Source organism: Cervus elaphus, chromosome 2 (assembly GCF_910594005.1).
Source record: "Cervus elaphus chromosome 2, mCerEla1.1, whole genome shotgun sequence".
NCBI classification, from domain to species: Eukaryota; Metazoa; Chordata; class Mammalia; order Artiodactyla; family Cervidae; genus Cervus; species Cervus elaphus.
Genome location: NC_057816.1, coordinates 4,313,375 through 4,384,799, shown reverse-complemented (window position 1 = coordinate 4,384,799; position 71,425 = coordinate 4,313,375). Strand labels below are relative to the sequence as shown.

Genomic DNA, 71,425 nt, shown 5'->3' with positions numbered 1-71,425 from the left:
ACTCTTGGCTCTCTCCCTCAGGATTTCTCCCTCACACTCCAGCCAGCCTGGGCTCTTTTCCTCCAGCCAGGAAGACAGCGGGGTTTCTGTCACCGTTTTAGCTCCCCACACAGCACTGACTTGGGACTCGGGTTCATCCTTGGGGCACAGTTACAGACAGTATAAAAGCAAGATAGCTCCCCCTTAATGCAGGTCTCTGCTCTAAGTTTTGAGCACCTTCACACTGTGTATTTTGTCTGGAGTGAGTAATTATAATCCACAAGGGCTGAGCTATAGGGGAATTACACCACTGCCACAGAGCAGGATCCTTGAGATTTTACTTACATGTGCACCCACATAATCATTGTCTGATCTACGTGAAAAGTATTTCTAATTCCTCCAGAAGTCTCATACCACAGCAGTGCCCACTCCCACAAGGTAACCGTTATTCTGACTTATTTAGCCATGGGTGCTGGTGGTTGTTCTTCAGTTGCTAAGTCGTGTCTGACTCTTTGCGACCTCATGAACTGCAGCACACCAGGCTTCCCTGTCCTTTACTGAGTTTGCTCAAACTCAGGTCCATTGAGTCAGAGAGGTCATTCAACCGTCTCATCCTCTGTTGCCCTCTTCTCCTCTTGCCCTCAATCTTTCCCAGCATCAGGGTCTTTTCCAATGAGTTGGCTCTTCGCATCAGGTGGCCAAAGGATTGGAGCTTCAGCTTCAGCATCAGTCCATGAATATTCAGGATTTCCTTTAGGATCAACTGGTTTGATTTCCTGACTGTCCAAGAGACTCTCAAGAGTCTTCTCCAGCACTACCGTTTGAAAGCATCAGTTCTTTGGCACTCAACCTTTTTTTGTGGCCCAGCTCTCACATCCATACATGACTACTGGAAAAACCATAGCTTTGACTCTATGTACCTTTATCAATAAAGTGATGCCTGTGCTTTTTAATACGGTGTCTAGGTTTGTCATAGTTTTTTTTATCATATAAGATGTAACATAAGGGGAGGCTGGAACTCTACTATTTTTCCAAATCTTGTGAATCTAAAACAATCTCCAAACAAATACTTAAAAAGAAAGACTTTATTTCCATATCATGCTTTTCTAATGTTAAAATATAAAGGTTCACTACTGGAAAAGTCATGAGTAAAGGAATGAAATGATTTTTGAGAGGAAATGTTTTGTCGCCATTAGCTATAGAATTCTCTGTTCGTTCTGTAATCAAAGTTTAAGTTTGTAAAATTCATACATTGTGAGTTTCAGAATATTTAAACATTAATATGTTTAGAATTTTAATATGTGGCCAATAATTTGAGCAGTTCTTTACCAGACTGAGTCTTTTAGGAGACAGAGAGGCTGCAAGCATGTCTCCCAGAATTGTACAGGCCTGGCTCAAATCCTGGTTCTGCCACAAACCAGCTGTGTGACCTTGGGCAGGTTACTCGCCCTCTCTGAGCGGCGGTTTCCTCATCTGTGAAGTGGGGAGCGCGTTAACAGTACTCTCTTACAGGGCTGCTGTGACGATCAGATAAGATGAGGTGGCACATAAACCACCTTGCCCACTGCCTGCCAGAGGCTGATCAATAGATGGCAGCTGATCAATCAACGACAGCTGCTGAAGTATTATTGGTGGGAGGGACAGCAGTCACAAAGACTCTGGAATCTGATCTGGATTCAAATTTCAGTGTGAATGAGGCAATTGTGATCAAACACTCCGTCTAAGGCAAAGCAAATAGTCAGCTCACAGTTTGTTATCATGATTGGTATCTGATGCTTTAAATGCTAATGACCTTTATAACATTCCCCTCGGGAGGTTTGCCATATCATAGAGAAGAGACCTGTTTCTCAAAGATGCAAGCGGGAGTCTCCAGGCCACACAGTGGGAATGAGGGGAGCTGGGATTGGGATCCTGGTCAGAGCCCTGCCGGGTCCACACTGCCTTCTGGACGGGGGATCCAACTCTGCCGGGGTTGAGGGCACTGTCCCAGCCACCCACAGCCTCACCTGCGTATCAGAGAAGGTTGCAGTAGAGGTTACCTCCCCACTGGCCTGCACCCACCTGGCTTCCATCTCTTGGCCAGCCCGATGCAGGTGTGACAGGGTCCCCCAGCCCATCTGCCTGCCCTCAGGTCTGCCCTGAGTCTGCTCCAGGCCACTGTACGGGTGTGCAGGTTGTGCACTGCACAACTCTCAGGGCAAAATGGTTCTTGCAGTCTCAAGGCCCGTGCTGCCCTGGAGTCCTCGGGCCTCGTCCTCTGTGCTCGGACCTCCAGCTTGCCCCGCCATTTGCCCAGCACGGGGCGGGGCTGGAGCGCCAGTCGCAGGCACTGCCCAGATGCCTGGGTGCCGGCTGGACTCTGGGGGGCTCCTCTGCCCTCCTTCCCCCTGCCCAGGGCGTCCAGGGCTGTCTAGGGGGCGTTGGGGTGATCAGTTCATCTCCAGGTGCCCAGAACCTTGTGGTGGGCTTCCCCCGGCTGGGGGTCTCCCAGGGTGCCTGGGGAGCTGGTCCCAGGAAGTGCTCTGAGTGGTGAAGGCCCGTCTGGGGTCTCTGAGTGTGCGAAGCATCTGGGCCTGTATTTGGCTCCTCCTGCAGGGACCTGGGGAGGATTTCTGCCCTCTCTGCACCTCAGCGTGCTCATCTGCAAAGTGGGGATGGGACTGTACCTGCCTCTCGGGGTCCGGATCCAAGGGGAACTGCCCAGGTGAGTGCCGCTGGGTCAGTGCCGGCCACGCTTACCCCCACGGTGGCCAGGTCAGGGCAGGGACACCAGCAGTGTCCGGGGGCCAGGCGGGCCTTTGAGAGGTGCCGAAGGCCTTGGGCCCACATACCAACCACCACCCACACAGGCCGACGTCCCTTCCAATGTCGCAGCGGGGCTAAGGTCACTTGGAATCGCAGAGAAGGGCTGGTGGGTGGGGGGTGGGGGCAGGACAGAGTCCCTGATGACTGAGGCTTGGGGGCCTCCTCGGAGAACACCCCAGGCCCCGTGACGGCTCTAGGCCAGGCCCAGCCTCCATCACTGGCGTGGGGGGAGAGCAGAGGGCTTCATGGACTCAACAGCAGTCGACCAGGGGCCCAAGGATGAGGCTTGGGGCTGAGATGGGAGAGGCAGGGGCTGGTGGGCAGGGCTGTGCATCCCCCAGGCTAGGCCCATGGGGTCAGGAGACAAGTTTCAGGGTAGCATGGTGGGGATGGGGTGAGGGTCTTTCTGTCCTCTCCCCTGACCTTTCTCAGCCTACAGCCAAGGATGGGTGTTCAGCCAGCACCTGTGAGTCCCAAACCCAGGCCCGGATGCTTCACCCACTCAAGGACCCCAGACTGGCCTTCACCACTCAGAGCACCTCCTGGGACAAGTCCCCCAGGCACCCTGGGGGAGCCCTATAAAGGTAAGCCCCCCACAAGTGTTGTCACACCCCTGTGTGCCAGGTAATAACCACAGAGTGACCCCCTGCCAAAATGGCAGATGTCACCCCACACCCCAATCCCCTGTTACTGACCATTGAGGTTCAAGGTCAAGCCTAGGGTCACCCAGGTTGCAGATGGTAGAGACAGAACCAAAGCTAGGTCGTCTGACCCTCCCTGCCACCCTCTGCTTTCACCATCTTGGTTCAGGAATAAACCAAATTGGCTAAACGCAGAGTTGCCTGCAATTCCACTCCTCGGTATGAACCCAAGAGAAAGGAAACAGCAGTCCACGCTGAAACGTGTACACGCATGTACAGAGCAGCATCGTTCACAACAGGCAGAAGATAAGGACAACCTAAACGTCCCGCACTGGTACATAAAACATGGTCTATCCATACACCGAGTATTGTTCAACCCTAAAGAGGAATCGGGTATGGACACGCGCTACAATGTGGATGAACCGCAAGGACATTGTCTTCAGAGAAATTCAGAGCCAGGCACAAAAGCCCACATACTGTGCGAGTCCACTGATATGGACCATAGCGAGAAATCTGTAGAGATGGAAAGTGTGTTAGTGGTGGCCAAGGAGTGGAATGGTGGATAGTTGTGGGGAGAGGATTTGAGGGGCGGCTCTAAGGGGCTTGGGGTTTCTTTAGGGGCAAGAAAATGTACCAACAGTGATTACGATGATGGATACACAACTCTGAATGTATTAAAAACCACCGAATCGCACACTTTCAGAGGGGTAAGTTGCATGTATGTGAGTTATGTCTCAATAGAGTTGTTAAAAATAAAGGAACCTGGATTCATGTGGAAAGTGCCCGAGCCCAGTGTCCCACCCCTTGTAGGCAAAAAAAAGAAATGAGTCAATAAAAAAGAATAAATAATAAATGAATCAGCACCACACAGAGAAGAGCTGCAGCAGCACCCAGTAAACGTGGGCCTTTTATTTTCTCATTCTGAGCCTCTGAAAACACCCCTGGCAGGTGCGGCTCTGGGCCCTCAGGCCACACCAGTCACTTTCGGGGCCGCGTCCTTGGCTCGGAGCCCAGCGTCCAGAGCCACCCACATCACAGGGTGCGGTCGCCTGCACCCCTCACGTGGCCGTTCAGACACTTCAGGCTCCATCTGCCAGAGCAGCATATCCAGAGGTGGACTCTGCACGGTGATGAACCGTGTGCCCGCCGCAGCCTGAAGCTCTGGGCAATCTTGTATCGGTCGGTAGACCACTGCGTAACAAAAGGACCTGGAGACACACTGCCTTGAAATTAACTTCTCAGAGAAAGGTCAGATAGGGAGCCCAGGGCTACCAAGGCTCCTTCCATATTATCAATCGGCCGTCTTCTGCAAGTAGCTTCCATCTCAGGTCCCATGTGGGGAAGGAGGAGGGGAGACACACCTCTTCACCTTGCCTGGGTCAGAGCTTGGCCAGGGCTCGTTGCAAGGGAGTCTGGGAAATGTAGTGTTTAGCCCGGAGGCCATGTGCCCAGCTCGGCATTTGGCAGCAGAACGGGAGGTAAGACAGGACTGTCAGGCCTCAAGAACGTAGGCAATGAGCATTGGGAACCTCAGTTTCCTCATCTGTAAAGTGAAGATAGTAGCAGTGAGGATTTCTTAGAAGAGAAAATGCCTGGGGCTCAGTGCACACCCTCAAGAACTGGGAACCACCTGACCATTCTCTCTGCCCCCAGGACCCCCATGCTGGGGGCTGGAGGGACAGAGAGAGGAGGTCTGCAGAGGAGGAGAGCCCCGGGGGTGGGGAGCAGACCAGGCTTGGACTGAGTCATTGCTGCTCCCGTAGCAACGGCCCCGGGGGGAGCGGAACCCCCTGGGAGGCCAGGACACTCGGCCTCCGCCGCCCTCGGCTGGGAGTGGACCAGGCCCGGGAGAGTCAGAAGCGCCTGCTGCTCGTGATCCGGCCAAGCTCCTGCGGGCACTGCCCCGTCCACGCTGTCAACTCAGCACAGCCAGTGGTCACAGCTCTTCCCTCGGCTCTGGCCTCAGACCCGCTGGTCAGCCGGACGCTCGATACGTTCTGTTTTGAAAGAAAACAAACTCTTTTGAAACTGCCTCTGGGAGGGCAGACTGCGAGGCTCTCCCCTTCCCTTGGGGGCTGGTGGATGTCGGGGTTTCGGGGAAACCTGACCGGAGAGGCTGCGTGTGCAGGGCATCGCCCTCACCAGACCTCCGGGGTGGCAGAGGCCTCGGAGTACAGGCTGAGGGTAATAAGGAGCCATGGAAGGATGGGGAGGGAGGGTCACCGGGTCAGAGGAACGTTTCAGGAAGTTGGGCAGCATGTTAGAGAGATGCTGCAATGGGTGTCGCGGATGAATTAGGGGCCTGGTGGGGGTGACAAATGTAGCATTTCAAACAGGAATTCGTGATTAAGTGGGGGTACTTAGGCCCAGAGGGGTCCAGGTCATCCCCAGGGGCCCTGAGAGTGGGTTCAGCCTGGTGATTTGAAGTCAGGAATCAGGCCTCCCAACAGCAGGCTCCGGGGACCCAAGCAGACAGAGGGCTGGGGGCAGCGCCCTCACCACAGGGGTGGTGGCCCCGGGGAGGGCAGAGCGCAGAGTCAGAAGCAGGCAGTCAGGAGCCGCCGGGGCTGCTGTTCTCACTTTCAGGGGCGCTGAGCCCCGGGTGGGCGATCCTTGCTCGCAGAAGCACCCTCCCTGCCACACCGGCGAGGACACACTTTCCCGGGAGCTCTGACGCCGTCTCGTCCTTCAGCTTGAAGGACGCAGGCGTCCCGGAAGCTGAGCCCGCGTGGTCCCCTCTCTGAGCTTGGTCAGGCTCCAGGGGGACCAGGAACTGGGTGTAAAGGGAGCCGTGCCCCCCAGCTTGGAGAAGCTACCCCCAGCCTGCTTCCTCTGGAGCGTCCAGGGCATCTGGGCACAGTGACCCCCGACAGCCTCGGAGGGGCAGGCCAAGGCCACAAGGCAGGGTGCCACCCACGGTGACCGCCTCCTGAGCTGTGCCGGGACCAGGGGCTCTGCTCCGGCAACTGCTGTTGTGTCATCTAGTGTCCTCCTTAGGGAACCCCAAGGCGGGGACCGCTGGGGCGCCCTGCTGCAGATGAGGGTCCCAGGGGAGGGGTGCTGGCTGGCAGGGATACAGTGGGAGAGGCTCAGAACTGGGGTTCAGCCCCCCGAGACCGTCTGCTCAGAGCCCTGTGCCAACCAGGCTGTAAGGGCACTGCGTGTGCTGTGTGTGTGTGAGTGTCTGTGTATATGTCTCTATGTGTCTCTGTGTATCTGTGTGTGTCTCTGTGTCTGTGAGTATCTGTGTGTGTGTGTCTGTGTATATGTCTCTATGTGTCTCTGTGTCTATCTGTGTGTGTGTGTCTGTGTCTCTGTGTTTAACTGTGTGTGTGTGTCTCTGTGTCTGTGAGTGTCTGTGTGTGTGTCTGTGTATATGTCTCTATGTGTCTCTGTGTCTATCTGTATGTGTGTGTCTGTGTCTCTGTGTTTAACTGTGTGTGTGTCTGTGTGTGTGTCTGTGTCTGTGAGTGTCTGTGTGTGTGTGTGTGTGGGTCTGGGTGTTTTAATGCAGTGAGAAGTGAGGGGCAGGGCAGGGCTGGAGCCGCCCCTCTGACGCGGTCCTGGTCCCGGGATCTGGGCGACTGTCCATATAAGCGGCCGGGTGACGTCTCATCCTGCAGCCACAGGCCCAGGTCAGCCCCTTGTTCTCGCAGAGACCTCGGTTTTCACTGTCGAAGGCGGGTGTGCGCCTGCGTCTCAGTGTTTGGGGCCTAAGCGGGTAGCGAAGGAGGGCTGACGACCCAGCCCCATCGAGGGTGGTGGGAGGGCTCAGTGGGCGGGAGGATGGGAGCTGCTCTCCTGGGTCTCCGCCCTCCTTGCTGGTGGCCCCAGGCCAGACACAGCTCAGGGCTCCCCGACTGAAAGCGGGGGACGGGTCTGTGACCTCCAGGCTCAAGGAAGAAGGCAGGATTGTCTGTCTCACGGCGGTCGGCGGGGGGTGTGAGGTGGAGAAGGCAGGGCCGTGGCGGGCATCTGTGAGTGGGCCGGCGTGGCCCTCCCTCTGGTGAGCGATCTCTGCTCCCGAGCCCACCTCACGCAGGTGACTCCCGCTCTGCCTCAGAACCCCGGGCATGAGTCACTGCCCAGGCAGGCTCTTTTGATTTCCCTGGCTGGGGTCACCCTCACAGTCCCAACCCCTGCACCCTCTTCTAAAGAATGGCAATGTCACACTGATTCACGATGTGATCTTCACTCAGTCTCCAGAAGCTGAGACCTCTGCAAGTTACAGAAATCTGAGAGAAAAATAAAGCAGATCACACACAAAGAAGCCCAGTTCATCTGACAGTAACAAGAGAAGCCAAAGGCAATAGGAATAACACTTGGAGAGGCTAGGTGAAAATCATGATCGCGTGAGCCTTATCATTTAAGATAATAAGGGTGAAACAAAGTTGTTCGGACAAAAAATAGAATTTGCCACTTATAGACTATCACTGAAAAAATACTAATCTGAAAAATTAGAAAGAATTTGATGGGTATATAAGTAAGTCTAAACAAGCACAGTTGTATAAAATACTGTTATATAATACAATATTGCTATATTGTATTATAATATAACATAATAGAGTTATTACATAACCTATTATTATACTTTGCAAAGTATTGCAGCTTCAGCTTCAAACTATTGAAAGATATGGAAATAATAGTGGATACAAAATTAAAAAGAGGAAGACTATGCTTTAAGCATTCTAAGGTCCTTATATTCTTCAGCAATCAGTAGAAATATTTAACTTTACACTTAAGTCAAACATGCATGTTAAAAACTGTAAATTAACCACCAACACATTAGAAGTCTATTATATAACTTCCAAGTGAGTAAGGGGTAAGAAAAAGAATAAATAAAAGTCAATTACTCTTAAAATAAGGAGAAAAGATAAAAAGAATCATGGGAAATACAGCAAAAACATAAAACCCAAAATAAGAATCGTTGAAATTATTAATACCAGACTATTAGTTACAATAAACGTAAATGAATCTAAAACATAAGTTAAATGATAGCTTATGAGAACTAATAAGAAACAAGCAAAATCTAGCTATTATGCTTTTACAAAAGATATCTATAACATAAGGATTTAGAAATATTGAATTTAAAAGACAAAAAAAATACGTAAAATATGTATCAAACAAACGGTAACCACAAAGAAGCTACTGTAGTTATATAAATGTCAAACTGGCTTTTATGTTAAAAGGGCTTTTAACATAAAAAAATACAATTTACCAGAAAGACAAAAGAATTCTAAACTTATTTTCATTCAAAAGCATGGTCTTCAGTTCTGTTGCTCAGTCATGTCTGACTCTTTGCAACCCCATGGATGTAGCACACCAGGCTTCCCTGTCCATCACCATCTCCCAGAGCTTGCTTAAACTCATGTCCATCAAGTCAGTGATGCCATCCAACCATCTCATCCTCTGTCATCCCCTTCTCATCCCACCTGCAATCTTGCCCAGCATCAGGCTCTTATCCAATGAGACAGTTCTTCGCATCAGGTGGCCAAAGTATTGCAGCTTCAGCTTTAGCATCAGTCCTTCCAATGAATATTCAGGACCGATTTCCTTGAGAATTGACTGGTTTGATTACCTTGCAGTCCAGGGGACTCTCAAGAGTGGTCTCCAACACCACAGTTCAAAAGCACCAATTCTTCAGCGCTCAGCTTTCTTTATGGTTCAGCTCTCACATCCATACATGACTACTGGAAAAACCATAGCTTTGACTAGAGGTACCTTTATCGGCAAAGTAATGTCTCTGCTTTTTAATATGATGTCTAGGTTTGTCATAGCTTTTCTTCCAAGGAGCAAGTGTCTTTTAATTTCATGGCTGCAGCCACCATCTGCAGTGATTTTGGAGCCCAAGAAAATAAAGTCTCTCACTGTTTCCATTGTTTCTCCATCTATTTGCCATGAAGTGATGGGATCGGATGCCATGATGTTAGTTTTTTGAATGTTGAGTTTTAAGCCAGCTTTTTCACTCTCTTCTTTCACTTTTATCAAGAGACTCTACAGTTCCTATTTGCTTTCTGCCATAAGGGTGGTGTCATCTGAGTATCTGAGGTTATTGATATTTCTCCTGACAATCTTGATTCCAGCTTGTGCTTCATCCAGCTCAGCATTTCGCATGATGTACTCTGCATAAAAGTTAAAAAAGCAGGATGACAATATACAGCCATGATGTACTCCTTTCCTAATTTGGAACCAGTCCATTGCTCCTGTGTGGTCTTAAAAACATCTAAGGCAGAAATGACGTTAATTATAAAAAGAAACAAAGTCATGATTATACAGTGATTCCTTAATGTTCCAAAAACAACTCAAGAAGAAAGAAAACCTCACGAGTTCTTTAACTTTTAAAGAATTGAATTGGCAGGTTAAAAAAAAACTTCATTCTTTTAGATTTCCATATTCTTGTGTTTTCTAATGTTTTACCATTGGTTTGATTGAAGTACATGTGCATACTTTGAAACAAAGAAATACATATTTTATTGGGGATGTAGAATCAATTTTTTCCCCACTGGCAGAATGCACCAAGAGAAGATTGAGTCTTCCTGGATTAAAATCCTAAGGTCTCCAATAAAATTTGCCCATAGCAGCTCTTGAAGGTCAGGGCTGTTCTTCCCTTATTTACAGACAGGGTGATCAAATCTTGGAGAGGTGCTACCATGACACTTGTCCCATCCAGCCAACACCTGCCTCCCACCTTAGCTCCTTGCCAGGTAAACTGCTGCCCCTTGCATGTTCAGCACCAGGAAGCTCAGTTCTGAGTTGGGAATTTCTCTGCAGAAATGGTCCAACAGATATGACAGACCACTAGCGTGACGGCCACTGCAGGATCAGTGTGAGAAACGGGGGCAGCATAAGCCATGTGTCCCGAGTCCCCTTTTGCGGCCCTTGACTCTCACGGGTGCATTTTTTCCTCCTGTGGGATCTTAAGTCCTTTCCACCTACAGGTGTTGGCTCCTCCCCAGAGGGTCACTGAGACAACGGCCATATGATCGTGTTGTGGGCGGATCAGCTGCGGGAAAACTGAGTCTCAGGGGCTGTCACCGTGGTCCCCGCCCAGCGGGAATGTGCCCTGCTGCAGAGAGGTCAGGCAGGTGGGAGAAATAAACCCAGTCCTGGAATCAGTGATGAGCTCCCGGGCAGAGTGACTCAGGTCAAGCGCTGTTGCATGTTGGTGTGGTAGGATTTTTACAAAAAATAAAACAGTACAGAAAGAACACCCTCCCCTTTTGGGGGCGGAAGGGCATGCACACCACCCTGGGTCAAGTCTTGGCCACTGAGCCTCAAATTCTCCATCCACTGTGACCTGGTAGCTGCTCTTCAAGGAAATGGAGGCAGTCTCAGGGTCTGGGTAACTGGTGGTTAATCAGGTGTGGTGGGTGGGCCGGGGGTCATTGTTCTCACTTGTTTTTTTTAACTTTTCTGCTTTCCTGCACTTCTCAGGTTTTCCTTCATGAGATGCATCACTTTAGTAAGAGGGGAACATGCCATGTTTGTGGAGCTCTCTGCTGCTACAGCATCTCCATCACACGCTCTCAGGGTAGAGCAGGGGACTCCTCTGGGTACAAACTCCTGGGGAGCCAACCCTCCACCCACAGACCACCCCTCAACCCTCAGGGGGCACTCCCACCTCACATGCTATGTGCCTCCCTTTCAACTGGTTTAGCAGAAGCAGTCAAGGCAGGGGCTAGGGGAGCAAGGACTTGGGGCCAGGAACAAGCAGAGTCCCAAGTGAAGGCATGAGGTCCAGTGGCCAGGGTGAGGCCCAAAGATGCCAGCTCAGGGCTGGCTAGGGGCAGGGGAGCAGCGTGGGGTCCCCTGTAGTCTTCACCCAGCTTTCCCTAGGGTCAACATCTTAGAGACCCACGACCCACTCATCCAAGATAAGGAATTCAGTTCTGTACGACGCTATGACCTAAATCTCAGGCTCTTATCGCACCTTAGGTTTTTCCACTAATGTCCTTCTGCTCCAGGATACCCTCCAGGACCCCACGTTGACTCTGAAGTCGTGTTTCCTTAGCTTCTGTTTATGTTGGTGACAGTCACCCGTGTTGATACGGGCAACTCCTGTTCGTTCCTTTCCACTCCTCCTTGTATGTCATTGTGTGGAAATAGCCGGGTCCTCCTGTGGCTGGATGCCTACGCTGTTTCCATTCCTCCTGTTAGAATGTTGCAGAGCGCACTGCTTACAAAAGGGCTCATCGACTGGTGAATGGGTAAGAAAGATGTGGTGCATACACAACGGAATACCACTCAGCCATAAAAAAGGACGAACTAATGCCATTTGCTGCGACATGAATGGACCTAGAGATAATCACCCTAACCGAAGTAAATCAAAGGCAAGTATCACATGATGTCACTTATGGGTGGAATCCAAAGAATGACATGAGTGAGCTTATTTACAGAGCAGACATAGACCCACAGACATAGAAAACAAACTTATGGTTAGCAAAGCGGAAAGGGGAAGAGGGATAAATGAGGAGCTTGGGATTAAGAGATACACATTACTATATACAAAATAAATAAGGACCTACTGTATCGCACAGGGAGCTGTATTTGATACGCTGTAATAATTTATAAGGGAAAAGAATCTGAAAAAGAATATATATACATATATGTATAACTGAATCACTATCCTGTACACCTCAAACTAACACATCGTAAATCAGCTAGACTTCAGTTTAAAAAGCTGCAGTGGACATTCTCGCGCTGATCTTCACGCCAGTGAAGGATGAGGTGAGGGACTCCGAGGGGAGCTGAGGGGCCAGGGGGTGACACAGCCCCGGCTCCACCAGACAAGGCCACGGTGCTATCCAAAGCGACCACGCCCATCATCTGGGGGGGCCTGAGTTCCCATTTCTCTCCATCGGGGCTTTCCTGGTGGCTCAGACAGTAAAGAATCTGCCCACGATGCAGTTTTGATCCCTGGGTTGGGAAGATCCGCTGGAGAAGGAAATAGCATCCCACTCCAGTATTCACGCCTGGAGAATTCCATGGACAGAGGAGCCTGGCGGGGTACAGTCCATGGAGTCACAAAGAGTCAGACACAACTGAACGACTAACACTTTTGCTTTCACTTTGCCGCCCTTGCTGCTGCCAGGCTGACTTTCTGTAAACCTGGGAGGAAGGATGGGAGCTGGGAATGACATCACACCGTCTGACTTTGCACGTCCCTGATGTGGTTGACACGGCCTGCCAAGCTTCTCCTCCATGCGTCCTATCTTACCAGCAGGATTTCCTAGTTTGTCAGACGTCGCGTGTGTGGGATGCTGGCACTGTGTCTGTTTTCATGTAGATGTGACTCTGAGAACCTCCTTGAGGAAAGGACTCCCAGCTTAAATTTAGGAGTTGTGAGGAGACCACCGTAGGTCATGCAGGTGGGTTCTGCCTCCAATGATACGTGTCCTGCTAGGAGACAGGCGGGGGGCCTTTGAGCCAGACACAGAGGAGACAGCATGAAGATGGAGGCGGGGATGGAGGGCTGTGCCCACAAGCCCAGGGATGCCTGGGCCCCCAGAGGCTGGGGGAGGTGAGGAGGAACCGTCCCCCCGGCGTCTCCAGGGGAAGCATGGCCCTGGGACACTTTTAATTTTAGCCAAATATAGCTGATTTTCGACATCTGGCCTCCAGAACCATGAGAGAATAAATTTCTGTGGTTTTGAGCCACCCAACTTGTTTACAGAGGCCCGGGAAACTAATCCGGAGCTTAATTCTGTGAGATAAGAGAGATGGTCTTGGTCACCATCATGTCAGTAGGGCGCTGATGGGGCGCCCAGCTCGTCTGGCCCTGGAGGCCCCCAGGCAGTACCTGGTGTCGCCAAGTTCTTGGCCCCCAGGCTGGGGGCAGGCCACCTCGTCACCGTTACACTAGCCACGTGTCAGGGGCTGCTGGGGACCCCTCGGTGGTGTGTCCCCCATCCTGCTCCGCGGCCAAGGCTGGCTGGGCCACAGAGGGACGTGCGAGCTGCACAACTTCCGGCGCTGACCGGTGGCCTGCCAGACCGGTTCTTTAAGAATCTGAACGTAAGGGACACAGGGACGACTGCGACTTGTCATGAAGCTTCCGTGAAAAGCTGGTGGACTGTCAGGACTGGACATCTGCCCTGGGCCGTGCCTGAGACGAGGCTGAACAGAGAAGCGGTCGTCAGAGAAATGGCAGACTGGGGTGATGTGGAGACAGGAGCAGAGGCTGGGGACCCTGGGCTAGCAGCACTGGGGCCCAGCAGGGGACTGAAAGTGAAAGTCGCTCAGTCGTGTCCAACTCTTTGCGACCCCATGGACTATACAGTTCATGGAATTCTCCAGGCCAGAACACAGGAGTGGGTAGCCTTTTCCTTCTCCAGGGGATCTTCCCAACCCAGGGATCGAACCCAGGTCTCCCGCATTGTGGGTGGATTCTTTACCATCTGAGCCTCCAGAGAAGCCCAAGAATACTGGAGTGGGTAGCCTATCCCTTCTCCAGGGGATCTTCCCAACCCAGGAATCGAACCAGGGTCTCCTGCATTGCAGGTGGATTCTTTACCAACTGAGCTATCAGGGAAGACCAATAGCCCAGCAGGTAAGTCAGGACATTTCAGTCACCGGCAGTGTCTACACCCAGTCGGGACCCCAGCCCTGGCCAGGAGCCCGAGAGGACTTGACAGCAGCTTGTGTATGAACCAGCCACTTTTCAGCACTCAGCATCTCCCCTAGAAGTTCTGGGAGGTCGGAGAGGCCCACCTAGGGGAATCAAACCCAGGGATCTCAGGGCATGTGGTGCGGAGGGGCTTGAATGGAATCCTGGAGGGCTGGCTGTGTCTGTCCGTGGCGGGCGGGGAAGGGAGGAAGCTGGGGAGCATCAGGAAGAAGGGAAAGAAGGCGGAGGAAAGAGGGCTCAGTGCCTTCCCGCTGTCCCCCATGAGCTTGCCGACCTTGGTACTTGCTAAGTGGGGAGGATCAACGCTAGGCAGCCCCCTCCCTGGGGACTCAAACGAGGCACAGAGCCAAGCGCTGTGGATGCTGGATGGCGCAGACATGCAGGTGGGGGAGAATACACCTGGATAGCACACAGGACGGGAGGCCGTGGGTGAGCAAGTACGGGTCAGCCACTGGCTCATCAGACAACCCAGGGGTCTGCATGCTTCAGTCCACAGCCAAATCCAGCCCTGTTACCAGCTTTTGTAAATAAAGTTTTATTGGAACATGACTATGCGCATTCACATGCTCAATGCCACTGGCTACTTTGCTTTTTAATGGTAGAGTTGGATGGGGAAACAATGGAAACAGTGACAGATTTTATTTTCTTGGGCTCCAAAATCACTGCAAATGTTGACTACAGCCATGAAATTAAAAGATACTTGCTCCTTGGAAGAAAAACTATGACGAACCTGGACAGCATATTAAAAAAGCAGAGACATTACTTTGGTGAGCTTCCCTCATAGCTCAGTTGGTAAAGAATCTGCCTGCAATGCAGGAGACCTTGGTTTGATTCCTAGGTTGGGAAGATCTCCTGTAGAAGGGATAGGCTACCCACTCGTATTCTTGGGCTTCCCTTGTGGCTCAGCTGGTGAAGAATCTGCCTGCAATGCGGTAGACCTTGGTTCAATCTCTGGGTTGGGAAGATCCTCCGGGGAAGAGAAAGGCTACCCACTCCAGTATTCTGGCCTGCAGAATTCCATAGACTGTATAGTCCATGGGGTATAGGGACTGTATAGCCCCTGAGGTCGCAAAGAGTCGGACATGATTGAGCGAGTTTCGCTTCACTTTGATGACAGAGGTCCACCTAGTCAAAGCTGTGCTTTTTCCAGTAGTCATGTATGATTGTGACAATTGGACCATAAAGAAAGCTGAGCACTGAAGTATTGATGCTTTTGAACTGTGGTGTTGGAGAAGACTTAAGAGTCCCATGGACTGCAAGGAGATCAAACCAGTCAATCCTAAAGGAAATCAGTCCTGAATATTCATTGGAGGGACTGATGCTAAAGCTGAAACTCTAATACTTTGGCCACTTGATGCAAAGAACCAGCTTATTGGAAAAGAGCCTGATGCTGGGAAAGATTGAAGGCGGGATGAGAAGGGGATGACAGAGGATGAGATGGTTGGATGTCATCACTAACTCAATGGACATGAGCTTGAGTAAGCTCCAGGAGTTGGTGATGGACAGGGAAGCCTAGACAGCGTGCTGCAGTCCAAGGGGTCAGAAAGAGTGGGACATGACTGAGTGACTGAACTGAACTGAACTGGTTAGTTTCCACAGAGACCATGTAAGGCAGAAAGCTGAAAGTGTTTACTATCTGGTCCATGACAGAAAACATTTGCTGATCCTTGAGGAAAACCAAATAATTTCTTCTCACATACGTTCACAAACAGCTATGTATTGAGTCCTAGGCTTATTTTAGGTGTTGGGCATCCAGCAGTAAATACACAGATGAAACTTTCTGCCTTTGAGTGGGGGGGCCAACATCTTGGTCGAGGGAGTTAGACAACAAGCAAAATAATGAAGAAAATTATGTGACCTGCAGGTTTTAAGTGTTATAAACAGGAAAGGGGATGTAGAGGTTTAGTGGGGGCAATTCAAATGAAGCGGTCAAGGTGACAACTAACAAAGATGCACAACTTGAGGGTTGTGAGTTAAGTTTTATTTGGGGGCAAAATGAGGACTGCAGCCCGGGACACAGCATCTCGGATAGCTCTGAGAGACTGTTCCAAAGGGGCAGCAGGGAAGGCCAGTATACAAGGTTTTGGTGAAGGGGGAGTTCAATACCATGAAGCACTCATTTTACAAAAGGTTTTTTATTAGTCATGAGGATCTGATGTCACCATGAAGGGATTTAGTGCTTCTCTAGATATGAGGAGATGCAAGGATTGAGATAATAAAATCTGTTCCTAAAATTATCCAACTATCTAAAGGCCTGTCCCACCAGATTTCCTGGAGCACAGAGTGCCTCACTCCGCCCTGAACTCACTCAGGGGTTGGTGAAGGTCAACAGCCAAGCAGCAATCTTGAGAGTCCCTTGGACAGCAAGGCGATCAAGCCAGTCAATCCCAAAGGCAATCAGTCCTGAATATTCATTGGGAGGACTGATGCTGAAACTCCAATCCTTTGGCCACTTGATGCAAAGAACTGACTCATGGGTTCAGTCTCCGTAGAGGCAGATGGCAAATGCTTTTGTGGTTCAGTTGTTGGCAATGCTCTTAGTGAAAGTGAAGTCGCTCAGTCGTGTCCGACTCTTTGTGACCCCATGGACTGTAGCCCACCAGGCTCCTCTTCCATGGAGATTTCTAGGCAAGGGTACTGGAGTGGGTTGCCATTTCCTTCTCCAGGGGATCTTCCTGGCCCAGGGACTGAACCCGGGTCTGCCGCACTGCGGGCAGACGCTTTACCATCTGAGCCACCAGGGAATCCCGTGCTGTTAGTAAGTGCCAATCTGTAATTGACAAAAGGCAGCATCCCTTGAAAAAGGAGAGGAAAGAGCACCCCAGGCTGGGGGAGGAGCCAGTGCAAAGGCCCTGAGGCAGGAGCCTGGTTGCAGGTTTGAGAAGAAGCCAGGAGCAGGCAGGGTGCTGGGGCAGGTGGAAGGGGGAGAGTGGGGGAGACCAGGACAGATGGGTGGTGGCAGCCACCCACGAGGACATCCTGGGCATCAGGGTGTGATCCCTGGCGGGAATGAGCAGCAGGTGGGTTCTGACATATGACATAATCTGACATAGATGCGCTAGGACCCCAACTCTGTGCCGAGAAGAGACTGGAGTGGGGGAACGGAAGCAGGGGCCAGCAGGGATCCCTGCAGGGGCTGGGATCCAGGAGTGGTGGGCCAAGGGTGGTGGTAGCATCCAGTGGTGAACAAGTCAGGAGGCAGGGGCTGGCCTAAAGTTGGATGTCAGAAGTTGGGGGCGAGAGAAGAGAGGAGTAAAGGGTGACCCCAGACACGTGACCTTTAGGTTGCTTCCGATCTCACCTGGCCTTTCCTTCCTGGCTTCCCACTCAGGAAGCCCCTCGGGGACAGGGGCCACTTCCATCCTGTCCGTCGCTGCAGCCACCTCTCTGCTGTCCACAGAGGGCATTCAGCCGACATCTGTGGGATATACGCATGAGTGATGAGCCGAGAGCGCAATCTTCTGCTCTCTGGGCGGGGGGAGTATGAGCAGAATTACGTCCGCTCAAATTCACATGTTTTGGTCCTGATCCCTGCAACACCCTAGAATGTGACTGTATTTGGAGATGGGGGGTCTTTAAAGAGGTGGTTAGGAAAAATGAGGTCACTATGGTGGGTCCTTATCCCACCGGACTGGTACCTTTATAAGAAGAGGAGGTCAGGAAACAGACAAAGCATGTGGGGGACACAGGGAGGAGACGGCTATCTATAAGCCCAGGAGAGAGGCCTCAGGAGACAGTAGCCCTGCTCACACCCGGATCTCGGATTCCAGCCTCCAGGACTGGAGACCATAAATGTCTGTTGTTTGAGCTGCCTCGTCTGTGGGACTTTGCTATAGGGGCCCGGAGACTCACATAGGAGCGACGCGGAGCTGGGCGTGACCTCCATGTGGGGAGGAAACAGACCCTGAAGGCCAGCACTCAGCCAGTGCACCTGGGAGTTGCTGACCAGGCTGGGGCAGGACCCTGATCTCCTGGGGGCCCACACCCATCCTGGGGACGCGGGACCAGGCAGCAGACAGTGGGCGTGCTCTCTCTGGGGGTGGCGGCAGGACAGGGTCCCTGGAAGGGTGGAACTACAGCGGTCAACCGTTTGCTTGGCTATGACACTCGCCCCAGCACCTGCGTTGCAGCGAGGAAGCCAACTCTGACTCCATGTTGGAAACTTTCTTTGACTTGCTTTTCGTAAAGCAAGTTGACTTTGCTCTTATTATTATAATCATACTCGGTGGCTTGCCTGGAGGACCTGGCCCCCCTGCTGGACTGTAAAGTGCCTTTGTTCGGCTCATGGAGATAGTTTGTCCCTCTCTGCCCACCTGTCACATCCACAGCTGGGCATTGTTTTTGCTTTGGCTCCGTCTCTTCATTCTTTCTGGAGTTATTTCTCCAATCTTGTCTGTAGCATATTGGGCACCTACCAGCTTGGGGAGTTCATCTTTCAGTGTCATATCTTTTTGCCTTTTCATACTGTTCATGGGGTTCTCAAGGCAAGAACACTGCAGTGGTTTGCCATTGCCTTTTCCAGTGAAGACTCTTGAGAGTCCCTTGGACTGCAAGGAGATCAAACCAGTCAATCATAAAGGAAATCGGTCTTGAATATTCATTGGAGGGACTGATTCTGAAGCTGAAACTCCAATACTTAGGCCACCTGATGCGAAGAACTGACTCATTGGAAAAGATCCTGATACTGGGAAAGATTGAAGGCGGGAGGAGAAGTGGATGACAGAGGATGAGATGGTTGGATGGCATCACCGACTCAGTGGACATGAGTTTGAGCAAGCTCCGGGAGTAGGTGATGGACAGGGAAGCCTGCTGTGCTGCAGCCCATGGGGTCACAGAGTCGGACAGGACTGAGCGACTGAACTGAACCTGTGAATAGAAGAGATTAACATACCTATTTTTCCAAAGGCTGGCCATCCCCTTGGAGATGTTTTGCAAGACTGAAGCCCCCTCCACGTTACTTCCCCACTGCCTCTCTCTCTCTGTTCTGCCTTTTGACTTTAGTTCCTCATTGCTCCTTTGTCTCTGGTCTATAAAAGAACCTGGCATCCAGACCCCAATTAGACGGTTATTTGGAGGCGTTGGCCTTCCATCGTCTCAATCTGCCAGCTCCCCGATTAAAGTCTCTTCCTTGCCTCAGCACCTCCTCTCTCAGATGTGAATAGTGAGCTTGGACTTAATAACACCTTTACAGTGTGGGGGAAACCAGGCCAGGTTCACTGTGGGTTCCTCCCAAGCAGCCCCTGGGGCCCGGGAAAGGGCATCTCAGGCCGTGAGGCTCCGCCCCCAGCCCCTCCCCTCGGGCGCCCGCTGTGGGTGGGGTGGGTGGCGGGTGATGCTTCCACGTGGCCGGGCCGCTGCTGGTCCACCAGCCGCTTCCTCTGGGTGCGTCCGTTTCCTGCAGATCTCCTACAGCTCCGCAGAGGCCTCACTCCCTTCCCTCGCTGCTGCTGCGGGGGGCCAGCACCCTGGGGTCCAGGCGGGTTGGCACCGTGATCCCAGAGGTCCTGGCCATCACCCCCGCAGGCCACATGGGATGGCACCAGCAGAGGCCGAGGCTGTGGGACCCGCTCCTCTGGGCCCGGTTTGCATCCCCGTCCGATGGGTCTGAGCAGCGGGAAGCACGTTCCCAGCGCAGTGCGTTGGCCTGGGGCCCAGCTGCCTGGCGCAGGGTGAGGTCATGTCCTGCAGCGGCCATGCGGAAAGGGCGGGGCTCTCCCCTCCCGCGGGGACTCCCGTGGCCCAGGCCTTTTCCCAGAGACCCCAGGGGAGGGAGTGGCTGGGGATGACCTCCAGGCTGGGGATGAGCGAGCTGGTGCCCGTTCAGCACTGCTGCGTGAGCTGGGGCCACCTGGGTCCCTTGCTGGACCTCCCTCCCGCTGAGCCGAGGGAATGGCCAGCATCTCGGGGGTCCTTGGGTGGCCACCCCTTGTGCTGTCTGTGCTGGCAGAGGTCGTGAACTGGGAAAGATGGGGAGGAATCTCCATCCAGGGGCTGGCAGAGAGGGAGTGGACACCAGCAGGGGCGGGTGCCCGCTAAGGTGTGGGGCCTGCAGCTCGGCGCGCTCAAAGCAGCAGAGGTGAGCATCCTGCTTCCGTCCTGACCTCAGGCGCGGGCAGGGGCTGCTCTGGGGGCCCTGAGCCTCCAACCCCAGTGACTGACCTCGTCTCTCAGCAGAGAAAGCGGAAGTGTCAGTTGCTCAGTCGTGTCCGGCTCTTTGTGACCCCATGGACTGCAGCCCACCAGGCTCCTCTCTGTCCAGGGGTTTCCCAGGCAAGAATACTGGGGTGGGTATCCATTTCCTTCTCCAGGGCATCTTCGTGCTCCAGGGATCGAACCCACATTTTATTACGTCTTCTGCATTGCAGGCAGATTCTTTACCATCTGAGCCCTAAATGTGGAAGCCCACATTAGGGAAGCCCTAAATGTGAAATGACACCAAAATTAAAAGTTGCAAAAAATAAGTGCTCCCAGCCGGGTGACACTGGGTGGCCCACTTCACCTCTCGGGCACCCCCTCTTCTGTTACCTGTACCCCCCACCTGCTGGGAGGTCCCTGGGACCGGAAACTCAGAATCTGAATGCACGTGACCTGCTGGTGCTCTCAGAGCTTCTTGGCTGTCTCCCCAAAATGTCCCCAACTCGTGGGAGTCCTCTGGATGGGGACGCGGTACCTCCAGAAGGTGCCTACTTTCCACCATCCAGGGTGATCAGATGTAGGGGACCCACTGGACCTTCAGCCTTCGTCTGGAGAGCAGCAGGCAAGAGGGTGGGGGACAGGGGCTGATGACCAAGTGGGGAGGGGGCAAGGATGAATCGGGCACAGCGGGCAGGGTGCAGTGCTGGGGATGGGAGAGGGGCAGAGCTAGAAGGACAAGGCACGGGAGGGTCTTGGAGACAATTTAGACTTTGGCACGGTTGGAATCCTGGCTTCCCTGTGGCTGGGGTGCTCCATACCCGCCCATACTGCCTACACCCGGGTGTACATAGAGCTGGACACAAACAGCTCTGTTTGAAATGACATGCAATGTCCCATTTGGGATCTGAGCTGCAGATGATTTTCTGTTTGAGTTAAAATCTACATGGGACCGAATTCCCCTCCATGCTGGCTGAAAGGAGGGGAGCCCAGACCCTTGCTCAGAGCTACTTTTTCTTCTGTTCACCTGGGTTCCTGCAAACCTCATCTGGGTTCCTCAATTGCCTCAGGTGTGTGAAGGGGATGCAGTGAAACAGCAGCAGAAAATAGGCGGGACGGTGTGCGTCAACCACAGAACTCAGACACCGAAGCCAGGGGCTTCCTGCGGTGCAGTGCTCTCGCCCCACAGAGGGTGGTGAGGCAGCATCACAGAGCCTGTAGGATTAGGGTGACCAGCCAGCCCAGTTTGTGGGGCCCAGGTGGTTCCTGGATGTGAGACTTTTGGAGCTGATGGTGATGCTGGAGGTGATGCTGGAGATGATCCTGGAGGTGATGCTGACTGTGATGTTGGAGGTGACACTCTGGAGGTAATGTTGGAGGTGATGGAGGTGATGTTGGAGGTGATACTGGAGATGATGCTGGAGGTGATGCTGAAGGTGATGTTGGAGGTGATGCTGAACGTGATGTTGGAGGTGACACTCTGGAGGTAATGTTGGAGGTAACGGAGGTGATACTGGAGGTGATGCTCATGCTCTTGCTGAAGGCACCTCTGGTGATGCTGGTCCTGATCTGCAGGTGATGCTGGAGGTGGTGAAGGAGGGGATTGAGGAGAATCTGTGACTGTATACAACAGGTGCCTTCTAGCTCTATGTAAATTTCTCTTTCTTCCCTCTGAAAGCACAAGGCCGAGAAATAAACTCTTGATGAAGGCACCCTGTAGGGGCCTCCCCAAGTCTCGGGGAGGCCCTGCAGTGTGGAGAGCTGGGCCAGAGACCTGGTTTCTTTCTGGGCCCACAACAGAGCGTCTCCAGATCTTAGCTTCTCCATCCCTTGCGTGGAGGATAATGCTGGGCCTAACACATCATTTGTTGAAAGCAGTCAACGAGATGACACGGTAGGAAAAGTCCCGAGAGGCGTGTCCGGCACATAGGCCCTGTTGCACATTAGTTCTTCCCGTTCTCCAAGGATCCAGACAGAGAGCCCAGGTCTAACTGGGAGCCAGCCCAGCTCACGTACCCATGCCAGGGAGGCCTATGCGGGCTGCCAGGTCATCTACCTCCTGTCACAAGCACTGGGAGCCAGGTAGGGCCCCCTGCCCCTTTGGTGAGGACCCAAACTCCGCAGGGTAGGGACCCACCAGGGTCCCCTCTGCGAGATGGGAGGGGGTCTCCTGCCTCCTGGCTCCCTGCTGTCTGCGGGCCTGGCGGGTCCAGGAGCCTGTGCTGGGTGGGCGGCCGGCAGGCTCTGCCCCATTTAGCACAGACGCCGTCTGTGTCTCCTGGCCGCCCAGTGGCCGGGGGCATCTGGACAGCTCCCACATACAGGCGGCGGCTTGTTCGCCGGGGCGGCCCATCTGCAGTGCCTCTCTGTCCCAGCTCTGTCTGTCTGGCCTTGGAGAGCCAGAGAAATTTCCACTGCTTGGAGCTGTTTGTTGATCTTTCCAGAGCCCACGAAGGGGCCCTGGGTGGCTCTGCCTGGAGCTTGGGGCTGTGTGGGGACCGACCTCGGTCAGCCAGGGAGCCAGCCCACACTGGGGCCTGCAGACGAGGCCACAGGCAGGCCGGCCCAGAGGTGACGGGAGTGAGGTCTGCGGAGGTCAGACAGCCACCAGGATGCCTTCTCAGCCTCATGACCTCCTTGGCTCTTGAAGCACATTTCTCTGAAGCAGAGAGAACCAGGCCGCTGTCTCCAGCAAGAACGGGGGGCCCCTTGGGAGGGGCCAGGAGGCCTTGGAATGTCTAGCTCACCCCAGCGGCTGGTCAGGCCAGCCCAGAGGTTCTGGCCACTGGCATACCCTGGCCTAATGGCACTGAGCTCCAGACCCCAAGGAGAACCACCCAGCAAGGGGTGGCCAGCGCCAGGTCCGCAGACACTGGGCCGCCATCACTAGCACCGAGTGATGGACCCCAATCCCGCAGACCCCCATGGGTGGTCTCAGAAGCAGTGGGAGGATAGCTAGACATGGGGTGATTTGTTCATGCCAGGCTCCTGAGGGTCATCCTAAAAGAGCCCAGAGCTGGGGGTAGGGGTGAGTCGTGCCTAAGAAATAATTGACCAGAGGCTGGGCTGGCGGCCATGGCAGCCTGGGGCACAGAGGTCCACTTCCCAGGGCAATAGAATGCCTACAGCTGCTCACTGCTGCCCTTCAGGGGCTCAGGCCATCTGCAGAAGGGGGGCCCTTTACAAGCGAGCATCCCAGGAGGCCCATCTGGTACCTCAGAGTCGAGCCACAACCTGAGCTGTGGAAAAAAAAAGAATAAGTGAAGGATGGAAGGATGGCAAGAAGGAAGACAGCCAGGCGATGCTAAAGATGAAGGATCAGGAAACCGCAGAATTGCCAGCTTGCCAAATCGCGAGAGGAGTGAAGGCGACCAGCACAGACGTGCGTGTGGTCCACCTCAAAGTCTGTAGGTGTTGTGTCCAGCAAGCAGATTCGGTCTCAGACCCCTAGCTGCCCCGGGCCCCTCGCACAGTCAAGTGGAGTTCGGCCATATAGCACTCTGGATAGAGCTGGTTATGCTGCACCAACGTTCGTGCATGCTCCATCGCTCAGCTGTGTCTGACTCTTGGAGACCCCGTGGACTGTAGCCCACCAGGCTCCTCTGTCCTTGGGATTCTCCAGGCAAGAACACTGGAGTGGGTAGCCATTCCCTTCTCCAGGGGATCTTCCCAAGCCAGGGATCGAACCCTGGTCTCCTGCGTCTCCCGCACTGGCGGGCGGGTTCTTTACCACTGGGCCACCTGCGGAGCCCATGAAGAAGCCACTCAAGAAAACAAAGGCCGATGTTTGGCTCACACAGCATGTCCTTCACGGACCCAGCGGGACCTCCACTGACCAGAAAGCCTTGCTCGCTAACATGCAAAGAAAGGCCAGAGGCCCATCCTAACTGCCTCTGACACCAAGTCCAGTGCCCCCTCCCCTGCCCCCGGGTCTCAGGCAGCGCACAGCCCTACATGGCATCAGGTCAGACAAGGGCCCCTCCGTCCAGGAAGGAGGTGCGGGGCTGGGCCCCAAGCGCTGTCGGCCCTGCAGTCCTGCAGCCCCCCTTGAGGAGGGCGGTGGGAGCCGATTAGAGGGAGGAACCAGCATGAGGACCCCAACTTTCCAACACCCAGGAAAAGTGGACCCCTCACCTAGATGCCTGCTCTCCAAGGGGTCCGAGTGATCGGAGGATGGTGGTTTCCACTTTGGAAAGGATTTGGTTGGGGAAACACCCTGGGGACCCCTGACCTGGGGCCCCTCCCATGGCCCACCTGAGGCTGCACCCGGTGGGCGTGAAAAGCCGGTGGACGGAGGCCAGCGGGGCTCAGACCACCAGGCAGTGGCCCCTGTGGGACCGAGGCAGTCAACCTCATCTCTGAGACAGCCGCCAGGGCATGAGCTTCCCGTCTGCCCCTCCAGAGAAGACCCCGCTGTGGAGGATGGGGTGCGGTACCCCAGGCAGGGCTCCGAGTGTCAGCCCTCCATGAGCAGCCGCGGTTCACGGGGCACGTGGGTGAGCTGGGCTCTGCGGGAGGGGTTCTCACCTCGCTCCAACCATCCCGTGGAAACATCCTCCCCGTTCCCGTCCCCCACCACTGGCCCCTGCCGGAAGGCAGGCGAGAGGGAGATTCCAGCAGAAGGAGGCCCAGGATGGCCTGTGATTCTCCCAAAGGCGCCCCAACCCGAGCGGGGTTTCCAGGGCTCCAGGTCTGCACCCTGCCTCCCGCCTGGGGGCCCGGGGGCCGCTGCCCAGCCTGTGGTTCCACGTGGCCCCCAAGCAGAGCTCACGGGCCCTGTGTCCTGAGGGGCCCTTCTGGGCCCTCCCCTGACCCGCGTGGCTCCACCCCTCCCCAGGGTTGGCAAAGGCACGCGGACGCCCTGACGTCAGAGCTAAAACGGGCTCCGTTTTCACCAGGAAAGGTTTGAGTGTTTCCTTTTTTCCTGCCCTTTATTCATGTACTTCCTGGCATGCAATCAGAGGGCATTGTGTGCTGGAGTGGACCACAGCCTTCCAGTGAAAGCAAAACCCGGGAGCCCCCACCCCACCCCGCGCACCACACACAGCAGGACGAGGTGCCCAGGCTCGGGACCGGCTGGGTAGCGATGGCCACGAGGGGGTGCCGGGCCCCGAAAGCTATCAGGAATTTCAACTCGGCTACGGTGGAGCGTGAGCCCCGCGTGGACCGCGTGACGCCAGGCCTGGAAGGCAGCCCTGCCCCGCGGGGAGGGGCTGGGACCGTGGGCTGGCCCTTCGCCTCCGGGCCTCCGTTCCCACGGCTGTAAACGGGGGGTGTGGCGGGCGGAGGGAGGGCAGCGCTGCCCACGGTGTTCCTGGCCCCAGAGTTCGCCTCTGTCCAGTCTTGTCCGGGGCTGCAGCTGGCTGGGTTGGGGGCTGGCACCCAGGGATGCCCAGGTGCTGGCTTGCCACCCTCACTGAGCTGGAATAACCCTCTAAAAGAGTGGTCCCTTTGCCGCAACCACGTGGGAGTGGGAACGTGCGTGAGGGCCACCAGGCTGATCCAGGGAGTGGGGAGGGTACAGCCGGGGGTGGGCGTGTGGCCAAGGACCACCCCACCTCCCTCCAAGGCTTTGGGGGGTGGGTGTGGGGGGACAGATGAAAGGACAGACAGGGCTTTGGAACATGACATGGCTCACGCTTGTGAATGGAGAATCTTGTTGGTTCATTCATTCATTCGTTCATCCATCCATCCATCCATCCATCAGAGGTTCGTCGAGCACCTGATGTGTGCCAGGCCTGGGCAGAGGCCAGAACCTCAGGCAGCAGTGCCCAAAGACCCCTGACCCCAAGCTGCACCCATGTTCCCCCCGCCCCATGCTGACCCAGCTTCTGTGCCCAGAGGTGAGACCCCACTGCAGGCACGTCCTTTAAGCCTGGCATCTGGCATCTGCGTGGGGAGTCTGCCTCCTTACCCCCACTCCATGCCCCCTCCTCCAGCTCCCCCCCAACTCCACAGCCCACTCCCTGCCTCCAGCTCTGTCCTCTTATCCCCGCTCCTCAAGTCTCGCTGATGCATCTGTGGTCTTCCTCCCAGACCCCTCGCCTTTGGTCTGCTGCAGGCCGCCATCCCCTCTGCAGGACAGGCTGGGGCTGCTCTGGGGACTCTGGCCTTTCCTGCTCCCTCCAGGGGGCCTCCATCGCCAGGACAGAGCCCGGCCCCTCGACAGGGACCTCCCACCACCCGTGGTCCCTTCCTTCCTCTGCTTCGTCTCAAGGAGTCACTTGGGGTCTCTGAGCATACCGGGCGCTGTTGTGCGCCCCGGCCTCTGCACATGCTGTTCCTTCATCCTGGAAAGACCTCCCCTTCCTCCTGTTTGCAGGTTTCCCTCTATCCCGTGGCTAAGCAGGTCAGCGGCCGTGGCCTCCCTGCTCATCTCTGCCCCCGGCTCCTCCTCTTACCTTTCTGGTGGTCCCTCTGGTTCTAAAGAATGGGCAGATACAGAGGGTTAGGGACCAGGACCCCAGCACTCAGCGCAGCGCTTGGTTGCTGTGTGCGGAACGAATGAAAGAACGGGCATTAGCATTCGTTCGCTTGCACTTCCTCTGTGGCCGTGACTGAGTCACCTTTTCCCACCAGGCCTCATGCTCCCCATCAGTGCCCCATGTGCAGCGTCAGGCCCTGCGCCCCAGGGCCGTGGCATGATGCCAGTCTGCTCAGCTCTGATCCCCAGGGTCTGAAACAAGGACAGTGCCACTTTCCTGGAAGAACGGCTGTGTAACGTGATTTCCTCTTCCGGCGACATGCTTTGCTTCACTCCTTATTTTCCTGGCAAACTCTCCCTTGCAGGACGTTGACAGGCAGACTCCAGAATTCATGGGAAATTGCAAAGGGCCAAGAAGAGTCAAGCTCTTACACAAGCCGAGGGCTGATGGCAAATTTCAAGGCCAGGAACAGGGTAGTAGTATCTCAGTGCGGCACTGACCCGGACAACCCCATCCACCAATGGATCAGCAACCCCACAGGGGCTCACGTGCCAGGCCAAAGGGGCCACGGCAGGCCTTTTCTTCAAGTAACTTTGGGTTAATGGGTCTTCCTAAGAGAAACTGTATCTTGACCTTCACCCTGCAACACACAAATCAATTCTTGATGGTTCCCAGATCTGATGGGACACTTGCAGAGGAAACAGAAAAGAAGATCTTTCTGACGATGGAGCAGGAGATGACTTCTTTTCTAAAAAGCTTTTAATTTCATTTTATAGTATAGCCGATTAACAATGCTGTGATAGTTTCAGGTGGACAGAAAGGGACTCAGCCACACACATGTGCCTGAATGCTCAGTGGCTTTGGTCATTTCTGATTCTTTGCAATTCTATGAACCATAGCCCGCCAGGCTCCTCTGTCCATGGGACTCTCCAGGCAAGAATACTGGAGTGGGTTGCCATGCCCTCCTCCAGGGGATCTTCCTGACCCAGGGATCGAACCTACACCTCTTGTGTCTCCAGCACTGGCAGGCAGGTTCTTTACCACTAGCACCACCTGGGACACCCACCAGCCTGACACATACATGTATCTATTCTCTCCCAAGCTGCAGTGATTTCTTAAATAAGACACACCAAGGCCAACCATAAGAAGAAATGTTTATAAATTAAATTACATGAAGATGATTAAGAATTACTACTGTTCATCAAATGTTATTCAGTTGAGTTCAGTCGCTCAATGGTGTCGGACACTTTGTGACCCCATGGACTGCAGCAAGCCAGGCCTCCCTGTCCATGACCACATCCCAGAGCTTGCTCAAACTCATGCCCATCGAGTTGGTGATGTCATCGAGCCATCTTGTCCTCTGTCGTCCCCTTTTCCTCCTGACTTCAATCTTTACCAGCATCAGGGTCTTTTCCAATGAACTGGCTCTTCACATCATGTGACCAAAATATTGGCGCTTCAGCTTCGGCTTCAGTCCTTCCAATGAATATTCAGGACTGATTTCCTTAAGGATTGACTGGTTTGATCTCCTGGCAGTCCACAGGACTCTCAAGAGTCTTCTCCAATACTGCAGTTTGAAAGCATCAGTTCTTCGGCCCTCAGTCTTCCCTATGGTCCAACTCTCACATCCATATATGACTGCTGGAAAAACCATAGCTTTGACTCTACAGACCTTTGTCAGCAAAGTAATGTCTCTGCTTTTTAATATGTTGTCTAGGTTTGTCATAGTTTTTCTTCCAAGGAGAAAGCATCTTTTAATTTCACGGCTGCAGTCACCTTCTGCAGTGATCTTGAAATTAAAAAAAAAAAAAAATCTGTCACTGTATCCTTTTTTCCCCATCTATTTGCCCTGAAGTGATGGGACCAGATGCCATGATGTTAGGTTTTTGAATGTTGAATTTTAAGCCAGCTTTTCCACTCTCCTCTTTCACCTTCATCAATAAGATTTTAGTTCCTCTTCATTTTTTGCCATAAGTGTGATCTGCGTATCTGACGTTATTGATATTTCTCCCAGCAATCTTGATTCCAGTATGTGCTTCATCCAGTCTGGCATTTTGCGTGATGTACCCTGCATATAAGTTAAATAAGCAGGGTGACAGTATACAGCTTTGATGCACTCCTTTCCCAATTTTGAACCAGTCCTTGTTCCATGCCCAGTGCTAACCGTTGCTCCTTGACCCGCATGCAGGTATCTCAGGAGGTAGGAAAAGTGGTCTGGTATTCCCATCTCTTTAAGGATTTTCCACAGTTTGTTGTGATCCACACAGTCAAAGGCTTTAGCAGAGTCAATGAAGCAGAAATAGATGTTTTTCTGGAGTTCTTTTGCTTTTTCTATGATCCAGTGAATATCGGCAATTTGATCTCTGGTTCCTCTGCCTTTTCTAAACCTGCTTGTCCATCTTGAGGTTCTCAGTTCAAGTATTGTTGAAGCCTAGCTTGGAGGATTTTGAGCATTACTTTGCCAGCATGTGAAATGAGTGCAATTTTGTGGTAGTTTGAACATTCTCTGGCATTGCCCTTCTTCGGGATTGGAATGAAAACTGGTTTCAGTCATCAACTTCAGTCAGTTTCAGTCATCAACTTCCAGTCGCCAATTTACGGTGCAGTTTATGAATGAGTGTCATCCTATTGGTGGACATCTTCATTCACCTTGCAGAGTTAATTAACACCTAAGTAAAATAACAGAGATGTAAGGTTGGAGTTGTACTCATTTGTCAATAATGGGAGCTACCTCTTTGCTGAGTGGGGGTAATTGGTTTTGAACCCTGGAATTCCTATGCTTTGAATTTGCATCCAATTTCCTATGCTGTTCACACTAGAACAGCCTCAGAATGCTACGTGCTAAGTCACTTCAGTTGTGTCCCACTGTTTGTGACCCCAAGGACTGTAGCCTGCCAGACTCCTCTGTCCATGGGATTCTCCAGGCAAGAGTGCGGGAGTGGGTAGCCATGCCTTTCTCCAGGGGATCGAACCCACATCTCTTATGTCACCTGCATTGGCAGGCAAGTTCTTTATTCCTAGCACTACTGGGAAGCCCCAGAATGCCACACTCTTCAGTTTAATCTGCATTGACATTTTCTCCAGCTCATCCTTAAACGTACACAGTTAACAATGCCATCGGTCCATGTATGCCAATTTCCACGGTATAAATACTCCCGTGATGGCCGGTAGCAAACTGCCAAAGTGAAATCACTGAGCAGAATTTGGCGGCTGCATACAGTTGCACTACTGTATGTGTCCATCTATGGACTTGAAGGCCACATGAGGTCACAGCGTAGGTGCTAGTAGAATAATTAGGAAGTGATGAGTTTTGAGCACTTATGACAATGACTTTTTAATCGATTTTATGTAACCCTGAAGCTTGCATAATTTAATTTTCCATCCTGGTCATGGTTAACAGCCAGCTCCTCAAATTCCCAAGAACTTAGTACTCAGCTCTTGGGAGCTGGTGAGAGGTGGGGATTAACCCCCTCCTCTCCCTGCTCCCGCCACCCTCCAGGCCTCCATTACTTCAGCGCAAGGCAACCATTCAGTCCTATTCTATCTCCTCAAGACAACCTGCTGGGGCTAGGAGGGGAGATGCCGCACCTTCCTCCTATCATTTCCTGGCTCCACGCCCAAGCTCCTCCCACAAGGAAGTGGGAGCGCAGGTGACATGCCTCCAGCCCGAACTGTCCCACACCCTGGGCCCTGGGGGTCTCTCGTCAGAGGGCATCAGGCCCTGCCCTTCTATGTCTGGGGGTGGCTGGAAAGAGAGGTCTTGTTGACCCCTTCAGCCTTAATATCCCACATAGCATGTGGGAATGAGACAGCGGCAGGCATGTGGCTGGAGGGGGCAGGTCCAGGGCTCAGGTCGGTGGCTGAGGGCAGAGCCTGAGACGTTAGGATGGGCATGAGGGCCAAGGGGCAGGGGCCAGACAGCGAGAGGATGGAGGGGGGACGGGAGGGGTGGGGAAGGATGGGATCGGGGGCAGATGTGCAAGCGGAGGAGGATGAGAAGGACAGGACAGGGAGTGCTGGGGGCCTGTTCTTGGCAAAGGGTCAGTTACATGGCCTGAGACTGGACAGAGAGAAGGTGGCCCTCGTCTAAGGTAGTCCCCAGGGCTCATCCTAGAGCTAAATCCCTGGGGGGTGGAGGGTGGAGTGGAGTGTTATCAGGATGCAGGAGACAAGAAGAAGCAGCCAGACATCAGAGAGTGGGACTGGGGCAGCATGTGGGCAGAGATTCCTCCTAGCAACCAAATAGCTCCACCCACCCTGAAGACCCAGCTCCTGCCTGGAGAGCTGGACCCTCGAAGAATCTAAGCAGCAAAGGATGCTGGGAATATCCCGCACAGCCCGTCACTGAAGGAGGCCCAGAGAGGGCACACAGCTGAATCTCGTCTCCCAGCCCATCTGGGCCAAGCTGGCAAAGAGACAGGGAGCAGGATCCCAAGCACCCCGGTCCTCCTTCCTGGGTGCCCAAGTGGGGCCAGGACAGGGCCCTCTCGGGAGCTCTGAGAGGAGGCCAGGAGATGCCTGGGGGCCCCGTCGCCTAGCGACCAGCTTCCCGCAGCCCTGGCGGCCCCTTGCTCTGGGCGCTGCCCACTCCTGACACTGGCTCCGAGCACTTTTCACTGCCGTTCTGCATGAATAGGCGCCAGGCCGCCTGCCAATTGTCCCGTCTTAAGAGGCAGCCCCGGCGAAAGGCCTTTTCAAGTGGGACCGTGCAGTGCCACCCAGGCTGGACGGGCATTGTTGGGGGGCTGGGGTCCCGGCTTGGTGGCTGGGGTCAGGGGGCCACACAAAGGATCCTGATGGAGGCTTCATGCACTCGGGCCCAGCAGCCCTGTTTATTAATCTGCAAAACTGGCGCCACCATCTTTAGAGGGGAGACTGAGTGAAAAGGAGGTCTTTTGAGAAGTGGCCTTTGAAGTTGCAGCCCTGGGATCCTTGTTAAATTGAGTTGAAAGGGCAGCAACACCCCACAGGTAGTCAGGTGAAGCCAGAAGCCCCCAGAGCTGGGGTGGAGGTCTGAATGTGGGGGTGCCCCCCTGGACAGTGGGATGACTAGCCAGGTGTCTCCAGCTCTGGCAGGTGGAAAGATCTGAGTCTTGTAGGGGGAAGGCCTTCAGACTTTCCCAGCATCAGAGTCTTTTCCAATGAGTCGGCTCTTCCCATCAGGTGGCCAAAGTATTGGAGCTTCAGCTTCACCATCAGTCCTTCCAATGAATATTCAAGGTGGGTTTCCTTTAGGATTAACTGGTTTGATTTCCTCACTGTCCAAGGGACTCGCAAGAGTCTTTTCCAGCACCAAAAATTTGAAAGCATCAATTCTTTGACACTCAGGTTCTGTGAAAGTGAAAGTGTCAGTCACTCAGTCGTGTCCAACTCTTTGTGACCCCATGGACTGCAGGCCGCCAGGTTCCTCTGTCCGTGGAATTCTCCAGGCAAGAATACTGGAGTGGGTAGACATTCTCTTCTCCGGGGGATCTTCCCGACCTGGGATCAAACCCAGGTCTCCTGCGGGGCAGGCAGATTCTTCACCATCTGAGCCACATGGGAAGCCCTCAGTGTCTGTGGAAGGAGGCAACTGGACTTGTGAGTGGCAGCTCTCTGCCCTCCCACCGTCTGTGAGTGTCCGGGGCCAGTCCCACCCCTGTGACGTGGGTGCATTCACAGGTAGGACAGTCCCCCTTGCCCTCGAGCAGTCTGCCAGTTGGCAGAGTCAAAATAGCATAAATGATAGAGAAAGCTAAAATTCCAGGGCTCCATGAAGGAGTGGGTAAGCTTATGGTGGACACCCAGTCTGATTTGAGGCTGGGGATGGCCCAAAGAGGGAGGGGTGGCAAGGTGCAAAAGCGGATGTTAGAGGAGTATCCCAGGGCCAGGAAACTCTGTGCAAAGGCCCTGGGGTGCCTGGCTCCGTGGAGGATCTGAAAGGCGGCATGGGGCTGGAGGGGCTGGGGCCTGTACAGTGGATGGAGGGTGGTCTTTCCAGGGACGATGGGGAGCCAGGGATGGAAGCCCCAGACCGGCTGCCTCAGCCCCCGTGCTCGGGCCCTGCCGCGACACCCTTTCCTCCTGCCCAGGCCCCTCCCCCTGCCTGAACCCTGAGGCCGAGCCTTGGGGACAGGCAGAGAGACTCTGGCAGGCCCTCCGCACCGCAGGGCCCTCCCACAGCCTCTGCCCTTCCTCGGGCCTGGGAAACGAGGCCACTTCTGCTCCTAGCCCCCAGAGGGCCTCGGGGGGCCGCCGGGCTCCGGGAGGAAAGTTGTGGGAAACAGCTGGGTCCCCCGGGGCCCTGATGGGATCCTCGCGGCTTTTTGCACCAGATAAAGACTTTATGTTTCCACTGAGCAGCCCCGGCGAGCAGGGTCAGAGCCCCTCTGCCAGGGGTGGTGGCAAAGGGGTGCAGGGTGGGCCGGTCCCTCTGCAGGCCGGGAGTCCTGAGGACATGAGCCCTGAGTTTAGCAGGTTTGAGACCCCCGACCGCAAAGCGGGGTGTTTCCCGTAAAAGTTCAGCCATCCCGCCCCAGCGGGATGGGCAGGCACAGGGGCTGGGGAGGAGGCTGGCGGGCAGTTGGCAGCCCCTGAACAGGCCGACAGGCAGAGTTGGCGAGGGATTTGGGGAGAGGGCTGGGGTCCTCCTCTTCCAGCCTCAGCTGCCTGCGGCGCTGGTCCTCACCCCCTCCTCACTGCAAAGAACAAGTCTCCAGGTGGACAAGGCCCCTGCCCTGACAGACAGGACCTTTCAGAGCAGGTCCCAGAGATGGACAGCAGGGTGGAGGCACCAGAAACTCCCTGCCAGCGTCTCCTAAGCCCCTCTGTGATACAGTCCAGGGACCCCCCTCCTTTCTCCAGCCCTGTAACAGAGCTTCCCACCCCGGTCCCGAGGCCCAGAGGCACCGCCTGGCTGAGCACGCACCTTTCCTGCTCCGCAAAAGCCCAACACAATGAGCCCAGAAAACTCACTTTCAAGGTCAAAGTCATCCAGAGGGCAAAGCGTGCCCCTCGAGGACATCTTTCCAGAGCCCTGTGGGGGGAGCCCAGACCCCAGCAGCCTGAAGAGGAAGGAGCCCAGGGGTGAGGACCAGCGGGTGCCCCCTGCTCCTCCTCCCTGCGGCTTGAGTGCTCCCTAGACCCCCGGGGGCCAGTTACAGAAGAGACACTCAGGGCATCTCAGCATCTCCTCTGGACCTGCGCCAAGGAGCTGGGGGAGGACAGGGGCCCCACATACACCTGGAGGCCACGCGGAGAGAGGAGGCATCGCCACTTGGCCTGAGCCTGAGAGCTGAGAGGTCGCCTGGGGTGGGACGCAGCAGGGGAGGGGCTGTGATGGTAGCCGGCCCAAGACACCAGGAGGTGGGTTCCCCCAGGGCAGTGAGCCGGGCGGCAGTGGATGTGGGCTCTCCCTAAGGAGAGGGGAGGAGAGGGCCTAGCACTTGAACTTCAGGTCCCGCCACTGAAATAGTCTGACTAGAGTGAAGAAATGACACAGAACCCAGCTTGTATCTGTACAAAGTGCGGCTCTCTGCCCACTCCTGAGATAATCCGGACCACCCCACCCACCCCCTGCCTTTTCCATTCACGTCACAGTTATTTATTGAGCGCCTTTTGTATACCAGGCTCTAGAAGTGCCGTGGTGACCAAAGACAGACACGATTCCTTCCCAGAAGGAACTAAATTAAAAAATGCAAATACGTAGAAAACATGCATAGTGCTGAGTGCTGCAGAGACTGGCTTGTGGCGCTCTGAATGCTGGTCGTGGGTGGAGCTGTCTTGGTGGGGAGGTGAGGGAAGGCCCACCCCAAGGATGTGGGCTTGGAGCTCCGGGCTGGAGCGGGAGGCAGAGGGGATGGCAGAGACGGTCCATGCAAGTCCTCCTGGTGGGGGAGCACGGTTCATCCAGGAAACAGCCCGGAGGGTCAGCGTTCGCAGGGAGGGTGAGCTTTGGTGGGGAGGGTCAGCGTTTGCGGGGAGGGTCAGTGTCAGCGGGGAGGGTCAGCGTTTGCGGGGAGGGTCAGCGTCAGCAGGGAGGGTCAGCATTGGTGGGGAGGGTCCGCATCAGTGGGGAGGGTCAGCGTCCGCAGGGAGGGTCAGTGTTCGCGGGGCGGGACGATGGGACCACTTGGGGAAGCAGACCCTAAGGATGCCCTATTTCTAAGTCGAGGGTGGGGGGATTCCTTGCAGGGCGACCGGAGGGTCACATTTCACAGCCCACAGACGTCCCTCAAAGCACAGCTTGACCCGTCCACCGGGGTCACAGGGGTCGCACGTCCACGCTCCCTCATCGTTCTGATGTGGCCGCCTCGGAACGCATCCTCGCATCCTTGCCCTTCCCCCTGGGGTCTGTCCTCAGCATCCCTCCTCAGAATGCCAGCTGGTCGCCGGCTTCTCCAGCATCCGCGTTCCCAGGCCTGGCTCAGGGGTGATGGAAATCGCACCCAGGTAAAGAAGAGATGAAGGATGGCTGGGGGTGCAGGGCAGAGACGAGGGGGCAAGTCCAGCCGAGGACGGTCAAGGCCGAGGGGTCCACAGAACTGAGGACTGTGGGGCTGGGATGGCCCGGGGAGCCCCCAGGACCCCCTGGAGGGCACCTGTGTCAGAGTGCATGGGGAGCCAGGAGGCTCCAGTCCCCGGCGGGGGGCCTCCGAGGGGCCAGGGGTTGGAGTGACTTGAGGAGCAGGGGGGAAGCCCAGCACTGCCTGCCTTTCATGCGCCCACAGCGGGCACGGCCAGCCCCACGCTCAGAAGTTTAAATTATGGGGTGGACACGCTTCCCTCCTCCCTCCCACTGCCTGCGTTCCTGAGGCCAGCCTGGGTTTGGTTAGCAGGCAGCCAAGGCCCCGGAGGGCACCCACCCCACAAGCTGGCCTGAGTCGGAAACTGCTGACGGGTCTTTGGCTTCGGCAGCAATTAAGCAAGTTCCAACTGGCAACTGCTTGGCAGTGGGACGTGGAAACTTCTCACCACCACGGGTGGCCGTGGGGCCCTGAGAGCATGCCCGTGGGTCTGCGTGCAAGCGTGCATGAGCGTGTGCACGCGGGTGTGTGTGATGTTTACCCGGCAGGTCCTGCCGCTGCAGGCAGGTGCGGGCTAAGCTCATACACCTGGCACCTGTGTCCGTCGGTCACAGGGGTCTGTGCCTCGGGAACGTTTGTGAGGGATGCGCCTCTCTGCGTGGATGTACATTCAGCCTCTGACCATCTGTGCGTTTGTGCCAGGCGTGGGGGGCCAACAAGTCTGTTTGCTGGTGTGTAGACGAGCACACACATGCATGCTTCCGTGGGATTTTGTGTATGTGTCTGAAGCACGTTGACAAGAGTCCCAGCACACAACATGGGACTCAGCACCCAGGGGAGATGTAAGAGATGCTACAAGATGGATGGATGGGGATGGTCAGAAATCTCCAGACAGACAGAATCAATAGGAGGTGCATGTACAGGAGGAGGTTTATCATAAGGAACTGACTCACGAGATGATGGAGGCTGACAAGTCCCAAGAGTTCCAGTTGGGAGAGTGGAGGCCCAGCAGAGTTTGTGGCTTAGCTCCAGTCTGAGTCCAGAAACATGAGGGCCAGGAGAGCTCATGATGTGGTTCTAGTCCAGAGGACATCTCGCTAGAGATCCAGGAAGAGAGATGGTTCAGTCTGAGGCTGGAGAAGGCTGATGTCCCAGCTCAAGGGCACTCAGGCAGGAGGAGTTCTGTCTTACTCAGGGGAAACAGCCTTTTGTTCTATTCACATACTTGGGTCTATATCAACTGATTAGACAAGGCCCATCCAGTTTGGGACTTCCCTCATAGCTCAGCTCGTAAAGAATCACCTGCAAAGCAAGAGACTCTGGTTCGATTCCTGGGTCAGGAAGATCCACTGGAGAAGGGGTAGGCTAATTACTCCAGTATTCTTGGGCTTACCTGGTGGCTCAGACAGTGAAGAATCTGCCTGAAATGTGGGTGATCTGGGTTTGATCCCTGAGCTGGGAAGATCCCTTGGAGAAGGAAATGGCTGCCTGCCCTTCTGGGACACCCAGTACCGGAGCACTCCAGTATTCTGGCCTAGAGAATTGAATGGACTGTATAGTTCATGGGGTCGCAAAGAGTCAGACATGACTGAATGACTTGCACTTTCAATCTGCTTTACTCAGACGATGGATTCAAATGTTACTCTCATCTAAAAACACTCCCGCAGAATAATGTTTAATCAAATGTTTGGGGCCCCTGGAGCCCAGTCAACTTCATACACAAAATTAACAGTCACAGTTGGATAGAGAATGAATAAGAGGTGGATGGGGATGCATGGGTGGATGAGTGGATGGGTAGGTGGGTGGGTAAATGAGTAGGGGGGATACGAGGATTGGTAGGTGATGGCAGATGGGTGGGTGGAAGGGGGGGCACTGAAAACTCAAAACCCAAGAACATTCTGAGTCCCCATGAAAAACTGGCTTGAAACTACACATTCAAAAAACTAAGATCATGGCATCCTGTCCCATCACTTCATGGCAAATAGATGAGGAAAAAGTGGAAAGAGTGACAGATTTCATTTTCTTGGGCTCCAAAATCACTGCAGACGGTGACTGCCGCCATAAAATTAAAAGAACTTTGATTCTTGGAAGAAAAGCTGTGACAAACCTAGACAGCATTTAAAAAGCAACTTTGCTGACAAAGGTCCATATAGCCAAAGGTATGGTTTTTCCAGTAGTCGTGTATGGATGTGAGAGTTGGACCGTAAAGAAGATTGAGCATGGAAGAATTGATGCTTTTGAACTGTGGTGTTGGAGAAGACTTGAGAGTCCCTTGGACTGCAAGGAGATCCAGCCAGTGCATCCTAAAGGAGATCAGTCCTGGGTGTTCATTGGAAGGACTGATGCTGAAGCTGAAGCTCCGATACTTTGACCACCTGATGTGAAGAGCTGACTCATCGGAGAAGACCCTGATGCTGGGAAAGATTGAGGGTGTGGGAGAAGAGGGCGACAGAGGATGAGATGGTTGGATGGCATCACCGACTCAATAGACCTGAGTTTGAGCAAACTCCAGGAGATAGTGAAGGACAGGGAAGCCTCGCGTGCTGCAGTCCTTGGGGTCGCAGAGTCGGACACGACTTAGCGACTGAACAACATGACATCCAGCCCTTCCATGGCCCTGCCCGTCAGGACCCTTGAGCTCCAGTGAACTCTCTCCAACTCCTCCACCAGCCCAAAATCCCCTTCCCCCTTGGGCCTTTGTCTTTCTCTATGAATCTGCCTATTCTAGGGACTGCATATAAATGGAGAAGACATATCAATGGGATACAATGTGTGTCCTTTTATGCCTGGCTTATGTCACTTAGCGTGACATTTTCAAGGTTCATCCTTGTAGCGTACATCAGAATTTCAGTCCTTTTTACAGGTGTGTGTGTTAGTCGCTCAGTCATGTCCGACTCTTTGCAACCCCGCAAACTGTAGCCTGCCAGGCTTCTCTGTCCATGGAATTCTCCAGGCAAGAATACTGGAGTGGGTTGCCATTCCCTTGTCCAGGGGATCTTCTCGACCCAGGGATCAAACCCTTGTCTCCTGCATCGCAGGCAGATTCTTTACTGTTTGAGCTACAAGGAAGTCCTTTTTTATGGCTGAGTATTATTCCACTGTAGGTACAGATAACTGTTCCTTTGTCCATTCACCTGTTGGTGGACACTTCAACGGTTTCTGCCTTCTGTCTGTTGTGAATAACGCTGCTGTTGGCATTGATGCACAGATATCTATTACCGAGTCCCAGCATTCTTCAGGGGTATTTACCTGGAAGAGGAACTGCTGGGTCGTGTTGCTGAGTAGTTCTGTGTTTAACTTGTTGAGGAAACACTAAACTGTTTCGCACAGTGACCGCATCATTTTATATTCCCACCAGTAGTGCTGAAGGGCTCCAGTTTTTCGACATCCACACCACACTTTTTATTCCCCTCACACTTCTGTTTAATGATAGCCATCCTAGTGGGTCTGAGGTGGAATCTCATTGCGGTTTTGATTTGTATTTCCTTAATGACTGATGATGATGAATATCTGTTCTTGTGCTATTGGCCACTTTTAGATCTTCCTTGGAGAAATGTCTATTCAAGTCCTTTGCTCATTTTGCAATTGGGTTTTTGCTGTTGTTGAGTTAAAGGTGTTCTTTAAATATTGGATATTAAGCCTTTGTCGGAGGACTGATGTGCAAATACTCCCCTCATCATGTAGGTTATCTTTTTACTTTCTTGATTGCAAATAATGTCCTTTGATGCACAAAATTTCTTGAAGACTCATTTATTTTTTTTTCTCTTCTGTTACCTGTGCTATTGGTGTCATAGCCATAGAACTATTGAGAAATGCAGTGTCATAGATATTTTCCTTGAGTTTTATGGTTTTAGCTGTTTAGGGTTCAATCCATTTTGAGTTAATTTTTTATTTTATATTGAAGTATAGGCAATTAACAGTGTTGTGATAGTTTCAGATGGACAGCAAAGGAACTCAGCCATCCATAGACATGTATCCATTCTCCCCCAAACTCCCCTCCCACACAGGCTGCCATGTAACATCGAGCAGAGTTTCCTGTCTTTTATAATAGGTCCTTGTTGATGATCCATTTTAAATATAGCGTGTACATGTCCATCCCAAATGACCTAACTATCCCTTTCTTCTACATTTTGAGTTAGTTTTTGTCTATACTGTAAGGTAAAGGTCTAATTTCATTCTTTTTTATGTGGATGCCCAGTTTTCCCAGCACTACTTGTTGAAAAGACTGTCCTTTCTTCACTGAGTGTTCTTGGCATACTTGTTGAAAAATCAGTTGACCATATATGTGAGTGTTCATCTCCGGGCCCTCTATTTTAATCCATTGGTCTATGTTTGTCCTTCTGCTAGTACCACACTGCCTCATTTTAATTTCTATAGCTTTGTAGTAAGCTTTGAAGTTGCTCCCACCCTATGGGAATTCTTTAACTTTTATTCTTCTTTTTCAAGATTATTTTGATTCTTTGAAGCTTCTTGCAACTTCTACGGCTTTGAAGATTGTCATTTCCATTTCTGTGAAGAAGTTTCTTGGACTTTCCATAGTAATCGTTGTACCTATAGATGACTTAGGGCAATAGAGACATTTTAACAATGTTAAGTCTTTCTATCCATGAAAATGGGATGTCTTTTCATTTATTTAGATCTTCCTTCATCTCTTTCAGCAATGTTTTGTGGTTTTCAGCATACAAATCTTTCACTTCCTTTGTTAGATTTATTCTTCCTAAGTGTTTCATTTTTTTTTTGTTTAAGAAGCTACTGGGAATGGAATTGCTTAATTTCCTGCTCAGAGAGTTGGTTGCCGGTGTGTAGAGCACAACTGATTTTCGTGTGCTGATATTTCACCCTGCAACTTTGCTGAGTTTGTTTATTTGTTCTAGGAGCTTTCTTGTGGATTCCTTAGGATTTTTTTAGGACATAGGATCACGTCCTTTGTGAACAGATAATTTTACATCTTCCTTGCCAAGTTGGATACCTTCTGTTTATGTATTTATTTCTCTTGCCTGACAGTCCTGGCTAGAACCTCTTGTACCATGTTGAATAAAAATGGTGAAAGCAGATATCCTTGTCTTGTTTCTGATTTTACTGTGACACTTTCATCCTTAACCACTTAGTATGACATTAGCTTTGTCATACTTTCCCCCACTAATATCCTTTATCATACTGAGGTAGTTTTCTCCATACTCCTAATTTTTCCAGAGGTTTTATCATGACAGGGTATTGGATTTTGTTAAATATCTCTCTCACATAACTGAGAAGATCACGAGTAATTTTTTCTTCCTTCTAGTATTGTAATGTCTAACACTGACTGGTTTTCTTATGTTGAACCAAACTTTTCTTCCCGGGGTAAGTCCCACTTGGACAGGATATATAATCTTTTTAATATACTGTTGGATTCCAGTTGATAATATTTTGTTAAGAAATTTTGCATCTCTATTCATAAGAGATATTAGTTTGCGGTTTCCTTTCCTTGTGAGGTCCTTATCTGACTTTGGTTTCACAGTAATGCTGACCATGTACAATAACTTAGGAAGTGTTTCATCCTCTTCAATCTTTTGAAAGAATTTGAGAAGGACTGATGTTAATACTTCTCTAAATATTTGATAGGAGCTACCTGTGAAGCCATCTGGTCCTAGGTTTTTCTTTGTTGGGAAGTTTTTGATTACTAATGTGATCTCCTTACTCATTATAGATCCATTTTGATATTCTATTTCTTTTTGAGTCAGTTTAGATATTTTTTGTATTTCAAGGAATTTATCCACTTATTCCAGGTTATCTAGTTCATTGGTATTCATAGTATTAGTTTATAACCCTTTTTTATCTCTGGAAGGTTGGTAGAAATATCCCCATTCTCCTTTCTGATTTTACCTATTTGTGTCCTGGTAAATCCACCTTTATTCTGGAGAGAAATAACTTAGATTTTACCCACCGACACCATTGGAAGCACAGTTCTTCCATGAACCAGGCCAAGTGAAGTTCATTCCCATCAGTTCATTCCCACCTGGGGCCAGCCATGATTAATTTCCATTTCTATCCTCCCAGCAGGCCCAGTCATCTCTGCCAGTACTTGCTGAGTGACCTTGGGGAGAACTTGTTCCCACTTGACCCCCATCTGACCCAGGGAGATGGGGCAGGATGTTTGGATGGCCCTGGCCTTCCATGCATGTGTGCACTGTTTCCAAAATGGAGGTGGGGCTTCATTCCTGGGAGGCCCACCCTACGGGAAAGGGGTGCCACCCCAGATCTGTTCAAGCCCCTCAGGGTCCCCATTGAGCAGATCCTCCCCTAATGCCCGCCTAGAAAGCCCTACAGTAAAGGAGGGGCATGTGGGCTCCTTCAAGTGGGAATCTGTCTTCCAGGAACAGTCTGCTCTCCCTGGAACCGACTTGTAGGAACTTTGGGGCCAGGGGAATGGCAGGAGAGGTGTGGGAGTGGGGAGGCAAAAGGAAATGCTTGCGCTTTCTAGGAATTCTTATCTAGTAGTTCAAACCAAAGTGTGAGCACTGAACTTGGGCTTCTAGTGGGGCGAAAAGCCACGTATTTCCAGGCACAGCCTGTAAGTCAGGAGACTCCAAAGTCTGAGGATGACGCCCATGTGCCCCAAGGATGCACTGGTGTCTCTCCTTGCCCAGCCCCCAGCCCCACCATAGCCCCCTAAGTGAGGCTTCACACGGACCCCCATGGAGTGCCCTGAACAGTGCCTACTCCATACACTAATGTAGTGTGTTATGAAGGCAGCCTTTCAAACCCATAGGGAAGACGGAACCAGTTAATAAGGGGGCCTGCGATCTGTTAAAGCTGAGTCCCAGTTTCATTCCTGATTCCAGAATAAATTCCTGGAGCCTCTGTTCACACAGCCCCCTGCCTGGAATGCTGACCCCAGACCCCTGCACGGCTTGATGACTTCAGCCAGACCCTTCTCAAATGTCTACTGGAACAAGCCTTCCACCTCCACATCTATGGTCCCTCATCAGGCCCCACTGGCTGTCCCTGGCCCAATTGTCCCCCCTCTGTCTGAGCTGATATTATACACCCTTTGTTGGTTGATACTCTCTGACTCCCGAGTTCATTCGCCACTGAATCCCCAGCTCCTGGCACAGTGAACAACTGAACGAGTCAATGAATGAACACACGGACTCATGAATAACTGTAAAGTACAGAACCATATGAGAGCTAGAAGAAATACCCTGCATAGCCCCAGGACTCACCTCGCTATGGATATGAATGAGATCACAGCTGTGTGCAACCCCCAAATCCCACCAACTGGTCACAACCTCTCCACCCCAGGCAAAGCCTCTCTCGAGTATGAATGGATGCCCTGGGTGTCTCACACCTGGGCGTGAAAGGGTGCTCTCTGGTCCTACTGCTGCAGCTGGTTGTCTGGGTGATGGCCATGTTTTCAAGGCCAAGGCTGCAGCCTTCTGCCGGGGGTGGAGGCCCAGGGTCCACAACACACACGCAGAATCTGCTGAGCTGTCCTACCTTCTGCAGAGAAACAGCAGGGCAGTCTCTCTCCACAGGTTCTGGCGCAGACTCCGGCGCAGACTCCAGGTGGGATCAGGCATCCACCCACAGCAGGCCCCTCCCCCCAATGAAGCAGGTACCCCACCTGGAAGCTCGGAGTACATCACTGCTCCACTCCCTGAAAAACTCCAAATTCCAGGTGAGGTGTGACTGAGCCCTTGTCACAGAAAAGTGAAATCTACAGTGAACTGATCTCTGGTTAAGAAAGACCTTCTGAACCTTATTTTTTAAAAAATAGTAACAATAAAGAAGTTCAAGACATTTGCTTGGACACAGCCTCCTTTATATTAAGGAAAGAAACCAAAAACAGAGTCCAGAGATGCTGAGTAATGTTGCAACACACAAAAGACTAACATAGTCTTCATATACAAAAGGCACTCACAAATCAATGAGATGAACAAGGCACTAGATGGCTGGATAAAAGACAAATAGGAATTTCATGCATGAAATATGCATGGTGATAATCCTATAAAAAAAAGGTGCTCATTTTCACTACTGAGCAAAGAAGTAGCCACTGAAACATCCTGATGCCATTTGCAGTCATCAGAGACAAAATAACGTTCCTCTGCAGCGTTGGTGGCCGTAATTCTCTTACAGTGCTGCTGGGAATGTAATTGCTAGCAGCTTTCTGGAGGACAATTTGGCAACATGTAGCCAGCCTGGCAATCTCGCTTCTAGGAATTCGCCCTGAGAAAACCCTCCCATGTGTGTGCATAGACTTTGGTACCAGGGTGAACATCACGGCACTACCTGTAACACCTAAAACCTGGAAACAGCAAAGAACAGATCACTTATTAAACACTCTGCTCCACAAAATAGTATTCAGCCATTAAAAATCATGTTTCCAGAGACTGCTTAACAGCATGGGGAAATAATCAGGATCTGTTAAGTGAAAAATCAGGAGACAGAACTGCAACCACAATCTGATAGTAATTATGCAAAACAAGTAAGTCTGCGTCTGCATAACAAATAGACTGGAGTGAACATACCAGCTTGTAAACAGAGATGGCCTAGGGACACCCCTTTTGGGCTATTGTCTATTTTCTCCTTTAGAATGTCCTGAATTTTCCAAGTTTCCGGCAATGATCATAAGTAAATAAAAGGTGGGGTTTTTTTTTTTTTTTTTAAATTGATGTGTAGGTAATCTGAAACTTTGGCCACCTGATATGAAGAACTGACTCATTGGAAAAGACCCTGATGCTGGAAAAGATTGAAGGCAGGAGGAGAAAGGGACGACTGAGGATGAGATGGTTGACACGACTGAGCTACTGAACTAAACTGATAGTTGGTTTACAATGTATTAGTTTCCAATAAGTGATTCAATTATACACACACACACACACATATATGTACTCTTGCAAATTCTTTTCCATTATAGGTTATTACAAGACATTGAACATAGTTCTCTCTGCTACACAGTAGGTTCTTGCTATCTCTTTTATATATAGCAGTATGTATCTGAACTGAACTGAATATGTTATCTGGTAATCCCAAATTCCTAATTATTCCCACTTCCTTCTTTTCCCCTTTGGTAACCAGTAAATTTGTTTTCTATGTCTGTGAGTCTGTTTCTGTTTTATAAATAAGTTCATTTGTATCATTTTTTAGAACTCCACATGAAAGTGATATCATATGATACTTGTTTTTGCCTAGCTTACTTCAGTTCAGTTCAGTTCAGTTGCTCAGTTGTGCAGGACATTTTGCAACCCATGGACTGCAGCACGCCAGGCTCCCTATCCATTACCAACTCCTGGAGTTGGCTTAAACTCATGTCCATCGAGTCGGCGATGCCATCCAACCATCTCATCCTCTGCGGTCCCCTTCTCCTCCTGCCTTCAATCTTGTCCGGCCTCAGGGTCTTTTCCAGTGAGTTGATTCTTTGTATCAGGAGGCCAAAGTATTGGAGTTTCAGCTTTAGCATCAGTCCTTCCAATGAATATTCAGGACTGATTTCCTTGAGGATTGACTCCTTGCAATTGACTCCTTGACTCGAATCCTCAGGATTCGATTTCCTTGCAGTCCATGGGACTCTCAAGAGTCTTCTCCAACACCACAGTTAAACAGCATCAATTCTTCAGCACTTAGCTTGATTTATAGTCCAACTCTCACATCCATACATGACTACTGGAAAAACCATAGCTTTGACTAGACGGACCTTTGTCGGCAAAGTAACGTCTCTGCTTTTTAATATGCTGTCTAGGTTGGTCATAGATTTTCTTCCAAGGAGCAAGCATCTTTTAATTTCATGTCTGCAGTCAACATCTGCAGTGATTTTGGAGCCCAAGAAAATGAAATTCGTCACTGTTTCCATTGTTTCCCCATCTATTTGCCATGAAGTGATGGGACCAGATGCCATGATCTTCGTTTTTTGAATTCTGAGTTTTAAGCCAACTATTTTACTTTCCTCTTTCACTTTCATCAAGAGGCTCTTAAGTTCCTCTTTGCTTTCTGCCATAAAGGTGGTATCATCTGCATTTCTGAGGTTATTGATATTTTTCCTGGCAATCTTGATCCCAGCTTGTGCTTCATCCAGCCTGGCATTTCACATGTTGTACTCTGCATATAAGTTAAATAAGCAGGGGTGACAATATACAACCTTGATGTACTCCTTTCCCAATTTGGAACCAGTCTGTTATTCTATGTCTGGTTCTAACTGTTGTTTCTTGACCTGCATACAGATTTCTCAGGAGGTAGGTAAAGTGGTCTGGTATTTCCATCTCATGAAGAATTTTCCACAGTTTGTTGTGATCTACACAGTCAAAAGACTTTGGCGTAATCAATAGAGCAGAAATAGATGCTTTTCTGGAACTCTCTTGCTTTTTTGATGATCCAACAGATGGTTGGTCTACCTTTTCTAAATCTAGCTGGAACATCTAGAAGTTCACAGTTCATGTACTGTTGAAGCCTGGCTTGGAGAATTTTGAGCATTACTTTACTAGCATGTGAGATGAGTGCAATTGTGCGGTAGTTTGAGCATTCTTTGGCATTGCCCTTCTTTAGGACTGGGATGAAAACTGACCTTTTCCAGTCCTGTGGCCACTGCTGAGTTTTCCAAATTTGCTGGCATATTGAGTGCAGCACTTTCACAGCATCATCTTTTAAGATTTGAAATAGCTCAGCTGGAATTCCGTCACCTCCGCTAGTTCATAGTGATGCTTCGTAAGGCCCACTTGACTTCACATTCCAGGATGTCTGGCTCTAGGTGAGTGATCACACCATCAAGGTTATCTGGGTCATGAAGAGCTTTTTTGTAGTTCTTCTGTGTATTCTTGCCACTTCTTCTCTTTTTTTAAAATTAATTTAATTAGAGGCTAATTACTTTACAATATTGTAGTGGTTTTGCCGTACATTGACATGAATCAGCCATGGGCACACATGTGTCCCCCATCCTGAACCCCCTCCCACCTCCCTCCCCACCCCATCCCTCTGGGGTGTCCCAGTGCACCGGCTTTGGGTGCCCCATTTCATGCATCGAACCTGCACTGGTCTATCTCGTATGGTAATACACACGTTTCAAAGCTATTCTCTCAAATCGTCCCACCCTGGCCTTCTCCCACAGAGTCCAAAAGACTGTTCTTTATATCTGTGTCTCTTTTGCTGTCTTGCATATAAGGTCATCATTGCCATCTTTCTAAATTCCATATATATATGTTAATATACTGTATTGATGTTTTTCTTCCTGACTTACTTCACTCTGTATAATAGGCTCCAGTTTCATCTACCTCATTAGAACTGATTAAAATTCATTCTTTTTAATAGCTGAGTAATATTCCATTGTGTATATGTACCACAACTTTCTTATCCATTCATCTGCTGATGGGCATCTAGGTTGCTTCCATGTCCTGGCTATTGTAAACAGTGCTGCGATGAACACTGGGGTACACGTGTCTCTTTCAAGTCTGGTTTCCTAGGTGTGTAAGCTCAGCAGTGGGATTGCTGGGTCATAAGCAGTTCTATTTCCAGTTTTTTAAGGAATCTCTACACTGTTCTCCATAGTGGCTGTACTAGTTTGCATTCCCAACCAACAGTGTAAGAGGCTTCCCTTTTCTCCACACCCTCTCAAGCTTTTAATTTTTGTAGACTTTGTGACAGCAGCCATTCTGACCAGTGTGAGACGGTACCTCATTGTGGTTCTGATTTGCATTTCTCTGATAATAAGTGACATTGAGCATCTTTTCATGTGTTTGTTAGCCATCTGTGTGTCTTTTTTAGAGAAGTGTCTGTTTAGTTCTTTGGCCCATTTTTTGATTGGGTCATTTATTTTTCTGGTATTGAGATGCATGAGCTGCTTGTATATTTTTGAGATTAATTCTTTGTCAGTTGCTTCATTTGCTACTATTTTTCTCCCATTCTGAAGGCTGTCTTTTCACCTTGCTTATAGTTTCCTTTGTTGTGCAAAAGCTTTTAAGTTTAATTAGGTCTCATTTGTTTATTTTTGCCTTTATTTACATTACTCTGGAAGGTTGGTCATAGCGATCCTGCTGTGATATATGTCAGAGAATGTTTTGCCTTTGCTTTCCTCTATGAGTTTTGTACTTTCTGGTCTTACATTTATATCTTTAATACATTTTGAGTTTATTTTTGTGTATGGTGTTAGAAAGTGTTCTAGTTTTATCGCTTCTCGGCCTTTTGGCTAAGATCAAGTGTAGAAAGTGTTCTAGTTTCATTCTTTTACAGGTGGTTGACCAGTTTTCCCAGTGCCACTGTTAAAGAGTCTTCTCTCCATTGTATATTCTTGCCTCCTTTGTCAAAGATTATTTTCTTGAAGAGATCTCTAGTCTTTCCCATTCTATTGTTTTCCTCTATGCAATTTCTTTGCATTGATCACTGAGGAAGGAAGGTTTTCTTTTCTTTCCTTGCTACACTTTGGAACTCTGCATTCAAATGGGTATATCTTTCCTTTTCTCCTTTGACTTTCACTTCTCTTCTTTTCTCAGATATTTGTAAGGCCTCCTCAGACAATCATTTTGCCTTTTTGCATTTATTTTTTGGGGGAATGGTCTTGATCACTGCCTCCCGTACAATGTTATGAACCTCTGTCCATAGTTCTTCAGGCACTCTGTCTATCAGATCTAATGCCTTGAATCTGTTTCTCACTTCCATTGTATAATCCTAAGGGAATTGATTTAGGTCATATCTGAATGGTCTAGTGGTTTTCCCTACCTTCGTCAATTTAAGTCTGAATTTGACAATAAGAGGTTCATGATCTGAGCCACAGTCAGCTCCCAGTCTTGTTTCTACTGACTGTATAGAGCTTCTCCATCTTTGGCTGCAAAGAATATAATCACTCTGATTTCAGTGTTGACCATCTGGTGATGTCCATGTGTAGAGTCTTCGCTTGTGTTGTTGGAAGAGGGTGTTTGCTACAACCGGTGCGTTCTCTTGGGAAAGCTATGTTAGCCTTTACCATGCTTCATTCTGTACTCCAAGGCCAAATTTGTCTGTTACTCCAGGTATCTCTTGACTTCCTACTTTTTCACTCCAGTCCCCGGTGATGAAAAGGATATCTTTTTAGGGTGTTAATTCTAGAAGGTCTTGTAGGTCTTCATAGAACTGCTCAACTTCAGCTTCTTCAGCATTACTGGTCAGGGCATAGACTTGGATTACTATGATATTGAGTGGTTTGCCTTGGAAATGAACAGAGATCATTCTGTCATTTTGAGATTGCACCCAAGTACTGCATTTCAGACTCTTTTGTTGACTATGAGGGCTACTCCATTTATTCTAAGGGATCTTGCCCACAGTAGTAGATATAATGGTCATCTGAATTAAATTCACCCATTCTAGTCCATTTTAGTTCACTGATTCCTAAAATGTCAATGTTCACTCTTGCCATCTCCTGTTTGACCACTTTTAATTTACCTTGATTCATGGACCTAACATTCCAAGTTCCTATGCAATATTGCTCTTCATAGCATCAGACTTTGCTTCCATCACCAGTCACATCCACACTGGGCATTGTTTTTGCTTTGGCTCTGTCTCCTCTTTCTTTCTGAAGTTATTCAGAAATAACTCTTCAGTAGCATATTGGGCACTTACCAGCTTGGGGAGTTCATCTTTCATTGTCATATCTTTTTGCCTTTTCCTACTGTTCATGGGGTTCTCAAGGCAATAATACTGAAGTGATTTGCCATTCCCTTCTCCAATGGACCATGGTTTGTCACAACTCTCCACCATGACCCATTCATCTTGGGTGTCCCTACACGGCATGGCTCATAGTTTCATTGAGTTAGACAAGGCTATGGTCCATGTGATCAGTTTGATTAGTTTCCTGTGGTTGTGGTTTCCGTGACTTACTTCACTTAGGATGATAATCTTTAGGTCCGTCCATGTTGCTACAAATGGTATTATTTCATCCTTTTTAAAGACTGAATAATAGTCCATTGTACCTGTATAGCACATCTTTATCCATTCATCTGTCAATGGACACTTACATTGCTTCCTTCCACATCTTAGTTATTGTAAATGGTGCTGTAATGAACACTGGGGTGCGTGTATCTTTTCCAATTAGTTTTCTCCAGATAATGCCCCCAAAGTGTGTTTTGACTAACTTATCAAAAGCTGTTTAACCACACTGGGCAGTGACATCATATGGTGTTTGATGAAACAAACATTATGTTAATGTGATAGACTGATCAATAGCTAAATTGATAGGTTAAGTCTGTGTGGGTTATCAAATCATTTCAATCTCCTTCACGATTCATGTATGTATGTTCCAGATTTTCTACATTAAAATGTGTTACTTTTATAATCATTTAAAGAGGTTACTTTTTATTTTATTTTTAAATTTATTTATTTTAATTGGAGGCTAATTACTTTACAATATTGTAGTGGTTTTTGCCATACATTCACATGAATCAGCCGTGAGTGTACACATGTTCCCCATCCTGAACCCCACTCACCTCCCTCCCCATCCCATCCCTCAGGGTCATCCCAGTGCAGGTTTGATGCATAAGACAGGGTGCTCAGGGCTGGTGCACTGGGATGACAAAGAGGTTACTTTTAAAATAATTAAAAAAAAAATTTTGGCTCTTCTGTACAACATATGGAGTCCTAGTTCCCCAACCAGCGATCAGATCTGCACCCCAGTGGACTCTACCCTTCCAGCTTCCTCTGTCCTTGGGATGTTTCAAGCAGAATACTGGAGTGGGTTGCCATTTCCTCCTCCAGGAGATTCTCCCAGCCCAGGAATCAAACCTGTGTCTCCTGTGTCTCCTGCATTGCAGGCCGATTCTTTTCCCACTGAGCCATCAAGAAAGCCCCAGGGTCCCCTGCGGTGGTAGCATAAATTCCTAACCACTGGACCTCCAGGGAAGGCCCAGAGAAGCTATTTTTAATAAAGGAGGTACTGGCTGATTTCATAAAGAAGACTGTGGTTTCACATTAAGAGTCCACCTGGCAGGAATTTTTACCTTTTTGAAAAATGCAGAAACCCTTCTGTAGGAGTCAACACACACAATTTGTAACTTTTAACCCTGAAATCCCACCTCAGGGAATTTGCCCTACAAAGCAGTTGCCGTAAATGTAAAGGGTTTGTGTCCAGAGTTGTTCCACATGGGTGTTTATAATGGGAAAATTGGAAACTGCGTTCATCTCCGCCAACAAGAACATCATTAATAGGATGATGATACAACCAGGCAACGGATGCTCTGAGCAATCGAAACAATGATGCCAATCTTCGCTTATTTATTAACACGCACAGTGGATGCCTCTGCTGTACAGTTTGTGGGAAAACAAGTTACAGGAAAGAAAAAATGTGGCTAGAACAACCCCATCTTTAAACAGTCTCTCTGTCTGCAAGGGCAATTGGGGATGTTTTTAAGACTTATTTCTGCGGGTGTGGCACTTTAACATGTTTTTGCTTCTTCTATTGCTTTTTACAATGAGCTCTGGTCATTTTCTTACCATAAATAAGGCTACTTTAAGAAAAAGTTAATTTGAAAACAAATGAAAGCTCTGATACAATTAAATTTAGATGCAACAAATAATTCAGAGATGCTTTTAGGAGGATCAAGTGAGAAATGGACAAAGGGACCGCGAGCCCTCCAGGCAGTGATGTGGGCTCAGCCACGCCCTGTAGGGACCAGAGGTTTCCAGCACAGTGACAACCTGGAGGCCAGCAAGGGGATGTGACTGGTCCAAGGCCAGACCTTGGTCAGTGCCTGAGCTGGGCTCTGGACCCTGCTTGGCTGGGAGTCCAGTGCATCCTCCGCCTCACAGGGCCAGCTCTGACAGAGCCAAGTCACCCAGCCAAACACCTACACGGTCTTACCTGGGCTCTAAGGCTGGCCCCCGAGGTGATGTCAGGAATTCGCACCCGGACAAAGGAGCACTGCCTTTTTTTAAAACGTGTTCTGTAATTCAGACTTCCGCTGCCCACACTCCATGTTCCCCCAAATCCACCTAACCAGGGAAAAGGGGGGTCAACCCTGAGGACCCGGAGGAAGCCTATGAACCACTGAGCCTGGCACAGCGTTGGTGCTCAGGAAACACTGCGGATGGAGCCCTGAGCAAGCCTTCCTGGACCGGCCCACTCAGCCCTGGTGGCCTCGCCTGCTTCCTCGGGTCTTATGCAATTATGGCTCCGGCCTGCCTCCCATCTCTCTCTCGATCTCACTGTCTCTGCCTCTGTCTCTCTCTCTTGCACACACACACAGACACACACACACACACACACACACACACAATCATCCACTTATTCACATGGTGGGAAGAAGCACAAACCCCCAAGTGCCCCTGTCTGTTTTCCTTAGCAGTGTTAATTTCAGCAAATCATTCAAGACCCACTCGAATTCAAGGTGGATTGTTTCGAAAATGAGTGCATCTGGCGAGTCTGCTCACACTGCACCCCAAGCCTGGGCCCACACGGGATGCGAGGTTGGTGCCCTGAACGGATTGACTGGGTGGTCGCTGACCTGGAAGGCAGCAGCCCCACCTCCGTGGGTGCACGTCCAGCCCGGGGTCCAGGCTCCACCGTGATGCACTCCTCCTGTCATCCTAAGCCTTCCCTGACACCCGGGGTGCCCAGTCCTAGGAGGCCTGAGGAGCTGCAGGGAGGAGGAAATCTGAGGCCTCCACGTCCTACTCCAGGACCAGCTGGCCTTGAAGATTCCAGAACTTTCCGCGGTGGCCAGCCAGCCACGGGGCAGGAAGCGGAAGGTGCAGAAATAGAAACGCAAGGCCAGGCAGCAGCTCCTCTGGCCGTGTAAGGAGGAGACGTGGGGGCTGGGGGAGATGGGGGAGCTGAGTGGCCTAGGAGAGGACGTGGGGAAAGCCAGGGAAAGCGGGGCCTGGCGCCTCGGAGCCAGCTGCCCTGGCCCCCCTCCCACACCCTGTGACCCCGCTTCCCCCACAGGAATCCATAACCCGTGATGACCGCTTCCTCCTGGGGCTGCATGAGGCAAGGGCCAAGTCTTTGCACAGAGATGACCACTCACCTCCTTGGCCACCCGAGAGGCAGATGCAGAGGGAAACCAAGGCCCAGGAAGGTACCAGAATAGAACCCAGGTCTGCCCACGCCCAAGTCTATAGCCCTTGGCCCCTCAAAGATCCTGCCCTGACCACGGCTGCCCAGGACCCCAGCTGGGCTGGGTTGGCATCTGACCTCTGACTACACCCTTACCCTCTGACCCCTGACTGGCTTGGGGAGACCCCAGAGCCCTTGTGAGGTCAGTAAGTGCTCGGGTAGCGGTGATGCTGGGCCAGGTCCAGGTTTAGCTCAAAAGACCAAGGCTGGGCCAGACTCGGGGTCTCCAGTCTAGCCCCGCCACCCCCCCCACCCCCAAGGGCCTGCAGCCTCTTGGTGGTTTAACTTCCCCTGAGCTTTTCTGGTTACCCCCACTCACTCAGGGCAGCTTCCCCCCGTCACCCTCATCCCCGCTGCTCCCCTCTGAGCTTGCTATTGTCACAGGAAACAGGAAGACAGAGGGTCCTGCCTCCCACCCCCCAGCCAAGAGACCTGGCCGAGGAGGGCCTGGAGTCGTGGGCTGGGGATGTCTTCTGGGGACCTCGGCCCCTGCCTTCCTTTCTGCCCCTCGCCCAGGCCCAGGAGGAGGGGCTGCAGCCCCTACATGTGGCCCCGAAACGCCCCATCCGTCCTCCTTTCCAGAGTGAGGTGGGTTCACGGACGGGGCTGCAGGAATGGGGAGCTGGTGTACAGAGGATGCCGGGGGGGTTCTACCCACCTCCCTCCTACTGCACGGCCCACAGTAGGTCACGCCGTGGCTGGACTGTGCTGGTCACGTGGGGACAGCAGTGGGTCTGGAAGAAGCCCCGTCTGGCTGGTCCTGCCCAAGACTCCATGCAGAAGCTCCTGCAGAATAAGAGGGGCCTGGATTTCAGAACTCCGACTGTGGACGGTGACTGCAACCAGGAAATTAAAAGACGCTTGCTCATTGAAAGCAAAGCTCTGACAAACCTAGACAGCATATTGAAAAGCAGAGACATCACTTTGAGGACAAAGGTCCGTCTAGTCAAAGCTATGGTTTTTCCCAGTAGTCATGTATGGATGTGAGAGGTGGACCATAAAGAAAGCTAAGTGCTGAAGAATTGATGCTTTTGAACTGTGGTGTTGGAGAAGATTCTTGAAAGTCCCTTGTACCACAAGGCGATCAAACCAGTCAATCCTACAGGAAATCAACCCTGAATATTCACTGGAAGGACTCAGGCTGAAGCTCTAATACTTTGGCCATCCGATGCGAAGAGACGAGTTATTGGAAAAGACCTTGATGCTGGGAGAGATTGAAAGCAGGAGGAGAAGGGGACGACAGAGGATGAGATGGTTGGATGGCATCACCGACTCAATTGAAATGAGTTAGAGCAAACTTGGGGAGATGGTGCGGGTCGGGGAAGCCTGGCACGCTGCAGTCTACGGTATCGTAAAGAGTCGGACACGACTTAGCGGCTGAACAGCAGCAGCAGCGACAATGGTGTCAGTACTAGGGCTCAAACCCCAGCTCTGCCCCGTATTCCACTCACCTGCTGTGTGGCTTCGGACAACTGAAGCAGTTTCTCTGAACCTCCATTTCCTGCCTGTCTCTGAAGCTGGCTGGAGGTTCCGGTGTTGGGCGAAGGAGAAGACATGGAGGCCCTCAGAAGGCAGAGCGCTGCCTCGCTGCAGCCCTTGTGTGACCGCTGTCCCTGCTGTCAGCCCAGCGGCCCCCTCCTCGGCTGCCCCCCAGCCGGCAGCCTCTAATAACTGTCAGGGCCGGCAGCGCAGTTTCAGCCTTGCCCTCTGGCCCGTGCTTCCTCGCGGACTGCTCATCTGTGAGGTCACAGCAACCTTCCAGGTAGCCACCTGCCGTCCCGGACAACTTGGGGTCTATGGTGGGGGCTCGTCCGCAGATATGGAATCAATGGATGAATGAGTGAGCTGCGGTCAGTCCTCTACCCCCAGCAAAGCCGACCACACCCAGTGTGTGGAAGACAGGGTGGGGGACATACCTTGGGGGGGACGAAGTAAGGTCTGGCACGACTGTGCAGTGCCCTCATGACTGGGCATCCTGGGGAAAGCCAGCCTCTCCCAGCCCCAGGCTCGCCCCACACGGCTCTGGGAGTCCAGACCCCACATACCCCAGCGGGACATGGAGCCAGCTCGGCTTATGAACGGGCCCATGGGGACCTTCCTTTCTTGCATCTCACATCAAGAACGGGCTTCCCTGGTGGCTCAGTGGTAAAGAATCTACCTGCCAATGCAGGAGATGTGGGTTCCCTCCCCGGGTGGGGAAGATCCCCTGGAGAAGGAAATGGCCACTTACTCCAGGATTCTTGCCTGAGAAATCCCACGGACAGAGGAGCCTGGTGGGCTACAGTCCATGAGGCCACAAAGAGTCAGACACGACCTACTGACTAAACACCACCACCTCAAGAATGCACATGGAGCCCTACAAACGCTGCTGGGTCCAACCTCGCTGCCGCCAGCTGGGGCTGGGGCAGGGCCAGGCAGGTAGGGACCCTGACGCCCCAGGAGGTGAGCTGGCTGGCGGACCCTGTGAGTGGGGCGGGCGCTGCCTTCCATGGTAAGCTGACCGCCCACCCCCAGCTCTCAGCACAGAGCCCCCTCCAGACCTTCAGGGCGCCAGAGAGCCACTCTGCCTTGAGAGGACTGGTGGAGGGGTCTCTGAGGCAGAGACCACAGTGGGGCACCCCCCCCACTTCCCTCTTGGCTATGAGTCCATGTGGAGTGGCATGGCTGAAACCCACCCTCCCAGCCGGGGGCAGACAGAACCCTGGCCCCTCGCATGCAGTAATCTGCTCTGGGGTGGGTGGGTGGGGTGTCGGGGCAGAGCCGGGTGAGCGGCAGTGCAGTTACAAAGGCCCCCTTTCCCAGCCTCACTGCTGAGAGGAGGAGGAGGAGGAGCCCCGTGCCCATCACATTCAGAGACCCTGCAGGGCCCCCGTCTCCACCGCTGGACTCCCACGGGCCCGGTCCAGATGTGACGCTGCAGACACCCTCCCCGCCAGGCGGCCGGCAGTGACGGCAGCAGGCAGGGGGCAGGTGGGGCCTCCCGGGGACCTGGTCGCCCTCCTTCAAGGACCACCGCTTCTCAGCCGTGACCAGCACGCCCCTCTTCCCCACTCGCTCCGGGAAGTCGAGGGTCCGTTCTCCGTGGGCTTCCCAGACAGTCCCCGGTGGTTCAGTCGTGCCTGACTGTTGTGACCCCATGGACTGTAGCCCACCAGGCTCCTCTGTCCATAGGATTCTTCAGGCAAGAGTACTGGAGTGGGCTGCCATTTCCTTCTCCAGGGGATCTTCCCAACCCAGAAATTGAACCCAGTTCTCCTGCATTGAAGGCAGATTCTGATGAGCCCCTAGAGGAGATGGAATTTATCATCTTAGGACGCCCAGATCAAGGCTTATGTTTTTCCCCAAGTCGATCACACGGTCTTTCCAAATTAGGGGCCAAGCTCAGATTCCCCGCATGTATTTTTTCACTTAGGAAGGCTAAAAAATAGAAATAAGAAATTAAAAAAAAATAATAATGTGACGTGTCTTCTAAAGCAGACCCTGCTTTTCCGCCCATCAGGGAAAAGCGAGCTGACGCTGTCCTGAAGTGACGCCATTCTTTCCCCTCAGTTGATTGTGCGCAGGAATGCAAGGCAGCCTTCAGCATCCAGAGGCAGGAAGGGTGTAGGAAAAGTTCAAAATTAGCATTTCCCCAGACTCCCTTTCAGATTCAAGGGCCGAAAAACCGGCAGGCTCCAACTGAGCTGCCTTTCCCTTCTTGGGAATCTCACAGGTTTTATTAGCACAAGTTCCCTCTTTATGGCCTGGTTTTCCTGTAAAACCAACAAATTAAAAAAAGAACAGGATTTGATTTCACCTTGGCTGGGCTTCCCGAGGGTCTGGGCCTGGGCAGGACCCTCTTAGCTCACTCCCAGCCCCCCTCCTCTGGGGCCCAACTTCTCCCCGGGGTCCACAGCCCTGATCCACGCACATGCTTGAGGAAAGAAATGAATGAATGAAGTCCGTTGCAGGTGTTAGACAGAACCTACTTCCACTGTGTGATAATGATTCATGTGTGTGTGTGTGTGTGTGTGTGTGTGTGCGTGCATGTTCAATCATTCAGCTGTGTCGGACTCTGCAATCCCATGGACTGTAGCCCACTAGATTCCTCTGTCCACAGGATTTCCCAGGCAAGAATACTGGAGTGGGTTGCCATTTCTTTCTCCAGGGAGTATTCCAGACCCGGGAACTGAACCCTCATCTCTTGCATCTCCTGCATTGACGGGGGTTTCTTTCACCATTTAGACACCTGGCTTCATTAAGCCTGAACTTGGACACTTTCTCTGCAACCACCGCCCGGGATGGACCACCTGCTGCCTGGCCACCACCCAGCTCTGAGCCCCAGACAGAGGGCCTCTCAGCTTCCCGTGCGTTTTCCCATAGGTGACCCTGCCACGGGAAATTTCCTCCTGATCAGCGCAAACTTCAGAATTGGAGGAGACGGGTAGGGGCTTTGGGTGACGTTGCCAGTGGCTGAGGCACGGTCGGGCACACAAGGGCAGGCTTTCACAAGCGGCTGCCCCGGTGGCGGGTCCCCAGGGCCCGCCTGCAGACCTAGGCAGGGTCGGCCGTCCGGCAGGAGGGCGGCCTGAGCAGGGCCTGGGGACAGGGCGGCAGTCAGACAGCAGAGCCATCCATGGCATGGATTTGGGGGGCACAGATACCCCCCTCAAAGCCTTGGCCCTGCCTGTCTCTGGGGACCTGAGTCACTTTTTGCTTCTGCCCAGGAGAGGAGCTGGGGACAGGGGAACTTGCGAGCCACTGGAAGACTTAAAATGAAATATGAAGCTGGCATGATCTTCCTATTGCAAATGTGGTCCAAGGGGAGCTGGACTGAAGTTTGGAGAGGTAGTGGGAACAACCTCTGAGGTCCTCTCACCCTGTCAGCCAAAACAGAATCCCCCTCACCACTCTGAGAAGCGCTGTTCACCTCTGTTTGAGGTGCCTTATGTGTTCAGGGACCCAAGTGTCCCTCCCAACCTGTGGGCTTTGTTTTGTCCAAACCTATCCCCCAGATATCCACAGGCCGTGATGCACTCTGACACACGCAGGTTAATCACAGAATGTCCAGAGGAAGTTTCTCTCCCGGGTGTGGCAGGCAGGCAGTGGCCCAGCCTAGGACTCCTGGGGTTACTGGGCTGTGAGAGGTTGAACATCTAGGTATCTGGGGTGGGCGGTCCCTGGTATCCTACACACAGATTCACGCTGTTTCACGTGGGCACTGCTGGTTCTCACAGAACCCTTGGGCACCGGCGTGGCTTTATTCCCATTTCACAGAGGGGCACACTGAGGCACAGAGCAGTCCAGCATCCCAGGGCCCCAGGGCTGTGCAGGTCAGCTCCACACTGTCTCTCCCGACAACCTCTGCCAGGAAAGGGTCACTGCTTGCCTTTAAGTGAAAGTGTTAGTTGCTCAGTCGTGTCTGACTATTTGCGACCCCATGGACTGTAGCCCATCAGGCCCCTCTGTGGGATTCTCCAGACAAGAATATGAAGCGAGTTGCCATGCCCATCTCCAGAGAATCTTCCCCGACCCAGGGGTTGAACCTGGGTCTCCTGCATTGCAGGCAGATTCTTTACCACCTGAGTCACCTGGGAAGCCTTGCGGGGGCTTCAGAGACATTTGTTAAGTGTCTGCTTCCTCAGTACTTCTCATATATTAGCAATGTTCCCTGGAAGCTAATCTCTGATGGCTCAGCGGGAAAGAATCCACCTGCCAATGCAGGAGACGCAGGAGAGGCGGGTTCAATCCCTGGGTCAGGAAGATACCCTGGAGGAGGAAATGGCAACCCACTCTAGTGTTCTTGCCTGGAAAACCCCATGGACAGAGGAGCCTGGCGGGCTACAGTTTGTGGGGTCACAGAGAGTCAGACATGGCTGAGCAACTGAGCACCAGCACTGGAAGCTAAAACCTGCAGCCCTTTCCAGAAGCTAAATCCACCTTCAGAGACAAAGACGTGCTTCCTTCGGGTGGAAAGAATACACAGTCAGCTCTCTGCATCTACAGGTTCCTTGTCTGAAGGTTCAATCAACTGTGGATCAAAAATACTGAGGAAAAACAATTTCCAGAGAACTCCGAGAAGCAAAATTTGAATTTTCCATACCAGCAACTGTTTCAAAGCAATTACATTATATTAGGTTCTTGTATGTAATCTGGAGGTGATTTCTAGTATTCAGGAGGTGAGCAGGTTATAGGTGTACACCACATCGTTTTATATGAGGGACTTGAGCATCTGAGGATAATAGTGCCCAGGGCTCCTGGACCCACTCCCCCCAGATACCGAGAGACAACCATATGTCCATATGTACCTATGTGTGTGTGTGCATGCTCAGTCGTGTCCGACTCTTTGCGACCCCATGGACTGTAGCCCAGCTGCCAGGTTCCTCTGTCCCTGGGATTATCCAGGCAAAAATCCTGGAGTGGGTTGCCATTTCCTTCTCCAGGGGATCCTCCCGACCCAGGACTCGAACCGGCATCTCTTGTGTCTCCTGCATTGGCAGGTGGATTCTTTACCACTATATCCCCTGGGAAGCCCATATGTGTACTTACAGAGATGGTGAAGGGCATGGAAACCTGGCGTGCTGCCATCCATGGGGTCACGAAGAGCTGGACACAGCTCAGCAACTGAACAACGAATATGCTTATGTGTGTGGTTGCATATGCACGTGCCTTCATATATCTATCAGTGCAGACAATTCATTTGCATTGATATATGCATAAAATATCTACCTGGATATAAAGGAAACTGACTGCACTGGTTGCCTGTCTGGAGGAAACTGGTGGAGCCGTTGGAGGACCCGGGGAGGAGAATTTATACCATGTACTTTTTCTTTGATACTTTTTGAATTTTAAACCATGTCAAGGAATTATTACAGATAAAGATGTCTTTAACAAATCTTCTTTGAGAAAATTCAAAAGCATGTGAAAGGGTAGCCCGGAGCCCCTTCAATCTCAATTGATCCTTCTTCTGTCTGAAGTCCAGCCATGACGGCGTGTCTCCTCCTGTTGGCTGTGGGCTCAGAGCCCATTGGCCTGGCATCCCTGGGGGGCAGTGAGAGAGAGAGGCTGGGATGGACACCCCGCCCCTGCCTCCCCGTCTGTCTCCCGCAGTGATTCTGGGCCGGGTGAGGCCGGACCTGCCTCAGGGCCAAGGCCTCTGCAGAGTCAGACCTGGAATCTCAAAAATGTCCTGTGGTCAGGCCCATGCTTTGCTGGTGACTCAGCAGAAAGGCCCAGCCCGCCCCACCCTGGGGAAGGCCAGCTCAGCCCTGGGTGCAGCCATGGGATTGCAGTGCCCAGAGCCAAGGTTTGTGGGAATGTGGGTCCAGTGGGAAATGCGTAGGTCCTTGGCCCGTGTCCTGGCCGGGCATGGAGCATGGGCAGGACTGGTGCCTGCCTGGGGGCGTGTGGCTCAGCTGTGCCCTGACTCACCAGCTGACCCTGCTCAGGTCCCTTCCCCTCTGGGCCCGCTTCCCCCTCCATGGGAGCAGGTATCAACAAAATGATCTTCAGTCCCTTCCAAAGTGAGGTTCTGTGATCCCATGTGAGGCCCGCAGTGTTTCCTGACTTATCAGTAAACAGAGGATGTCACCGACGTCAGTGATTGCAGCCACTGTGGATGGCGAGCTGGTGAGCCCTGAAGGAACTCAGGAAGGAAAGAATGCCTGCCGTCTAGCAGCCACCAGACTGCAGCCACTCCCTAGGGTGAGCCTTGAGAAAATGCAGGATGTGAAAACACGGGATACTGGCCCCAGAGAGCGTAGCTGCATATCAAAGGAATGACTTCAGTGAGCCCACGCTCTTGCACCTTTCCATATGAGCTCTAAATTCCTTAACTTGGGGTATCTGGTTTTCTTTAATTAGCAGTCATCTTTTTGATGTTCAGAGGACCTGCCCTTTGCTGCGAAACTTCTCTATAACCTGGCCCCTCCCCTCGCTTCCTCGGAGCAGTTCTCTCGGAGTCACTTGAGATGCTGCCTCCCAGGCTTGACGTTCTAAACATTCCTGTCAAGTAAATCCTAACTCTCAACTGTTACGTTGTGAATATTTTAAAGCCTACATTCAGAAGTCACCAGAACTGTTGAATACAAGCCACATGTAATCAGAACCCTGGATTTAAAACTGTAACATGGTCATTCTGTTACCCAGGCATGTCAAGAGTGAAAGGGCAGAATCAGAGGGTCCTAAGGTCACATCGATGCTGTGTGGTCATTGGTCATCATGCCTGCCCCAGAGTCCCTTTTTTCCTCCATAAAATGGAGAGGCAAGACTCACTCTGGAATACATGCTTGTGAGGGTTAAGTGAGATGACACCTGGTCCCCAAGACATCAGATGCTTGGGTGACACTTTCAGGCTCCTGAACACCTGTATTTACCATCAAATCTGCACTTGACCTATCCCATTATTGACCTAATGCTTCCAATCTGCTTATTTTCATAATCAGATGTATTTGTTAAAAATATTTTAATAATAATGCTGTACATGGTGAATCTAAGATATACACATAAATTTCATCCTGAGGACACCAAGAGATGGAACTCATCAGGCAGGGATTGAGAAGGGGTTGGTGGGTGTCTGGGGTCCTGAGAATGGGTTGCTTGCTCACAGACAAAGAAAACACACTTATGGTTGCCAAAGGGAAAAGCAAAGAGGAAAAAACTTAAGAATTCTGGATTAGCAGATAATGTATATAAAATAGATAAACAACAAGGACCTCCTGCATAGCACAGGGATTTATATTCAATAATATCCTATAGCGGAAGAGAATCTGAAAAAGAATATATGTGCGCCTGTGTATAACTGAATCACTATGCTTTACACTAGAAATTAATACAAAATTGTACCTTAACTATGGGGCTTCCCAGGTGGTGCTAGTGGTCAAGAACCTGCCTGCCAATGCAGGAGACATAAGAGATGTGGGTTCGATCCCTGGGTGGGGAAGATCCCTTGGAGGAGGGCATGGCTACTCACTCCAGTATTCTTGCCTGGGAAACCCCATGGACAGAGGAGCCTCGGGGGCTACAGTCCATAGGGTTGCAAAGGGTTGGACAAGACTGAAGCGACTTAGCGTGCGTGCATGTGCATTGAATATAGTCCCCTGTGCTACACGACCTTGTTGTTTGTCCACCCTAAATGTAGTCGTTTGCATCCACCAACCCCAAACTCCCGGTCCATCCCTCTCTCTCCCTCTATCCCCGGATTGTATAAATCTTTCGCCTTTTACAAAGGATGATGGACTGTTGATTTAGTTATTGCTCATCTCCCTGAACTACAGAAGGTCAGCTCCACAGGGGTGGAGACTTATGTTGTTCCCTGCTGGGTCCCCAGCACCCTGAAGAGTGTCTGGCTTCGAGGGGACGCTCTGCCAGCATTTGCTGAATGAATGAATGAATGGACACTATCCAAATGTCTAATCTAAGTCAGGGTACAGACACCCGCTCCACAGAGACTCGGTTACCCCTGACACTCTCCAGAAACATAAGAAAATCATCAAGAGGGAAAACTAGAGGTGTGAAATCACATCGAGGTGATGAATAAAAGCTGTCAGCATGTCAGGGGCAGGGACTGGCATCTGCAGCCATGATGCCCAACCTGAAGGCCCAGACGCTGCTCCCACGCTGGACGAAGGGACGGGACTGGCTGGGCTGGGCTCTGGGGGGCCGCCGTCAGCAAATTCTGCCAGAGGCCCCCCGTGTGTACCTCCGTCCCCGGTTCGGCCACGTCTGGCTCCTGTGGCGCTTTGGTCCCAGCCAGTCAATGCTGCAGTCTTCCTCCCGCTGGACAGCCTCCAAGCAAAGTATTTCCATTCCTAACCAGGTTCACCAGAGTCGGCGCCGTCCTTTGAGTTGAGGAGGCGGCCGGGGTGAGATGGAGGGTAGTGGTGAGGGGCTGGCCCAGGGCCGGCTGTGAGCTGGAAGCGGAGGGGCTGGCGTTCCGGGAACCCTTGCCCAGCCCGAGAGTTAATCCCAGATGGAGGCACCAAATGTGAGGGGGCCACAGGGCTAACGAGGCGGCAGCAAAACCCTTCCGGGATAATTACTGCAGACCCCTGAGGAGGGGGCGGGGCCGAGCAGGGGGAGGAACAGAAGGCACGACCCCCACCCCCTCTTTGAAGACAACGTCAGGCATCTCTGCCGTTGTGCTGGGAAGTCACACCTACTTAGGTAAAGATGGGAGCAAGGGTGTCAGAGCCACACTGAGGACTCAGCACTTCGGGGTCCCGAGGTCCTGCTCATCACCATGACCATCGTTGTGATCTCCACCGCCAGAGGTTATCTGGACCGCCCTGCCCTGCGCAGCACTCGAATCCGTCTACTCAGTGGTGGGCTTCGTGCTGAAAGGGAGGATGGGGTGGTCCTTTCTGGAGCTCTGCGTCAGATATCGGGAGAGAGAAAGCTCCCCGCGGCTCTCTGTCACCTGCAGGATAAATCTGGGTCTGGAGCATGATGGCAAAGTCAAGAAGAGCCCTTCAAGGGTCTGAACAGCTTGACTTCAAGACGCTCACACCCTCTTGGAGTTGGGGAAACACACGGGCACAGACACCTGCTCACACGGACGCAGACGTTTTACTCGGGATTCCCCCAAACTTGGGATGATCCAAACACTTTTCAACTGGGAACACACGTGTTATGGAAACTGCTTGACCTCACACACACACACACACACACACACACACACACACAACTCCTGAGATGGGCCTGAGACGGGTGACAATGTGGAGGAGCCTCAGAGCGTAGGATTCTATTTGCAGGACGTTCTCAGATTGCCAAGCTGCCGGGACAGGGGACCAATCTCTGCTGTCCAAGGAGGGTGGGGAAGGTTTGACTCCAAAGGGGAAGCCGGGGGAGGTTTTTGTGGCAATGGAACTGGCCTGTGTCTTGACTGCGGTGGAGGTTACACCACTGTGTTTGTCAAAATTCACATGACTGCGTGCTTTAAGACTGAATTGCATTGCAGACAAGTTTTACTGTAATAAAAATGTTTTAAATGGGCTACTGTATATTTTAAGTGATATTGATACTCATTTGTTCACATTAAAAATGTTCGTGTGGGTGCATCTGTCTTAGGCGTTTGGGCTGCAAGTGACAGAAACCCCCACCCTCAAGTGAAAATGGAAACTGATCGGCCAGAGTAACTAGATGGTCCAGAGGCAGAATTTGGATACCAAATGACCCAGGGGCACTGAGGAGGCTGTCAGGACCCCAGCTCTTTCTGTGCGTCTGTCTGGTCTCCCCGCATCGTCCTCAGTTTCAGACAAGTACCCCTGTGTGATGGGCAGCTGCTCAAGTCTCATGTTCCTGAGTTCAATAATTCCATCAGGAAGAGGATGTCTCTGCCCAGAAGTCACCGTGATTGCACGCCTGCAACACAGAAGACTCAGCGAAGCTGAGCTCGGACTCAGGACCCACACAAACGAAGCATTTATTTTTAGATTTTTTTTTTTTTGATGTGGGTCATTTTTAAAGTCTTTATTGAATTTGTTATAATATTGCTTCTGTTTTGTTTTGGGTTTTCTTTTTTGCCCCTGAGGCATGTGGGATCTCATCTCCCCAACCAGGAATCGAACCCATACCCCGCGCATTAGAAGGTGAAGTCTTAACCACTAGACCACCAGGGAAGACCTGATTACTTAGGTGGTACTTTGTTACATAAAACCCAGTACTGGGAATGACTTTCCCGAACCAGGCACAGATCCTGCTTGGACAAGCTCACGAACGAGAGGCAGAGATGCTCTCGTGGGCTGATTCCTTTATTCACCCATTTGCTGTGGGTCCAGCACACAGGGGAAGAGCTCTGACCGTGTGGTGGGCATGGGGGCTCCCACGATGGACTGAATGTCACCTTGCCCCCCTGGAGCCCAGAGGGTGCATGGGGGTGTCTCCACGGAGACCACGAATGCAGGTGCAAGGCAGCACACGGAGTGGACAGATTTGGCTGCAGAGCCCAGGCTGTGGATCCCAGAGCTGGCCACGGCGGGGAGGGCCCAGGGGCCCTGGGGTCCAGCTGGCCGGCCTTGGTCCACTCACATCCGGGCACAAGCTGTCTACTCTTCTAGCCAGACTCCGCTGCAGGCTTTAACTTCCCCCTCCCCTCATTGCCTCTGGCCCCGGCCCCGCCCTGCGGGTCAGCTGTGCCTCACTGTCCTCTCAAACTGCCCCTGCGTGACTGGCTGGGTGAGTGACCAGGCCTTGTTATTCTGTCCCAGGACCATCCAAGGGGCCGCCCGCCCACGCCGCTTGGACTGCCGTGTGGCCGGGAGGCACTGCCCCGGGCTCCCCCGTGGTCAAACATGACCCCTGACCCTGCCTGCCATACCAGCACACGCAGCCCTGCAGGGGACGAGCCCTGTGGCCTCCGTGCCCTCCCCTCCCGTCAGACTGACCCAGGCTCAGCGTGGCTCCCAGATCCGAGCTGGCCCAGGCCTGTGCCAACCTCCCTGGTGTCCAAACTTCCGGGAGCTCCCTTGGCCATGTCACGTGGGTCACCCAGAGCCTGGCGAGTCAGGCCAGGCTCCCAGACCCACCCCACGGGAGAAGCAGAGTCTGTGACTGGCGACACGGCCTGCCCAGGGCCCTCAGAGGGACAGCGGAGGATCGGACGGGAACCTGGGCACCCAGGCCCTGCTCTTGCCCCAGCAGCTAGACAACTGCACCCCCAAGGCCTGTACTAGCTATTCACCGGCTGATGGGCACGGGTTTTTATCCTGCTTGGAGCTATTACAAATAAAGCTAGTATGAACATTTGTGGGCAAAACTTTAGCAGGCTGTGCATTTTAATTTCTTTTTGGTAAATGCCAGGCGTGGAGCAGCTGAGGTGGGCGTTTACATTTGGAGACTCTCCCAGAGAGCTTTCCAAAGTGGCCGCACTTTTACAAGCTCTCACCTTCAGGGGGATTTCCTGCAGCCCCACATCCACACCAGAATGGAGAACGGCCAAGCTTCGGGATTTCAGACGTTCTCCTAGGTGGGCTCCCCTGGTGGCTTGTGGGTAAAGGAACCCGCCTGCCAGTGCAGGAGACACAAGAGGCGTGGGTTCGATCCCTGGGTCAGGAAGAGCCCCTGGGGGAGGGCATGGCAGCCCACTCCAGTACTCTTGCCTGGAGAATCCCCATGGACAGAGGAGCCTGGCGGGCCACAGTCCATGGGGCTGCAGAGAGTCGGACACGAATGAGTGACCTGGCACGCGTCCAGGTGGGTGGTGGCAGCTCTGGGACTCTCGGGGACAGAGCTCCAAGGGGGCCGGCCCGCTCAGCGCTGTTGCAGACCTCAGGGAGGCTCCGTGCTCCCTTCTTGTCTCGTTTTCCTCCACGTGTCTCACTCTGGAGAATGTCCGCTGCTCCATCTTCAAGTTCATTATTCTTTCATTCTGTAGTGGTCAATGCCCCCTCCCCCGTATTATTTTTACCTTGGGTGTCATTTCCTTGCTAGAAACTCAGAGTGGGTCTTCTCCGGAGCCCCAGGCCTCTCTCCCCTGGGCAGATGCGGGGCCCCCTGCTTCCACGAATGCCCCCCTTTCAAGTCATTCCCCCCCATAGAAGCCAGAGGAGTTTCCCCTTTTTTTAAGCCTAATGGAAATACATCCAATGTCTCCCTTTGCGTTTTAAATAAAATGCAAACTCTTGTCTGTCATATAGAGTAGAGTAAGTGAGAAAGAGAAAAGCAAATATCATCTATTAACACGTATATATGGAATCGAGAAAAATGGTACAGATGAACCTCTTTGAGGGGCAGGAACAAAGACGCAGATGGAGAACGGCCTTGTGGACGCGGCGCGGGAAGGGGAGCATGGGATGAACTGAGAGAGCAGCGGTGACGTGTGCGCCACCGCGTGTAAAACAGCCAGTGGGAGGCAGCTGTTCGGCTCGGGGCGCTCAGCCCGGCGCTGGGTGCAGACCTAGAGGGTGGGGGGGCGGAGGTGCGAGGAGGCTCCAGGCGGAGGGGGACGTATGTGCACATACGGCTGATTCACATCATCATGCAGCAGAAATGAACGCGACATTGAAAAGCAATTATACTCCAACCAAAAAATAAATTAGGGAAAAAAAGGGAAACATTCAAACGCTTGGTCATGTTCACAGGGTTTTCACAGCCCGGCCTCCAGACCGCCCCTTCCATTTGTCCCCTCACTCCCAGCCCAGCACACAGGTCCTTTACATCCCACCACGTCCTCCTGCCGCAGCGCTTCCGCCCGCACACATTTCTCTGTCAGGAGTGCAACACACACACGCAAGTGCACACGTATGAATGCACACATGTGAAGATACACACACATACAAAGACATGTATGTGTGTATCCACACAGATACACATGTGCATGGAAGATACACATGCATGCACACACATACATAGATACGTGTGTGTGCGTCCACACAGATATACATGTGCGTGTAATACATGCACATGCATGCACACACGTGTGTACAGTGAGACACACAGAACACACCAAAAGACTCATACACATATACACATGCACACACGTGTGACAGTCCTTCACATGGCTGGCTTTCTCCTCTTTCAGGCAGCTCCTGATCATTTTTCTAATTGTATTACTTATTTGTCTGATTAATCTGGATTTTTTTTCCTTCATCTCCACCAGCATGTGACCCTCTTGAGGTCAAGGATTGGTTCTGTTTTGTCCTCCATTTCATTCCCAGCAGCTAGGATAGGGGCCAGCGCACTATAGGTACTCAGTAGATGAATGAATGAACGAATGGATGGAAGAATGAACGGGTGGGTGGGTGGATGGATGGATGGGTTGACGGACAGATGACTAGGTTAATGGATGGATGGACAGATGAATGACTGGATGGTGGGTGGGAGGGTAAATCGCTTTGAGTCCCGGATCGTCCACCTTTATTCTGTGACCTTCGGCAAGCCGGTTAGCCTCCCTGAACCTCAGCTCCTCATGAGTGGAGGAGACGGGCCGTGCAGCAGAGCACAGCATTCCGCTCCTTGTTTGTCTTTCCCACCGAAGAGCACATCCTTCAGTCCCGTCAGTCCCACTCCCAGCTCCACTTCCTGTGCCCAGCATAGGATCCAGCATGCAGTCGGTGCTCAATACATAGTCTGTTGGAAAGATCAACACTCGAAAAGCTGACGTCACAGCAGAGATGCCCCAGCTTGTGCAGTTCTGTCCCTCTCGCCAGCATCTTTAGCTGGGTAGGCAGGACCAAGGTGCAGACAGTGGGAGGGTCTACAGACATGCGATGCTCACATCTGGGGATGGAGTCTTGGGGGCGAGGATAGAAGGGGAAAAGTCAGGGAAACAGAGAGGCTTCTGGACGGAGCCAGCAGAGTTTGCGGTGGGGTTTGCTGAGCCTGGGACGATGGGGTGGGGGTGGCTGGGAAAAGATTGGGGAGAAAAATCCAGAAGTCCAGCTTGGCCATGAGCTGTTTGACATGTCTGAGAGACCCCAAAGGGAGATGTCAAGTGGCCGGCCGGATATGCGGGTCAGAGTTCAAAGGAACGGTCAAAGCTGCAGGGACAAATTTGGAAGTAATCAGCTTAAGGATATTTAAATCCATGGGAACTGGTGAGATCACCCAGGGAGAAGGATGGAGAGATAGAAAGAAATCCTGGTCCAACCCCCAAGGAACCCTCAAGACCGTAAGTCCCAGGGGCCCAGGGACCCCCTGGGTGTATCAGGCCCGTGGTCCCTTAGGCCCAGAGCAGCACCCTGCTCCTGATAAATTTACTACATCCTTGCCATTTAGGGGGTCTGCAGGGGAGCAGGATTGAGGCAGGAGGAAAAGAAGGGGAGGGGAGTCAGAGAGACCTGGAGAAGAATGTGCTGGAAGGAGTGGGTAGCCTTCTGAACAGACTCTCTCTGCCCAGGAAGGTGAGGGCAGAGAAGAGGTCTGGGTTTTGGCAACAACAGAGGTGGCTGATACGGGCCCTTCTGGTGGGGTGGGCAAGGCACGGGCAGATGGGTGCCAAGGAGGGAAGTGGGGGGCAGCTGGTGGGGGGATGAGGAGGTAATAGATGCCCCCCAGATGAGAGGTAACTGGGTGATCTGTGGGCCAAGCGTTAGTTGCTCTGCCCTGTCTGACTCTTTGCGACCCCATGGACTGTAGCCCACCAGGCTCCTCTGTCCATGGACTTCTCCAGGCAAGAATACTGAAGTGGGTTGCCTTGCCCTTCTCTAGGGGATCTTCCTGACCCAGGGATCAAACCCAGGTCTCCTGCATTGCAGACAGATTCTTTAGCCACCAGGGCCCAGGGGACCCCATTCAACAGAGAGGGAGCAACAGCAGGTGCTGGTGGGAGGGTGAAGTCAGGGGGCAAGAAGCCCTTGGGAAGGGATTGGGGGGGTGTCTGCACTAGATGGGGAGCCAGGGAGCCGAGGCCAGGAGGAGCCTGCCTCCATCAGCCCATTTTACACCCGGGGAAACTGAGGCTGGGAGGAAGCAGGGTTGCAGCCTTGCCATCAGGGAGGGGGCCGCACACTCAAGCTCTCCTTCCAGGACCTGAGCAGCTTGGAGGTCCACCCCGGACTCCTGTCATCCTCGCTCCTGTCCTCTATTTTCTGAATTTCCCATAAGGAAGCCTCTCAGCCGCTGGTGTTGTGCTGGGAGATGGAATGTCCAGATGGGCACAGAAAGCTGCAAGGCGATCTGGCTCCTTGGGGACCCTCTGGCTCCTTCTCTTCCCACCCACCCCTGGACAGTGCCCCACCCCAACTCTGCCCGGCTGGGGCTGCTGGGCTCCCCAGGCTGGGCCCTTCTCCCAGCTCCTGCTTCCAGCCCGGTGGCCTTGGGGACCAGGGCCCCAGGATGGACTCCTAGGGCCTGATGGTGCAGCGTGGGCAGACCCTCTCCTGGGAGGTCACTGGTTCACGAATTGGAGGGATCCTCCCAGCAAGAGGTGAAACACGAGACCTGCGAGAAAAGCAAAGGGCAGCCTGTGAAACCCAAAGCCAGACAAAGGCGCCTGAGCAGAGGAGGCCTGGGCTCAGGAATGGGGCGAAGCTTGGGGGCTCCTGCTGGCCTGAGGGGAGGCGCCGCAGCCAGCCTCGGGTTTCCAGATCCCAGAAGCCCAACCTTGTGTGTGTGTAGGGGGGTGGTCCCTGGGGACCAAATATACCCTTCATAACACTCACCAGAGAAAGGAGGCAGGGAGGAGGCATCAGACCCCACCCCTAGAGACTGCGGGCTGTGGGGGCCACACCCCACAAGTTGGGAGTGGGCAGGGTCACTGCAGCCCAGACTTCCCAGGGATCTCTATCCTGACTCACTCCCTTGCCTGGGGTCTAGCAGGAAATGTGGGCCTCGGACTGCCCAGGCTGTGTGACCATGGGCGACTCGCTCACCCTCTCTGAGCCCGATGCCCTGTCTGCACAGCCAGACTCCAGGAAGTGCACCAGGCTGGGGCTGCTCCCTAAGCTCCCTAAGCAGTGGCCGTATCCTTACCCTGGGGTGGGGGCAGATGTTAGGAATCCGAGCTGCAGGCCCAGGTCAGGGGCCAGCTCCCGCTGTCCCCCTTGCAGAATTCCGCCCGCCTGGGGTGGGCAGCGTGGCGGGAGGGTGCGTCCAGGAGCAACTCGCATTCTTGAGGGTTTTTTACAGTCTGCCCTCTTGTCCTTCCCTTTTTGTGTCCATCCCTTTCTTCTCCCACTGTTCTCTTCCAAGGCTCTCTGGCCTCCGAATTAGCTAAACCCTGGAGGAAGCAGCAGGGCCTGGAGCCTGGAGCGGATGTTCATCTGGTCTCCGCACTTGGAGGAAGAGGCGAGGCCTTTGTTCCCTGGGCAGTGCCTGCCTTCGCTGCTGCTGCTGGGCTCAGAAGTCTTCAAACAGGCCCCCATCCCCCGGCAAGCCCCTTTTGCATAATCCACTGGAATCTCCCAGACAAAGCCTGCTTAGAAGTTAATTTGGGAAAGAGGTAGCCAGGGAAAGAAGGTTCCCGGTGAGAAGGGGGCCCTGAGGGAAGCTGCCCCGTGGAGAGATGCTCTCGGGTTATCTGAGACGTCAGCGCAGGCCGAGCAGGGATGGGTTTGGGCTTCGAAGCCCAAATGTGCAGTGCCTCCTCAGGGAGTGTGAGCTTGGGCCGCCCCGCGGCTGTCGGATGCTTCCCAGTGTGGGGTTACTTGGGCTTCCAGGAAGCCCCTTAACCAGGGGGTGGCTGGGGCTGCAGACCAGCTGGGCTGCCCAAGTCACCAAGTGACCGAGGGGCTTTGGAAGCCCCGGCCACCCTGTGCCACCGGCAGGTGACATACGTGTCCTGCGTGGCCGGGAGAGTCTGCGTGTTGTATCACATCCTCGTCCGCCATTCAGCAACCAGCTGCTAAATGATCAAACTGAGCCGGCAGTAGGAACTGCGACCACATCCTTATGGGCTGACGTTCTAGTGGAGGAGACAGAAAACAAGACAGACACACAAAGAAAGCCAAGTCAAGAAAATAAGGCAAAGGAGGGTACTTTGGGATGAGTTGCATCGCCCCAAATTCATGTCGGAGTTCTACCCTCCAGTACCCCAAAAGGTGACTATATTTGGAGACACGGTCTTTACAGAGGTCATCAAGGGAGAGAGAGGTCACTGGGGTGGGTCCTCACCCCAGAGGATGGCTGGCCTCACAAGGAGAGGAGAACAGGACACACGTATCCATTGAGGGGCCACCAAGTGAGGACGCAGGGAGAAGACAGCCGTCCACGACCCGAGGAGAGAGGCCCGGAACAGACCCCTCCCTCGGAACCCTCAGAAGCAACGAGCCTGTGGATAGCTCCACTTTGGACCTGTGGCCCCAGAACCGTGAGGCCGTCCATTTCTGTTATTTAAGCCACGCCATCTGTGCAGCAAGAGCAAGTGAATCCAGAAGGCAATAGAGGACGGTGGGGTGGGGATTTAACGGGTGGTCTGGGACAGCCTCTCTGAACAGAATGAAAAGTTAAGAGCCAGCCCTGGACAGCAGAGGGGCAGGGTGAGGTCCTGAGACTGGGAGAGCTTGGCCTGCCCTCCCAAACCAGCAGAAAGGCAGCGAGGATGCGGAGGAGACAGGGAGGGGCAGAGAGGCAGCCGGGGGTGGGGGGTGTCTTATGGGCTGTGGGAATTGGTCCCGGAGTGGCTGTCAGCGCCTCTGCTGGGCCCTCTTCTGCCAAGCAAACCCCACACGCCTGGAGCCACCCTGCCGCCAGGGCCTACTTGCCTCCTGAGCAGAGGCAACGGTTCTCAGCAACGTTCTCCCAGCAGAGCCGCTCTCCTGCATCTGTGGGGTCGAGCGCCAGGGGAGCCTGTCTTTGGGTTCCGAGCTCCATAGGAACCCAGACCACTCTCCCCACACCCCAGTCCCTGTCAT

The 71,425-nt window shown here is 52.4% G+C and overlaps 1 pseudogene; it reads left to right on the top strand.

Moving 5' to 3' along the window:
* Window positions 1-47,244: 47,244 nt before the first annotated feature.
* Window positions 47,245-47,340, top strand: LOC122677516 (annotated as a pseudogene).
* The last annotated feature ends 24,085 nt before the right edge of the window (window positions 47,341-71,425 follow it).